The sequence below is a fragment of the Rana temporaria genome, chromosome 10 (genome assembly GCF_905171775.1).
Source record: "Rana temporaria chromosome 10, aRanTem1.1, whole genome shotgun sequence".
In the NCBI taxonomy this organism is placed as follows: Eukaryota; Metazoa; Chordata; class Amphibia; order Anura; family Ranidae; genus Rana; species Rana temporaria.
Genome location: NC_053498.1, coordinates 23,857,186 through 23,929,274, shown reverse-complemented (window position 1 = coordinate 23,929,274; position 72,089 = coordinate 23,857,186). Strand labels below are relative to the sequence as shown.

Genomic DNA, 72,089 nt, shown 5'->3' with positions numbered 1-72,089 from the left:
CGCGGGAGTGGGCGTTCCTATTCAGAGACTAAGTGATGGACGTATGACAAAAGCTTCACCCCCGGTGCAAAAGGCGCATCACCAGTTTCCGAAAAAAGCCGAACGCCGGTGCGCAGGCGCCGTATAGCGCCGTATAGAGCCGACTCGACGTTCGGCTTCTTTCGGAAACTGGTGACGCGCAATATGCGCCGGGCGTGAAGCTTTTGTCATACGTCAATCACTTAGTCTCTGAAAAGGAACGCCCACTCCCGCAGGATTCGCTACCCGGAAGACGGGGGGGGAAATACCTATACTACGGTATGTAAACCGGAAAAAAAAAAAAAACAGCATACTGTACATGTTGGCAGTATGCTGGATTGAATGGTATATACTTGTTTTTAGGGTGAACCTCCACTTTAACCACTTGACCACTGGGCACTTAAACTCCCTTCCTAACCAGATCAATTTCCAGCTTTCGGTGCTCTCACAATTTAAATGACAATTTTGGCCAAATTTATACTGCTACATATTTCTGGTAAAAATAAGTACAAATTGGTGGATATTATTTGGTCTTTGTGAAAGTTATAGCGTCCACAAGCTATGGTGCCAATATCTGAAAATTGATCACACCTGAAGTACTGATGGCCTATCTAATTTCTTGAGCCCCTACCATAACAGAAAAGTACAAATACCCCCCAAATGACCCCTTTTTAGAAATAAGACATTCCAAGGTATTTAGAAAAAGGCATGGTGAGTTTTTTTAAGTTGTCATTTTTTCCCCACAATTCTTTGCAAAATCAAGATTTTTTTAATTTTTTTTTTTCACAAAATGTTCATATTAGCAGGTTATTTCTCACACACAGCATATGCATACCACAAATTACACCCCAAAACACATTCTGCTATTACTCCCGAGTATGGCGATACCACATGTGTGAGACTTTTATACAGCGTGGCCACATACAGAGGCCCAACATGCAGGGAGCACCTTCAGGCGTTCTGGAGCACCCAGACCAATTCTGACATTCCTCTCCTACATGTAAAAATCATCATTTATTTGCTAGGAAATTACATAGAACCCCAAAACATTATATATGCCTTTTTAGCAAAGACCCTACAGAATACAATAGCGGTCATTACAACTTTTTATCTTGTACGGTATTTGCGCAGCAATTTTTGTGCTTAAAAAAAAACAAAACAGTAAAGTTAGCCCAATGTTTTTGCATAATGTGAAAGATGAAGTTACGCCGAGTAAATAGATACCTAACATGTCACCCTTCAAAATTGCACACGCTCGTGGAATGGCGCCAAACTTCGCTACTTAAAAATCCCCATAGGCGACGCTTTAATTTTTTTTTCATTGGTTACATGTTTTTAGTTACAGAGGAGGTCTAGGTCCAAAATGATTGCTCTCGCTCTAACGTTCGCAGCGATGCCTCACATGTGTAGGTTGAACACCGTTTTCATATGTCGGCGGGAATTACGTATGCGTTCGCTTCTGCATGCGAGCACACGGGGACAGGGGCGCTTTAAAAAATAAATAAAAATGTATTGTTCATTTTACTTTATTTATTTTTCTGTACAGGTGAACTTACACTTTAATGCTTTCTAAAGATAACAAACAGCAATATGTTTACTACATTTGTTTTGTTGCACTTGGGTTGTATTTCGCTGATTTGAACTGAAAGTTCACATGGGCCTTTGTTTTTACTTGGCTTTACAGTGCAGGACTTGTTGCCTCTCAAGGCATGAAGTGCTGGCATTCCATTGCAGGATGTAAAAAAGTAAAAAAAAAAAAACATTTCACAGTGCGAGAGGATGTGCTGATTTACAAATCGAGGGTTCCACCTAGTGTACAGTATATAATCATACAACCTCTTTTATCAGGCATGTGCTGAAAATATATTTCTGACACAGTTATAATGATTGTTACTCTGTAGGTATTGCATCCATGTTCTTGCATTTTTTTTATACTTAAAGTGGTTGTAAACCCACAAAAAAACAAACAAAAAAAACCTGCAAGACAAAGTCATAATGAGCTGGTATGCATAATTACCTTAGATTGAAGCCCCCCGGCACACTGCTCAGCCGGGTGACATGACGTCACTCCCACACATGCGCAAGGGAGCCACCGGTGACGGGGCGTCAGCTGAAGCAACTGCGTGAATGAGCCGTTGCTTCAGTGCGCATGTGCTGATGATGTCACATACAGAGGATACCTCCTAAACCGTGCAGGTTTAGGAGGTATCCACGGTGCCTACAGGAAAGCCTAATTATAGGCTTACCTGTAATAAAAAGTGGTTACATAGTCAGGTTGAAAAAAGACACAAGTCCATCTAGTTTAACCATAAAAAAATATGTCCCATCGTGACGAAATGCGTATGGTGGAGCCTGTGACAGTGACGTCATTACGTTGATGGGAAACACTGACAGGAAGCAGAGAGAAGCCTGTGGAGACGCCGCGGTCTCCATTTTGAGACAAATCAATGTACCGCTCATGAATACTCTTCGTTTTGTAAGTGCAATTTTTTCTTGATCATTTAATCTGATTTTATTAAATACTATACTATTGGGGTTCCTCTTTCTTGTATATTTTGATTACCCCAAGTCTAGCAGCGGTTCCGGGCATCATTAGAGGTTTTGGGGAGACTAAATTCCCTGTGCGCGGTGAGACTACCTTTATGGCAGTCATGGAAAGTTGGTAAGGAGACTACTTACTCCTACTTGCTCACTGAGTGTGAATTATCTTGGATGGAGGATTTCTTTTCACATATTTTCCTTTACAAGTTTGATATCTACACTCCTATAGTAGCAGAGTAATGATATTACTGCTACTTTTACAAAGTAATGTCTGCATTTGGAAAGATATTTGGTAGGGTTGCACGGATACCGATACTGGTATCAGTATCAATGTCGGTACTAAGCATGTTCATGAGTAACGGTACGCGTACAAATGCTCCAGTACCTAAAACGAATCTGTATTTTGTATATTATAATATCAGATATTGGGCTGTAGGTTACCATCTTAAAGAGGTAGTAAAGGTACATGTTTTTTTTCACCTTAATGCATTCTATGCATTAGGGTGAAAAACATCCGAGGATTAACGGCCCCCCAGCCCCCCCATTTACTTACGTGACCCCTCGAAAGTCCAGCGCCGTGAATGTGCTGGCTTCTCGGATCATTCATTGGTTGATTAAAAGCAGCGCAGCCATTGGCTCGTGCTGCTGTCAATCACATCCAATGACGCGGTGTGCCGGGGGCGGGGCCAAGTGATACAGTGAGCGGCTATAGCTGCCGGCTGTATCACAGGAGCGCGCCCGCAAGAACTAACCACCATGTGAGAGAGCTCGCATTAAGGTGGATAGTTCTTACGGGGGGCCGAGACAGCCGCATAGGGACCCCAGAAGACCAGGTTCGGGGCCACTCTGTGCAAAACTAGCTGCACAGAGGAGGTAAGTATAAAATGTTTGTTGTTTTAAAAAAAATTGCCTTTAGTGTTTCTTTAATATAGGTATTTATGGGTAAATATACCGTATATACTCGAGTATAAGCGGACCCGAATATAAGCCAAGGCACCTCATTTTATCATAAAACATTTTACCACAGTGCCCATGCCTCACTATGCCCATGCCTCACTGTGTCCATGACTAGACTGACGTTTAACATGGGAGTCTATGGAAGTCATTTGTGGGCACTGATTGGCACATATTTGGCAAATATTTGCATATGTGGATGGCCATGGGGGATGTACCTGGCCATCCACATGCTTGGGGCTTCCCTGGTATTCCTGGTGGCTTCCCTGGTGGTCCAGTGTGGGCATCCGTGGGGGGGCTGCGCTGATAAAACAATCAGCGCAAAACCCCCCTGTCAGGAGAGCCGCCGATCGACTCTCCTCTACTCGCGTCTGTCAGACGCGAGTGAGGAAGAGCCGATCAACGGCTCTTCCTGTTTACATTGTGATCAGCCATGATTGGACAAGGCTGATTACATGGTAAAGAGCCTCCGCCGAGATCGGAGATGCAGGGTGTCAGACTGACACCTCGCATCACCGATCGCCACGCTGCACGCCCCCAAGGGCTTGCGCCGGCATGTTATCCTGCTGGACGTCAATAGACGTCCAGTCAGGATAACAGAATTTAAAGAGCTGGAATTTGAAAAAGAAAAAGGTGAATTTACCCTTTAAAACTAATCTTAGAAAGTATTATTTTACTGAAAGAGTAGTTGATGCTTGGAACAGACTTCCAGCAGAGGTAGCGAGTCAGTCAACATTAAGTGGATTCACATATTCTTTGGACAAACATAGATCTATACTCTATAATCTATAAAAAAATACAAAAACCCATGTAAGTAAAAAAAAATGTAAGTAAAAATGGGCAGACTCAATAGACTTTTTCCTGTCAACTCTTTTCTATATTTCTATATAGAGGGCTACACCTGCTGGCTCACTCCTGAGCCAGGTTGTGTGCATCTATTGACACACAGAGCATAGCTCAGCCCCGCCCCTGCTCCCTCCCCACAGAATTTGTGTCAATGGCTCCCACTGCTGTCTCTGAGCCTATAAGAGGGGAGAGAGAGAACCAGTGCTGCTGCAGATGGGCACAGCGCTGGATCAATACAGGTCTCAAGTATGTCTTTAGGGAGGAGGGTGGAGGGAACAACTAGTGCAAGGTTTTATTTTTACCTTAATGCAGGAATGCTTTTACCAGGTAATGCATTAAGGTAAGAAAAACTTGTGGCTTTATAATCACTTTTAACCCCCCTGGCGGTATTCCCGAGTCTGGCTCGGGGTGGAATTTCAGAACCAAGAGCAGTAACTCCGAGCCAGACTCAGGATCGCCTTGCAGCAGCCACAGGCATGGTTTACTTACCTTGTCCCTGGATCCTGCGATGCCTCTCTGCTGTGTGATCGAGCGGTGTCTCCTCGCTCGGTTCACAGTGTCCCTGTGTGCCGCCGAGCTCCGTTCCCTGTGTCGTTACGACGCACGGGGCGGAGATCAGCGCCAAATTCAAAAAAGTAAATAAACACAATACATACAGTATACTGTAATCATATAGATTACAGTACTGTATGTACAAAATACACACCCCCCTTGTCCCTAGTGGTCTGCCCAGTGTCCTGCATGCACTTTTATATAATAAAAACTGTTCTTTCTGCCTGTAAACTGTAGATTGTCCATAGCAACCAAAAAGTGTCCCTTTATGTCAAAAGTGATTTTAGACCAGCTAGAAAACAGCATTAGAAAAATTATAATCACTTGCAGAATTGGGGAAATTTGTCATAAAAAATAAAAGTAATGACAGTGTCAATTCTGTAACTGAGCAAATTTCAGTGATTTTGAGTTGATTACATTATTGAATAATTTGTATTATAATTATATTATTATTATTTGTTATAATTATTTATTATATTATAATTTATGATTTTGTTTTTCAAACTTTATCATACCCATGCCCTTGTTTGGACAGATTTAAGTGAGTTATTCCTAAGAATTACAGGCCTACAATATAAAACGCCAAATTTCCTTGCAAAATAATGGTACCGCTTTCAGCACCTAAAATCTGAAATAATCATACCGCCAGGGAGGTTAACCACTTTTAAGGAGAATCTTTGAAATAGGATGTTACCTTAGTGTAAACTTCCCTGTATTGCGCAGTAATATCTAGGAAGTATTTTTGCAACTCAGCATGTATATATCTGTCTCAACATCATCAGAAAAGTTCATAAGAAGAGCAAAGTTTTAGGAAAAAACATCAACAGCTGCAAATCCAAGTAAGTAACATGACTTTACAAATACATTCACTCAAATATGCAAACATTTTTGTACATTCTTTCATATTTTATTACATAATAATACTTTATTATATATATATATATAAAGGTGGAAACAAATGTGATACAAAACCTGATTTACTAAAGGCAAATCGGCAGTTCGCTTTGCAATGAAAGTTGCACTTTGCAAAAGAGTTTGACATTAAATGTGGTAATGCTTGATAACTTTTGTCATTTAATCATGTGCAAGAACAGATACTGTTTTTTTTATTTTATTTTTTTTATTTATTGAACTTGATTGGGTATTTTTTGCAAAGTTTAATTTCCCCAGATTTGCTAGTCTTTGGGGAAAATGTTATTGCAAAGAATAACTTCCCTTATGTCTATTTGTCTTTAGTGAATCAAGTCCTTTCTGTTTTGTAAGCTGGTCCAATAGAGAAACAAAGCAATTTGTTACATGAAGTTAGTTATCTTTAAACTTACATTATGAGCTTTTACATAATCTAAATAGGCAGTAGCTACAGTTAAATATAAAGGATGGTCCATGTTGTGGCAAACTAAAGTATCAATAGTGTTATAAGAGCCAATCTTTGTATCCATTTCATTGAAAATGTGAGACAGGGAGGTTTTCTAACTTAGAAAGTTACATTGTTTTATATTTCTGCCCAGGGCCGCCATCAGGGGGAAACAGGCAGTACACCTGTAAGGGGCCCGGAGGTTCCCAGGGGCCCAGATGGCAACCTCCCTTTTAAAAAAAAAAAAAAAATATATAAAAAAAAGAATGTTCATTTTTTTTATATCTAGGGCAACCCCCCCTTTTTTTTATTTACTTTTTTTAAAAAAATGTTTTTTTAATTAATTTTTTTATATATTTTTTCTTGTTTTTATTTTTATTAAAGGGCCCAGACATCCCCACGGGCCCGGAGGTCCCCGGGGCCCTGGATGGCAACCCCCCTTTTTTATAATTTATTTTTTATTTTTATATATATATATTTTTTTTTAAAGGGCCCATAGGTCCCTAGGGCCCCAGGAAGGCAACCCCCCTTTTTTTTTATACATATATATTTTTTAATTAAAGGTCCCAGAGGTCTCCAGCACCCAGCACCCCCCGCTTCTCAATTCGTGGCACCCCCGCTTCTCAATTTACGCCCCCCCCCCTCGCCTCTCAATTTTCTCAATTTGCGGCAGCCCCCCTGCTTCTCAATTTGAGGCGGCACCCCCCCCCCCCCCCCGGTTCCCTCCAGGGGGCCCATGCCTGAAGAAACTGTGTTAGGGGCCCCATATTTCCTGATTCCTGATAGGCAGTGCCTATAAAAAGCTGACTGTATACATTCTATACTAAGTTAATATGTTCAAAACACACCTCTTTTTATAATATCAAACAGACAGTGAAGTATAAATCATTTAATAAAGTCTTTAGTGTTTTTATGTTTACATATCATATATGTCATTTATTTTACATTTTATTTTGTTTGGCCTGTTTGACATATTGTTTTATTATTACACATTTTATTTCCATTGAAAAATGCATTTATGGATCATTAACTAGTTTGGGTTATTAATACAATTGGGTTTTATTGCGTATTTTTTTTTATTATTATCAAATTTAATAAAAGTGATTGTTAAGACCCGTACACATGATCGGATTTTCCGACAGGAATTGTGTGATGGCAGGCTGTTGTCGGAAAATCCAAACGTTTGTATGCTCCATCGGACAACAAATGTTGGATAGCATGCTTTAAATTTTTCCGACAACAATTGTGTGTTGTCGGGTTATCCGATCGAGTGTACGCAAGTCCTCGGACAAAACTTAAAAGTACAAACACGCATGCTCAGAAGCAATACTCACCATAACACAACATTAGCATAAGTTGCCCAAAGGGTGGCACTAAAGAGCTGAAAAACCGCATAGTTTAGTTTTTGTTGGCCGACAATTCTTTGCCGCTGTATGCTATACAAGTTCATTGCCAACGCCCTTCAGACAAAAGTCCTACGCTTTGTCCGATGGAAATCCGGTCATGTGTACGAGGCTTAAAGATTTGTTTGGTTTTTGTTTTTGTTTTGGTTTGGAGTGGCCCCGATCCTCCTCTTCTGGGGCCCCACCTGCAGTGCTTCTGGCTCCTCCTCTTCTCGAGTGACACCTCGGAGACCCGCTCTCTCTGGGGGCACTTGTACGGTTGCGCTCCCGAGTCCTGCTTCTGCGTCCATTGACACAGACAGCAGGACTCATCCCTGCCCCCTGGCTCCTGTGTCACTGGATTTTATTGAGAGCAGTAGGAGCCAATGGCTCCTGCTGCTATCAATCTATCCAATGAGGACCCGAGACAGCGCCTGGAGCTGCTGTGCTTGTTCCAGTCGAACGAACGGGCTCAGGAAAGTAAAAAAGGAGCTCTGGGGGCTGCTGCACTGCAGAAGATTTTTCACCTTAACCACTTCAGCCCCAGAAGATTTTCCCCCTTAATGACCAGGCCATTTTTGCGATACGGCACTGCGTCGCTTTAACTGACAATTGCGCGTCATGCGATGTTGTACCCAAGCAAAATTGATGTCCTTTTTGTCTTTTTCAGTGTAGATCTGCCATCTGTTGTGGGGAAAGCTGTTCAGCAACTCGCACCATCCAGATGTAGCTGTATTAAATAAAGCTCACGGAAACCAGCTAAAGTCTCCATAGTGTAGTATTTATTGGATTTGCATGTTAAAAGCCAAAGTAAAATGAATCATAAAAACATAACAATGGGTGTCACTGCTGACTCAGTATCGGACAGTTGCCTGACGTCAGCGCTAGTGTCTCCTCTCTGACGTATTTTATCCAATAGGACGTTATCAAGGGGTCCTCTAGTGTCAGACATCAAACTAGTTTATATATAGCCTCTCAAAACTGCTCAAATCACAGGAAATGATTAGTCGGCCAAGCTACAAGATGCAAGTAAGAATACTCCCTTTCTCTTGTATTTTGACAATATTTGCTTATGATGGGTTTCAGATTTAAAGTATAACTAAAGAGAAAACATAGGCCCGGATTCACAAAGACTTACGCCGACGTATCTAATGATACGCCGCGTAAGTCCATGGATGTGCTGTCGTATCTATGCGCCTAATTCACAGTACAAGATACGCCTGAATTTTGGCTTCCTACGACCGACGTAAGTCTCCTACGCCGTCGTATCTTGGGTGCATATTTACGCTGGCCGCTAGGGGCGCTTCCATTGATTTACGCATCGAATATGTAAATGAGCGAGATACGCCGATTCACGAACGTACTTGCGCCCGTCGCAGTAAGCTACGCCATTTACGCAAGGCGTACGTCCGGCGTAAAGATAAAACACCTCTATAGGTGGCGCAGCCAATGCAAAGGTATGGACGACGCAACAGCCGTCGGGTTTTACGTCATTTACGTAAGTCGTACGTGAATGGGGCTGGGCGTAGGTTACGTTTACGTCGTTGCCATTGAGCCGTCGTATCTTAGGGCGTAAATTCAACGTGATTCTGAGCATGCGCGCGCATGCGCCATTCGTTCGGGAATTCATTTACATGGGGTCACGGCTAATTTTAATACAACACGCCTACTACCTTCCTAATTTGAATTAGGCGGGCTTACGCCGGCCCATTTACGCTACGCCGCCATAACTTTGGGAGCAAGTGCTTTGTGAATACTGTACTTGCCTCTCTATGTTACGTCGGCGTAGCGCATATGAGATGCACTATGCCCGCACAGAGATACGCGGCTCTAGTTTTGAAATTGAGAAGGACTAGAACCCCTGCCAGTTTTTATTGCTGTTGGGCAGATTCATTCTCTTTAATTGCAATGTTTACCTTTATCATTGAAAGTGAAGGTAAAAGAAAATTCAAAATTGTGAGTTGCCCCAAGAACAGTAATAGAGGGGACATTTTCCAATGGGAACACTAGTTATGGTTACAACCAGGGATTCCCTCATTTTGGAGGGATTTCCTCTAACTTTCAGGCCTCGTACACACGACCGATATTCTCTGCAAAAACCAGCAAGAAACTTGCTGGGATTTTTTTTTTGCAGAGGAAACCGGTCGTGTGTACATTTTTCGACGAGGAAACTGTCGAGGATCCCGTCGAGCCAAAAAGAGAGCATGTCTTCTTTTTCCTCGACGGGAATGGAGAAACTTGCCTTGTCGAGTTTCTCGACAGCCTAACAAGGAACTCGACGAGGAAAACGATGTGTTTCGCCCGTCGAGTTCCTCGGTCGTGTGTACGAGGCTTTCGTCTTTTCTATGCAACAGGAAGTTAATGCAAATCTCTCTAATGGGCCAGAGTTGCAGAAACAAAACCAACAGGGGTTATAACCCTCAATTACTCATTCCAAAATGAAAAACAGTAATATTAATTTAACTGGACTTTCCAAAGCACTTAATGCACACAAAATTGATTGTTATCCATTGTAGCTATTGAGGAATATATTAATATATGTTTTGTGCATGGAATTAGGCTTTTATTAATGTTTTGTTTAATCATTCTAAATTTTACAGGTCAGTGCCTTTTCATTATGCACACAGTACAGCAGAATTTAAGTTTAGACAAAGCCTATTTCACTTTTTATATTTTTCTGCAAAGGTAGATTGCTAGATTGATTATTCAACTTTTCTGTTTTCATTTACATTTTGTAGCATTTCTTGATCCTGACTTTGTTTTGGGAGAAAGATGGATTTCACGGTGCCATATCCAACTGCTGATGTCACTCAAGGAGAGATTGTGACCAGCTCTGTCACCAACAATATACCCATTATGCCAACCTATAATGACTATGATGAAAGACTGAGATATGCTCTCCGTATCATCTACATGATTGGACACATTTTGGCTTTTGTGCTCGGGACAATAGGGAACGGGCTGGTTATCTATTTCACCGTCTTCAAGATGAGAAGGACTGTTAACATTGTGTGGTATCTCAATTTAGCCATAGCTGACTTCACCTTTATGTTTGTCCTCATATTCAGAATTATCACCGTAGCCATAAATTTTAATTGGATTTTTGGTGGATTCATGTGTAGGATGAACAATGCTATTTTCTTCATCAATCTTTATGCCAGTATCCTCCTGATCACCGCTATTAGCATTGACCGTTGCATCTCCGTCATATACCCTGTCTGGTGCCAAAATCACCGAACTCCGAGGCTGGCATCCTATGTGGCCCTGGCAATTTGGATTCTAGCAATCATTTTCAGTGTGCCGTATGTCATATACTTAGACACAAAGGTCATAGGTAAGAGAACTGTCTGCACTTATAACATTGAAGACAAAGATGTTGCAAAGGCAATAGATATTGGTCTGGCCATTTCAAGATTTATCTTCAGTTTTGTCATACCTTTAGTTGTTATCATCTCATGTTATGCAATCATTCTGTTGCGTATTCGAAGAAAGCGCATGACCACATCTAGCAAGCCGTTCAAAATTGCTGTAGCTGTGATTATTGCTTTCTTTGTCTGCTGGTTTCCCCTCCATTTATTCTTCTTCCTGGAACTATCTTTGGATTACTGTGGCAACCATCATCTCAAGTATGTTGTACTGATCGCAATACCACTCTGTAAAAATCTGGCCGTTATAAATAGCTGTATCAACCCTATTATCTATGTATTCGTTGGTCGGGATTTCAAAGAAAAGTTCTGGAGATCCTTCCAGTCGATATTTGAGAGCGCTTTCATGGAAGAACCTATCCAAGCAAGCTCCAGAAGTAAGTCAAGGTCAACTGCAGATTCTCAGCTGTTGTAAAATAAAGGACACTTGCAAGGAAAGATATATTACTACAAGCTTTAAAAGAAGATATATTATCATGCAACTTAACCTATCTAAGCATTTTTGCAGAATGGGCTGAAACAATGGGCTACAGTCTACAAACAGTAAGCCCCGCCATGCATTCTGGCATTGATTTGACTGGAGGCAAGTGTCTAACAGCTGTAAGAAGAGTTTAATTTGTATATTACTTCATGGCCTATATAATGGCCTATATAACTGAATTAAATTGTATATTGCATTTCATGATTTGTAACTGAGATCTGATGGGTACTACTTTGTATGCCATCATGCATGCTATATAAAGTTTTAATAATTTAATAAATTTGCGAATTAACGTGAATAAAAACCGTGTGTTTTAATATACACACTATAAAATATAATAATAAGTACAGTTACAGTACATTCATAGCTTCAAATAAAAGTTCAAAATAAAAGAAAGTTCTTGAAGATGGATGAAGTGAAGAAGAGACCTCCCTCCTAGCAACCCAAACTTTTTATAAACTTCAAGGTCCTTTCTTTGACTTTCACACCGAAAAGTAAACCCTCCCAAAGGGTGGAGCAAAAGAGTGAAGTATAAAGTTTAACATCTGGTTTCATTTATCCCAAGTTACATAGGAAGTGGGTGATGGGCTACAGCCAACCCAAAGACAATGTCTATAGGAAATTTCTCAACAGGATATGGGGGGGAAAGGGATCAGTCTGCCTTCAAATGCAATCTTTCAAACAAAACATCACTTGTAAGAAATACCTTTTAAAAAACATAAGATATTTAGAATATTAATAATATGTCTGGACAGCTTCTGGAAATTGATAACTGGGTTCAAATGTCACATCAGGAGATTATTAACTCAAAGCCCAACATCCATATCACTTAATAGAATTTTATACTCTCAATAATATTATAACCAGATTAAATTTTAGATATTAAGAATATAACATTCCCCTCGGAAATATGAATAATGATCATATTTTCCATTCTAATCATTTATACATCATTCATGTCACATATACTCTGTCTTTGCTTCAATATTTCCAGATGTATTGTCATTTGTAACCGAGTTTGCAACACCGAAACCCATTCTTCTTTTAAGCTTATTTTGCAACATATCATCACCTTTCTTAATTTCATTTCTGATTTGCCTATACAATTTTTTTCATTCTAAACATTAAACATAATAGATTTATAATGCATAACATAATAATAATAAAAATAATAACTATAGGATGCGATAAAATATTTCCTGCTGTGGAAGTAATTGAAGTTTTTCCCCAATTGGATATACTAGTTCTGAATTGTCTCCACCAGCTAGAACCTGCAAAAGCAGACCATTGATGAGCTACTTCTTGTAAATTCCCTTGCTCATGCTTAAACAATATCTCTGCATTCTTACGTTCTTTAGCTAAAGCCATTAATAAACCTTGATCCTTTTGAATTACATTAACCCATTCCCTCAAAGGAAATTCATCTATCTGAGATATATTGTATTGTGAAGAACTAGCACTTATATTTCTCAAAAAACAAATGAGATAGATTTGGTCTTAACCCATTAACATTTATGGCCACTAAATCTCCTTCTACACAATACAAACCCCCGATTTAGGTTGTTAACATGTTAATATCCATACTATTTGCTATACTCCAAACTATACCTAAACCACCTAACGCACCTTCAACAATACCACGTTTATTTCTGTAATGATTCCAACTATTAATTCCAAACCATCTTTCAATACCCAATTCCATATTAACCAAATGTCTTTGACATTGTGGAAACCTTGTAGAAATTTTCCATTCTGAAATATTATAGCTCCACAATATAATGACAAACGTTCCTTCTCTCAAAGGAGCTCTGGATTGTAAATTGTTAATCTGGAAAGGATTAGCAAGAACACCTTTTTTACCAACACATGGAGTCTTCCTTGGAGACATAACAACAACACTTGCATTGTATAATAAACTTTTTTGATACTTTTTTTACTCCTTGGTACCGCTATAGTCCTTCAGTTTAGTAGTTAGGGTTTTTGTGTATGATTTTTTCAGGATGAGGTACTTGGCTAACATTGTCCACAATTAAGGGCTCTTTTGAAGATCCCCCTCCCAATTTTTCTTATAAATACACAAATACACAAATACAATCATATATAATAAAGGGTCTACCTCAAAGGCCAATGTGTTCCCATCCCCAAAAAAAACAAAACACTAAGGGCCCTTTCCCATGTCATCTGCCGGCTCAGCAGTGTTAACGGTACGGATCCTCACAGAATCCGTACCGTTAACACTGCTGAGCCGGCAGATGACAGGGCAGTCCCTGTACACTGTTCAGGGACCACCCTGTCAGATCTCTGCTCTCCCCTATGGGGGATCGGATGAACACGGACTGTCTGTCCGTGTTCACCCGATCCGCTCTGCAGAATAGGAGCATAGCGGACACCGATCAGATCGGGTGTCAGCAGATATTCATCCGCTGACACCCGCTATCTCATAGGGATACATGTATGTCCGTTTTTCATCCGTAAACAGATGGATGAAAAAGCGGACATACGGTCCGCAGGTGTGATGTGTGAAAGGGCCCTTACAAAGAAGTCCCCTGGAATTTTTCAGAAGGCCATACAAGAAATATACCGTATTTATCGCGGTATAACGCGCTCCCGCGTATACCGCGCACCCCTAAAGTTGCCCCGAATCCTGTGGAAAAAAAGTTTTTTGTACCTACAGTTTTGGTGTCTTGCGCGGCGTCCATCGGCGGCCTCGTCGGGTCCGGCGTCCGTCTGCGGCTTCGGGTGTCCTCTTCGACAGGTCCGGCGTCCTTCTGCAGCTTCGGGTGTCCTCTTCGTCGGGTCCGGCGTCCGTCTGCGGCTTCAGGTGTCCTCTTTGTCGGGTCCGGCGTCCTTCTGCGGCGTCCTCCCCGCTCATTTCCCGCGCCGAGTTTGAATACTGCGCTGACATATACCGAGCGCAGTACACTCGTGTATTGTCGGGCAGGCTCGGCAACTCTCGCGCTGACGTCCTGTACGCTCAGGACGTCAGCGTGAGAGGCGCCGAGACTGCCCGAAGATACACGAGTGTACTGCGCTCGGTATATGCCGGCGCAGTATTCAAACTCGTGGCGGGAAAGCAGGTATCAGCGTATACCGCGCACTCACGATTTTGCCCTGATTTTCAGGGCAAAATAGTGCGCGGTATACGCCGATAAATACGGTACATATAAAATATACATATAACATATAAAGGTCAATCATTTTATAGAAAGCATTAGAATATAAATGGATTGGAGTAATTTTGGATTTAATTACAGACACCCTGTCAGCAACATCAAATTCATGATGATGTGAACTATGTTTTACAAAATGCGTTGAGATTATGATTGTCTTCAACTTCTGTTAACGATTTATATGTGGTTTACTGAATAGTGTATGAAGAAATGTGTGACTATGTATTGAGAAGAATAAATTGTAACACATTATGCTTTGCTTCTGGTGCATTTAAAGTGGATGTAAACTTGATTCATGAAATTTGAGCTGGGCACATATATCTGCAGTATTTTGTTATCTCTTTTTAATGAGCCAAATCTTATAGCTCTCTTCTGAACGGTTCCTCTGTAATCAGCCCGAGAACTCCTGTTTTTTTTTTTTTTTTTACTTTTTAGAAGAAAGCAGCCTGAAACTTTTGTCAAAGGAGGTTGCTAAAATAGATTAGCAGAGAGCAGCTCCTATTACAAAACAGCTCTGATAGTCTCTGCCTATGATGAGAGGGGATGTGTGTCTTTCCTCCAATCAGCAATGTTAGCTATCTTGGCTGTATGCCCAGACATCACAATCTGTGTTAACCAGGAAGAGAAAATCTCCTAACAACATCTCAACTTTCTTTTTTTTTTTTTTTTTTTTTCTTTTTTTTTTTTTTTTTTGCCACTTCAGACTTCACCACAGCGAGAGACTTGCTCATGATTTTATTCATAACTCCGTCTCTACATCAGGTTTAGCATCATTTGTGGTGCATTTCTTTTGCAAATTTTTATACTTGTTATTTTTATTTTATTTATTTGTTTATTTTTATATTTTCATCTTTTTTTTTTTTTTTTTTTTTTTTTTTTTCACCGTTTAGAACTCACTCTTTTATAGTAAGTACGGAATTTTTAAAAGGTTTTATCTGCGTGACAAAGAAATACCCAGCACCCCATCTCCCCCCTCCCCAACTAAAACCCCCCTCCCCCCCCTACCCACCCCCTCCCTTGACCATCCCACGACTCCACTGTAGGAATTCCTTCCCTTAATTGAAAAATGCGTTCCTATTCCTCTCTCAGGTTTTCTGCGAACCTCCAGGACTTTTTAAATTCCATCCAGGGTACCCATAAATCCTTTTCCCCTACCTCGTGTTCATAGCTCCCGTATTTTAATTTCTCTCTCCTATAAGTGTCCTCTACGGAGTCGATCCACTCCCACATTTGCGGACTTTTCGCGTCTCTCCATTTAAGGGGAATCAATCGTTTCGCTGCGTTCAATAAATGAGGGATCAGTGAACCCTTGTACTCCTTCTCTGGAATCTCCCCCCCATGAAAGAGAACTACCCATGGGTTATCTTCCACTTCTTTTTTTGTTATTACCTTTATCAGGGCCAAGATTTTTTTCCAATAAGCTTTAATTTTCAGGCAGTCCCACCATAGGTGTGCCATTGTTCCCCTTGACTCACAACCTCTCCAGCATTTCTCTGACTCTCCCCCTCTGAATTTTGCCATTTTATCTGGGGTGGCGTACCACCTCGTCAAACATTTGAAGTTCATCTCGGCAGTTCTTACATCTACTGCCGAGGTGTGAGTCATTTTCAGGATTCTTCCTATGGTCGTTTTCCCCCTTGGGACCCCTAAGTCCGTTTCCCAATTTTGGATGTATTTTAGCGTGTCCAACTCTTCCGTTTTCTGCAAGTAATTATAGATTTTAGATATATTTCCTTTTGAGCTTTCGATGCTACACAATTGTTCCAATAAGGTGTAATCCTCTTGTGACCTCAAAGGGTGTGGTAGGCGCTTGACGAATGACACTAACTGCAAGTATCTCCACTCGTCGAGCGCCCTAATTCCAATCCTATATTTAATATCGTGAAGTGTCCTAATTTTGCCATCTAGTGTTATATCTTTTAACTGTGTTCTATTTGTGATCCAATTTCCCCCTACTTCTTTTGTCCCTGGAATAAAATATTCGTTTTCTTTTAAATCAATAAAGGGTGAGTTGAATTCTGTTTTTAATTGTTTGTGAAGTCTATCCCAGATCCTCCATGCATTGTGAGTAATTGTATGTGTTGAAGTGTGTAAGGATCTGTGTTGTGGTGGATTCCAAATTAATCTCCCTAACTGTGCCCTTGCTAATGTGCATTCAATATTTATCCATCTTTTGTCCTGGGATTCTTTAGCCCATTCTATAACCCGTGAGAGAACCGAAGCATTATAATACAATCTGATGTCGGGTACAGCTAAGCCTCCCTTTTTCTTGGCCCGTTTTAGAATTTGAGCAGACACCCTGTGTTTTTTATTATTCCAAATATAGTTCATTATGAGGGAGTTAATTATTTTAATGAATGACGGTGGTAGGTATATTGGGACCATTTGAAACTTATATAGGATTTTTGGGATGAGAACCATTTTTACTACATTTATCCTCCCGAACCACGAAATTGGTCTATTATATATGTTTTTAATTTCACTTTTTATTTCGTTGAGCAGGGGGATAAAATTTATTCTATATATTTTCTTGATGGTATTTGCCAGTTTTATTCCCAAGTATTTTATTTCTTTTTGCCATTTAAAATTATATTTCTTCCGCAGATATTGTTCTTCTTCTTTAAAAATATTGATATTTAAGATCTCCGTCTTTTCTGTATTCATTTTGAAGTTTGACACCTCACCATATTGTTTTAAAGTAGCTATTAACTTCGGGAGAGTGACTCTTGGGCTACTTATATAAAATAAAATGTCGTCTGCGAAGGCGGATAATTTGTGCTCATCTTCTCCAACCTCTATTCCATATATTTCTGGATTTTGTCGGACCATTGCCAGCAGGGGTTCCAATGATAAAACAAAAAGAAGAGGGGACAGGGGACAGCCCTGCCTGGTTCCATTTCTCATCTCGAAGGGTGCGGATAAAGATCCATTGATCTTGATCCTAGCGCAAGGGTGGAAATAGAGCGTTTTGATCCATTTGATCATCCTTGGGCCAATTCCTATACATTCTAGTGTTTGTATCAGGAACTCCCAGTCTACCCTGTCAAACGCTTTCTCAGCGTCTACTGACAGGAATAGACCGGGGGTCCCTCTTTCTTTGATCTGCTCCATGAGAAGAAGTGCCCTGACCCCATTGTCCTTTCCCTCCCTCCCAGGTATGAAACCAACCTGGTCTGGGTGGACAATGGCAGTCATCACCCCCTTCATTCGTTCGGCCAAAATTTTTGCATACAGTTTGGTATCTGCATTCAGGAGTGAGATGGGTCGGAACCCTGAACAATTCGTATTGTCCTTTCCCTCTTTTTTAATGACAGTGATCGTAGCTGTTAATGCCTCTCTGCTCATCTCATAGTCTCGCCCCAACCCATTGAAATATTGACATAGTCTAGGGACTAAGATAGTACTAAACCTTTGTATGTAGGCCGACGTGAAGCCGTCTGGTCCCGGGCTCTTCCCTTTGGGAGTGTTTTTTAAGACCTCACTTATCTCTTGTTCAGTAATACGTTCCTCCATTCTTTCTATCTCAGACTCTTCTATCTTCGGTAGATTAGTTTGCCCTAATACTTCCCTGATCTTATCCTGTTTTTCGGCAGGGTCCCTGGTCTTCTGTTGGACATTGTATAGTTTTTCGTAATAGCTTCTGAAAGATTCTGCTATTTTATTTGTCGCGTATACTAAGTCCCCATCCCCATTCCTGATTTTTTCGATAAAATTCCTGGTTTTCTTTTTTCTTATCATTCTGGCCAAGTTTTTACTAGGTTTATTTCCCCAGACATATCTTTCACTCTCTATCCTGTCTATGAAATTCTTGGTTTCTTGCCCGGCAAGTGCTTTATATTCATCCCTTGTTAAGGTTAACTTACGGAGTGTTTCCCTCTTTTGGCCCTGTAATTTATGTTCCTGTTCCAGCCTATATATCTCCTCTTTTAGTGTTTTTAATTTACTCCTTCTTATTTTATTTTTCTTTGCCCCTTCTGCAATAAATATCCCTCTTATATACGCTTTGTGGGCGTCCCACAGGGTTGCTCCTGTGATTCCCTCCTTGTCATTCTCCCAAAAATACCATTCCAATTCTTTCTGTACTCTCTCGACCACAGCCTCGTCTCTCAACAGACTTTCATCCAATCTCCATTCAGGTGGAATGCATTTTTGTATGGATGTACTTATTTTCATGGTTATAGGGGCGTGGTCTGATAGCGTTATGATCTCACAACTTGCTTCGACCACCCTCTCCAAAAGTCTATGGTCTACGAGGACGTAGTCGATCCTCGAGTACGTCCCATGCACAGGGGAAAAAAACGTATAATCTCGTGTCGTGGGGTTAAGGATTCGCCAGACATCCACCATTTGGTTTTGTATCATTTGTTTTTTCAGTAGCTTAAGGTGCTCACCGTTATTCCCCTGAGCCTGGGACGTACTATCGAGGCTCGGGCACATACAGAAGTTAAAGTCCCCCATCAACACCACATGTCCCTCTTCAAAATTTTTTAATTTTCTGAGGATTTTACTAATATATTTAACCGCATTCACATTGGGTGCATACACATTTGCCAGAGTGTAGTCCTCCTCTCCTAGTTTTATTTTCAAGAACAAAAATCTCCCCTCCGGATCATTCAATCTGTCCACCAGTGTGTATCTAACTCCTCTTGCAAATCCTATGGCAACCCCCCGAGATCTCGATGAGACTGTATCTCCATAATACCAGACGGGATATTCAGATGAAAACAGCTTTATATTGGACTCTAAGGTAATGTGGGTCTCTTGTAGGTAGGCAATGTCTACTTTATACTGCGTAAGTTCAGCAAGAATTTTATGTCTCTTAATATGGGAGTTTAATCCTTTTACATTATATGATAAGAACTTAATATCTGTCATTTATCTCTCTTTTTTTTTTTTTTTTTGAGTTTGAAAAGAATTCTTGTGGAGTCGTTCAGATGGTCCCCCTCCCATTACCCTCCCTTCCCCCACCTCCCTTTTCCCCCCTCCCAATTCCCCATCCCCCCCTCCCTGGCCCACTATTGGCCTGGGAGCCACTGGTAGAAGACTTCCCTGCCTCCCCCCTCCCTCTCCCCAAACCTCCCCTTCCCTCCCCCTCCCATCCCCCTGGCCCGTCCCTGGCCTGGGAGCCGCTCTTGGTTGCCTCCTCGCCTTCACCATCGGCTCCTCCCTTGTGGTGGTGCACCCAAGTGCTCCCCTAGCTGCTCCCCCTCCCCCCTCATCCCCACCCCCCTGTCACCCCCCCACCCTGATCAAGTATGGAAACAATCTACACTAGACTAATCCACCCAATCCGGTAGCTCAGGTACTGTTAAGTCCATTTTATGGCAGAATTCCGTCAATTCTTCCGGGTGTCTTAGTCGAGCGGTTTTACCCCCCTTTATTCCAATGAGGCATGCAGGAAAACCCCATTGGTACTTAATGTTTTGTGCCCGCATCAACTCTAGCAGGGGTTTCAAGTATCTTCTCCTTGCCAACGTTTCTTTCGACAGGTCTGGGAATATTTGGAGCTCAGTCTCTCTATATCTCAGGGCCGGTTTCCCCCTAAGCTTTCCCCAGATTTCCGCTTTGTCCACATAGTTCCTAAATCGCACAATGACATCTCTTGGTCCGTATCTTTCTATCTGTTGGAGATTTCCTATACGGTGTACTCTTTCAATCTTGAGGGGCTTCGCATCTGCTGCTTTCTCTAGCAGGGGGTTAAATATTAAATTCATAATTGCTCTAAGATCTTCCCCCTTTTCTTCTTTAATCGCACGGATTCTGAGGTTCTGCCGCCTGTTGCGATTCTCCTGGTCCTCTATCCGATATGCTGTCATTCTTTGATTGTCACTCATTACCTTAACTTGCTTTTTCAGTAATTTTATTTCCTGGTCCTGTTCTTCCATTCTCCTTTCTGTCGTTTCTACTCTTTCCAGCAGCCCACCTAGATCTAATCTTATTCTGTTAATTTCGGTTTTTATAAGGTTTTCCATCCTTAATAGCATGGTATTCATCTCTGCCTTCGTGGGGGGTTGTGTGTCTTGAGCTTGCTCTACAGGTTTACTTTGTTCGCTTTCTATTGTCGTTTCTCCTCTGGAGCTCTCGGCACTGCTCTCCCCCTTTCTTGTCTCACTCTTCTTTTTTTCATTTTTTTTTACTAAACCTGGGCTTTTAAGACTCCCTTCTTGGGTCATATATTGCTGTATTGAAGTATTTCCTGGATTGTTTTTAGGTGTTTTGGTGGTTACACCCCTCGTTGATCTATTCATTATGCTTTTGTTGGTGGGTCTGATTCTCTTCCCCAGTTTGAAGTAGTTTTAACGAATTACTGTTTATTTATTATCCTTTTCTCTTTTTTTTTTTCTGCTCTGCCTTGTTCAGACCCCTACTTCAAGGCCTGAATATTTTTCTCTTTCTTCCCCTTTTTTCTCTTTTTTTTTTTTTTCCTGTCCCCTTTCCTTTCTTTTTTCCTTCCCCTCTCTTCTTTTCTTTTTTCTTCCCTTCGTCACAGTAATCTAGCCTTATTGTCTATCTCAGGCTCTATGGCAGTGAGGGCGTACGGCGTACCAGGTGTTGGCTGAACTGACTTAACAGTGGAGAAATTTATACAGAAACAGAGGGTACATCTCGTAACCATTTGATCCTGTTTTCCTGGGAAATGGTATTGGTTTCCCCTCTGTTTCACCGTTCATCGTCAACTTTTAAACCGGGCTGTTACACCTGCGGGATCTATCCTTCCAGTAGAGGGTGCTCACTATGCGTGTGGTTTTTTTAGCGGTTTATCGAATGTATAAAGTGAACAAAGTATCTGGAGAATACAGTGATGCTTCTGTTCGGTTTTTCCTTATTTGCTCAAAAAAAAAAAAAAAAAAAAAAAAAGAAAAAATGGGCCTGAGCCTTCCTGTGTGTCTTCAGACTATTTTTAATCTCGTGAGGTAGAGGGCCCCCCTCCGCTAGTGTTCATAGGGCAAAAGATAAGTTTATATGTAGAGAAAAAGAGTCTCATCAGACCTCTTTACTGGTCCCTGTAGCAAGGACACCAGAGTTTTACTCAAATCTCTCAATCACTTGCCGTTCGTCGGGTATGTCAAAAAGGTGTTAAATATAGAGAAGGCTACCTCCCAAATGGGAATAATCCTGCAACTTGTAATCTGCAGAACACTGCACAGAGTTCATTCCTAGAGCTGAGCATTTAAAAGGTACATCCGCTTGAAAACATAGAAGCGGAAGGGGGTGGGGTGGTGGGCTCCCAGGGGGGGGGGGGGGCGAGGGATAGCACCCCTCCTCCACTCGGCTCAACTAAGCGTCTCGTCCAGCCTCCGGATCCCTCTACTGTTATATCACTGCCCCCAGTTGTTTTTCAGCAAACAAAAACACCAACCACAGAGAAAAAAAAAAAAAAAAAAAAACAAAAGAGAACAACTAAATAAAGCAACCAGAGAAAGATATTGTATCCTTCCTGCTCTTTCAGCATATCATGCCTGGGTTAGATCAACGGCTAGACCCCAGAGTGTCCCACACCTGAAATCATCCCAAGATTAGACATGACAGTAGGCAGAAAAATTCATTCATAAGCTCATTACAAGGGGGTAGTGTGAATAGGGAGGGGGGGGGGGGGGCCAAGGAGCCCGACCCCACTCGGCTCAACTGAGCGCCTCACCAATCCCCCGGTTCATCTCGCCGAACCCCGCTGGACTATGCCGCTCCGTGGGGGGGAAGCCTTGATGTAGCCCCGGCTGATAATGTCACTGTGCTCCGCTTGGCCGTCCCATGTGATACACACAGTTCACTTGGGGATCGTGGGGCGCTCTGGTCAATCTCCGCGTTGTCGGGTCTTTGCGAGGGGATAAGTCTCCCGCACGGTCCTCCGATTAATCAGCCTCTCACGCTGATGACCGTCGGTCCGTTGATGGGATCGTCAGAGACTCGGCGCGGCAGACGCCGCTAGCAGCCATGGAGCAATCGGCACCTCCCACCCTCAAGGCGTCACGTCACGTCCTCATCACCTCCCCCGTCTTGATCCCACTGTGTGTTTATCTGATGGCAGAGGGCACAGTCACATCTCAACTTTCTAAACAGTACATATAAAACCTATGTAGGGAGATTTGATTAATCTCTGTGTATCATCTGAGGCTGTTCACTTCACTGGGTGTATGGTGGGTTTACATCCACTTTAATGTTTTTAAACCATTTTTATTCTTATGTTTTTAATACATTGATTGACTTTTTTTATTATATGTGTATTAAAAAATCCCAGTGGCAATTTTGACTTCTTTGTAAGTGCACACATACAATATACTTTTTAAATGTTACATAATAGATCATACATATCAAGCAGCAGCCTCAGCATCTCTGTTTTTGTTCTTTAGTATCAAGCCATAATTCAGGGGATAACTGTAACTTAGCTACAAGATTTGTGAAGCCTCTGTGTAGTCTTTTAGTAGATGGGGAAATTATAATTCTGTACACAGAAAGCTGTGTCATGGCCATACGAAAGTGAAATGCTATTTTTTTTTTTAAATGTTAGAAATTCGTAGCTGACTTTAGATTGAAATAGAAACATCATTATTATTAGCACTGATTAAAACAAGTTGCTTTTGTAATCATTATATATATTACACCAAGTTTGTTGTCAAAACAAAGTTTCCTTTTTTGGAATTGCAACATTATTTTAGCATTTCATTACTTTGTTAAAACCACAGTTGCATAAATAACTCAGAAATAACCTCAACTTACTGTAACTAGAGCAGTTAGGAAACTTCATGTTAGCTTGGGGCCTTTATAACTTGTCCACTGTTATATTCATAAACAGGAGTATATATTTATATATATAAAGTATTTTATCTCACCATGGAACACCACTGCCAAAAAAATTATTTTACTACTGACCAGCAATACAAAGTATTTTATTTTATCACTATATGCCAAAGCAAAGATTATTAAACCACTGACCACCAATACAGGGAATTGGGTTTTACCACTGACCACCAATGCAAAGTATTTTAATACAATGCAGAACAAAGTATTTTATTTTATCTCTAACCACCAATGCAATTTTTTTATGATACTACCCAAAAATAATGCAAATTTTTATGGCATTTTTATGTATTTCTTTTTACTAGTAACGGCGGTGATTAGTGATTTTTAGCAGGACTGCAACATTGCGGTGGATAAATCGGACACCTAACTGACAATTTTTGGGGGATCAGTGACATTATTACAGTGATCAGTGCTAACAAATATGCACTGTAGTGCCGTGTACACACGATCGGACATTCCGACAGCAAACCCATGGATTTTTTTCCCGACGGATTGTTAGCTCAAACTTGTGTTGCATACACACGGTCACACAAATGTTTTCGGAAATTCCGAACGTCAAGAACGCGGTCACGTACAACACTATGACGAGCCGAGAAAAATGAAGTTCAATGATTCCGAGCATGCCTCAAATTAATTCCAAGCATACATAGGATTTTTGTGCTTCGAAATTGCATACAGACGATCGGAATTTCCGATAAGAACTTTTGTTGTCGGAAAGATTGAGAACCAGCTCTCAAACATTTGTTGGCGGAAATTCCGACAGCAAATGTCGGATGGAGCCTACACATGGTCGGAATATCCGACCAAAAGCTCACATCGAACATTTGTTGTCGAAAATTCTGACCGTGTGTACGCGGCATTACTGTACTAATGACACTGGCAGGAAGGGGTTAACATCAGGGGCGATCAAAGGGTTAAATATGTCCCTGGGGGGTACTTGTTACCTGTGTGGGGGTTGCTCTGACTGGAGGAAGACAAAGATTTGTGTTCCTGCTTAGCAGGAACACAAGATCTTTATCTTCTCCCTTGTCAAAACGGTGATCTGCCTTGTTTACATAGGCAGACCACCGTTCTTCTTCTCTCGGGAATTATCACAGGTGGATGGCGGACATCGAGTCCATCGGACCTGCTCATTGGCTCCCCCTTGTCCCCCTGTGCGAGCACGCCCCTAGTGGCTATTGCACGTACAGGTACATGATTTTGCGCATTAGAGGCGACCTATCGCAGTACCTGTACGTTAGGCAGTCGGCAAGTGGTTAAGGATACAATGTCCTGGGTAGATGAGGGCAAAATGTATAAATCTTGTCTGCAACAGAAGCAAAAGCAATGCTACATGAACCATCAGGCATGGTTTGGTAAAAGGGTAAACAGACTGTGGTTGTGTGTGGCAAATTTTAAAAGGAGGTGGTGGGTTTACCTTAATTTTTTTATTTAACTATGTAAACAAGGCAGATAGCCGTTCTGACAAGGGAGGAGATAGAGATCTTGTGTTACTGCTAAGCAGAATACACCATGGACCTGCAATGCCAAGTATTTTGTTATACCACTGACCCCCAATGCAAAGCGTTTTATTCTACTACTGACCACCAATACTTACCACTGATCCACATAATTTGATTTTACTACTGACCATCGAAGCAAAGAATTTGGTCACAATACAGAACGCCAATTCAAATTATTTTATTTTATCACTAAACACCGATACAAATTATTTTATTTTATCACTAAACACCGATACAAATTATTTTATTTTACCACTGACCACTAATGCAAAGAATTGTATTTTAACACTGAACAGCACTGCATTAGAAAATCGAATGAATGTTCTTAAAGCGGAGTTCCAGCCTGTATTCATTTTTTTTTTACAGTCAGCAGCTACAAATACTGTAGCTGCTGACTTTAAATATAAGGACACTTACCTGTCCCATGATGTCAGCACCCCTAGCCAATTCATCCATAGGCTTCGGGTACAGGCATCGGCATTATTATTAGGGAAACATAAATAGACGCCTGCGCTTTTGTAAATAATCCTGCTGTCTTCTAGGACCAGTGTGGCTCCAATAAGGCAGCGGGGGGTGTGGAAGGAGCAGGGGCCCGGAAATTCCGTAGATGGCCGCAATCGTTGTGGGGGAGGGGGAGGGTGCGAACAAGTGTAGCTTCCACTTTTGGGTGGAGCTCTGCTTTAAAATGAAGAATTTTGAACAGGCTTCTACTGAACTAAGTTAGGAATTATGGGGGTAACCCACAAAAGGGATACGCCGGCGTATCTACTGATACGCCATCGTATCCCTGTTTCTATCTATGGAACTGATCCACAGAATCAGTTTACCATAGATAGGCAGAAGATCCGACATGTGTAATTGAATTACACTGTCGGATCTTAAGGATGCAATTCTAGGCCGGCCGCTAGGTGGCGAGGCCATTGCGGCCGGCCTAGAATATGCAAATGAACACTTACGGCAATCCACAAACGTTCCGACGGGCCCGTCGCGCTAAATCTACGTTGTTTACGTCGAGTTACGCCGCGTAAAAATAGGGCTGAGTCCTATTTGACTAAGCCCTATTAAGTATGGCCGTCGTTCCTGCGTCGAAATTTTCAAATCTACGTCGTTTGCGTAAGACGTTCGTGAATGGCGCTGGACGCCATTTACGTTAACGTCTAAGCAAATGACGTCGGAGCGACGTCAGTTAGCACAATGCACGTCGGGTAAGTTACCCGACGGAGCATGCGCAGTACGTCCGGCGCAGGAGCGCGCCTAATTTAAATGGGAATCGCCCATTTGTATTAGGAACGCCTTGTGCCGGACGGAGTTAAGTTACACCGCCGGAAATTTCCAGGTAAGTGCTTTGTGGATCGGCACCTAACTTGGGAGATTTGCGGCAGTGTAACTTAACTCTGAAAAGTTAAGTTGCGCTCGGGCGGCTGTGGATCTGGCCCTATGCTCACATTTCCTTTCCACACAGGAAGTGAATGGGAATCTCCCCAATAAGCTGATAGGGGTTTTAAGCCTTTCCTTCTCTATCAAAAAAATAAATAATTTGGCCTATATATACAATTTCATTAGGAAGGTCTTTGAAAGAGGAAGTTACGTTACTGTAAAATTCCTTGCATTGCTAAGTAACATTTGGTAAGTGTTTTTGCAACTCAGCATGTGTATATATGTCTCAACAACATCAGCAAAGCTCATTAGAAGAGCCTAGATTTAGGAATAAACCTCAACAGCTGCAAATCCAAGTAAGTAACATCACAAATATATACACACACTAGCACAAATACACCTGTAAATATTTCTACATCTTTTTATGTTTGTGCCTGTAAAGAGATAATTGTGGTAAATCTTATACTTGTATAGTATTTTAGGACCATGCAGTGAAGTATAAATCATTTTTAGATAATATTACATAAACCATTTACCGTATATACTCGAGTATAAGCCGACCCGAATATAAGCCGAGGCACCTTATTTTACCACTAAAAAATGGGAAAACGTATTGACTCGAGTATAAGCCTAGCCACTTCGTTACCGGGCCTATTTTGGCACTTCTCTCATTCATGTAAAAATCACAATTTTTTTGCTAGAAAATTAATCAGAACCCCCAAACATTATATATTTTTTTTAGCAGACACCCTAGGGAATAAAATGGCGGTCATTGCAACTTTTTTTCTCGCATGGTATTTGCGCAATAATTTTTCAAACGCCTTTTTTTAGGTAAAAAAACAGTTTCATGAATTAAAAAATAACAAAACAGTAAAGTTAGCCCAATTTGTTTGTATAATGTGAAAGACGATGTTACGCCGAGTAAATAGATACCTAACATGTCACGCTTTAAAATTGCGCACACTCATGGAATGGCGCCAAACTTCGGTACTTAAAAATCTCCATAGGCAACGCTTTAATTTTTTTTACAGGTTACTATTTTTGAGTTACAGAGTAGCTCTAGTGCTAGAATTGTTGCACACGCTTTAACGCACGCGATGATACCTCACATGTGGGGTTTGAACAGTGTTTACATATGTGGGCGGGACTTGCATGTGCGTTCGCTTCTGCACGCGAGCGACCGAGACAGGGGCGTTTTAAATTTTTTTTTTATTATTTTTTTTTTTTTTTTTACTTCATTTTTTTATTTTTACACTTTTTTTGACATTTTTTTTTTTTGATCACTTTTATTCCTATTACAAGGAATGTAAACATCCCTTGTAATAGGAATCAGTGTGACAGGTCCTCTTTATGGAGAGATGTGGGGTCAATAAGACCCCACATCTCTCCTACAGGCTTACAAGCATGAAATCGGTGAAAAAAATTTCACCGATTACATGCCGACAGCCGCGATAGCGGCTTTGTTTACTTCCGGGTACCGGGCGTGACGTCATAACGTCGCGCCCGGCCCTCCGACGGTCATAGAGATGACTGTGACCATCTGGTCACCAGTCATCTCTATGGTTCACCAACGAGCGCCGGCCGATTCGCTCTCCGGGCCCCCGATGGCACGGGAGAGCCCGGAGAAGCACCAGATGGCAGCGGGAGGGGGGGGACGTCCCCTCCCGCTGCCTAGAAGAACGATCGAGCGGCGGAACCGCCGCTTTGATCGATCTTCTGGTGCACAGAATCGCCAGCTGAAGACAGCGATATCTGAATGATGCCTGCAGCTGCAGGCATCATTCAGATATCACCGCTCAAAGTCCAGGACGTCCCAGGACGTCCTACGGATCTGAAGTGGCTAGGGTGTCCATCTGCATGCCTCACTGTGCCTCACTGTGCCTCACTGTGCCCAGGGCCAGATTAAGAACATCATGGGCCTGGTGCTGAGGATTTTGGTGGGGCCTTTTATAAATAATAAATAAATGCATGGGAATGACATGAACGCAGCCCGGCCAAGGCAAGTGACCAAAGGCACAGAACCCAGAAGGAAGACCGGGTGAAGATAGAAGCGCCCGGGCCCCGCCTGATTCATCGCAGCACTGGAGGGCTCAGTCTGAAAATGTAAGTGTACGCTAATGTGCTAATATGCTGTGCATACTTGTACATTGTGGCATAACCTACCCCAGGGCCTCTAAAAAGTAGTAATGTCAGGAAAGTTTACTACCACTTTAATATCACAGGTTCCCAGGAGCCTCTCATGGGGCCCCCACTGACCCAGTGGCCCTTGGGCAGTGCCTAAGTGCACAGTTGGCAACATTTAAAAAATATTTTCAGGGACACTTTTTTTTCAAGTGCTATATTTAGAGTAGCTGAGATCCCAGATGTTCCTCTATACATCATAGTAGTAATCACAAAATTAAAGGAGTACTAATAATGGGGCAGAACAAATATGAGAACTGAGATTTCCTTTAGTTGAACTAACAAAAGTGTGTCCATTCTAGAGCTGGTAACATTGAGGATATTCAGTATAATTTTAAAGAACTGTTTTTGTGGGTAAACGACATAGGGGAGGAGTATGGACGGTATATAAGTGTGAAGTATGTGCAGGTGAGGGAGAGGAATGTGGAGGGTCTAACAGTGGGCACTATGTACAGGAGAGGAGTGCAAAGGGTACGGCAAAAGGCACTATGTACAGGAGAGGAGTGTGAAGGGTATGACAATGGGCAGTATGTACAGGAAGAGTGTGGGGGTATGACAGAGGGTAGTACGTACCAGAGAGAAGTGTGGAGGGTATGATGGGGCAGTATGTACAGGAAAGGAGTGTGGAAGGTATGACAGTGGGCAGTATGTACAGGAGAGGAATGTGGACGGTATGATAGTGGGCACTATGTATAGGAGAGGAGTGTGGAGGGTATGACAGTGAATGCTATGTATAGGAGAGGAGTGTGGATGGTATGACAGTGGGCACTATGTATAGGAGAGGAGTGTGGAGGGTATGACAGTGAGCAGTATGTACAGGAGAGGAGTGTGGAGGGTATGACAGTGGGCACTATGTACAGGAGAGAAGTGTATGACAGCAGGCAAAATCGTGCTAACTTAACTAACTAGTGTTTTTTTTTTAATGAATGAAACAGTTTTTTTCCAAAAAAAACATGTTTGAAAAATTGCTGCGCAAATACCGTGCTAGAGCTGCACAATTAATCGTTAAAAAAATCATGATCTCGATTCAACCCCCCTGACGATCTTCAATTCAGAGTTTGCCGATTCTTTCATATAACAAGTGGAAAGACTTTCAGCTATCAAAAGAAAATATCTGGGCAGTCTGCCAAGTTTTCAACAGGAAACATTGTAACTAACCTTCCTTCTTAGATCAAAGGGATACACATCTGTGTGTAAAGAACAAATCCAGGCAGTCTGCCAAGTTTGTAAACAACATGAAACACAGGGCCAGATTCACAGAGCAGATACGACGGTGTATCTCCTGATACGCCGACGTATCTGTTGTTCTATCTATGCGACTGATTCATAGAATCAGTTACGCATAGATAGCAATAAGATCCGACAGGTGTAATTGTTTTACACTGTCGGATCTTAAGATGCAATACCGCGGCCGCCGCTGGGGGGAGTTTGCGTCGTAAACCAGCGTCGGGTATGCAAATTAGGAGTTACGGCGGATTCCCGGCGTTTTTTCGCGTTCGCTACGTCGCCGCTAGTCTAGTTTCCCGTCGCAAAGTTAGTCGTTTTTTTTGGTGCCCTAACTTTACATAGCAATCGCATTGCTGTATAAAGTATGGCCGTCGTTCCCACGTCGAAATTTAAAAAATAACGTTGTTTGCGTAAGCCGTCCAGGAATACGGAATTACGCTACGCGCGTCGCCGTTCGAAAAAATGACGTCACTTCGCGCAAAGCACGGCGGGAGTTCGGAAACGGAGCATGCGCGGTAGGTCCGGCGCAGGAGCGCGCCTAATTTAACCACTTGCCGACCTCGCACCGCAGTTATACGTCCACAAGGTGGCTCTGCTGGGCGAGAGCACGTAATATGACGTCCTCTCTCCCAGCCGCCACTAGGGGGCGCGCGCGCGCCGCCGTAGGCGTGCGCGCGCGCCCCCGGCTCGCCCCCGACTCCCGTGCGTGTGCCTGGCGGGCGTGATCGCCGCCGGGCACACGCGATCGCTCGGTACAGAGCGGGGACCGGGAGCTGTGTGTGTAAACACACAGCTCCCTGTCCTGTCAGCAGGGGAAATGCTGATCTTCGGTTTATACAATGTATGAACCGAGGATCAGTGTTTCCCCTATTGAGGCCACCCCCCCACAGTAAGAACACACCCAGGCATACTTAACCCCTTCCCCGCCCCCTAGTGTTAACCCCTTCACTGCCAGTGGCATTTTTATAGTAATCCAATGCATTTTTATAGCACTGATCGCTATAAAAATGCCAATGGTCCCAAAAATGTGTCAAAAGTGTCCGAAGTGTCCGCCATAATGTCGCAATACCGAAAAAAAAAATCGCTGATCGCTGCCATTACTAGTAAAAAAAATATAATAAAAATGACATAAAAATACCCCCTATTTTGTAAATGCTATAACTTTTGCGCAAACCAATCAATAAACGCTTATTGCGATTTTTTTTTACGAAAAATATGTAGAAGAAAACGTATCGGCCTAAACTGAGGAAAAAAATGTTTTTTTATATATTTTTGGGGGATATTTATTATAGCAAAATGTAAAAAATATTCATTTTTTTCAAAATTGTCGCTCTATTTTTGTTTATAGCGCAAAAACTAAAAACCGCAGAGGTGATCAAATACCACCAAAAGAAAGCTCTATTTGTAGGAAAAAAAGGACGCCAATTTTGTTTGGGAGCCACGTCGCACGACCGCGCAATTGTCTGTTAAAGTGACGCAATCCCGAATCGCAAAAAGTACTCTGGTCTTTGGGCAGCAATATGGTCCGGGGGTAAGTGGTTAAATGGCACACGCCCATTTGAATTGGCCCGCCTTGCCCTGGAGGCCGCCGGCGTAGGTTTTCATCGCGAGTGCTTGGTGAATCAGGCACTTGCACTTGCGATGAAAAATTGCGGCGGTGTAACGTATCTACGATACGTTACGCCGCCGCTCTTCTATGTGAATCTGGCCCATTGTAACTAACTTCCTTCTTAGATCAAACTTCTGTGTGTAAATGCGGGAAATTTAACCACTTAAAGTCCAACACTTGTTTCTTAAGTTTAAAAGCAATATTATTTGCTAGAAAATTACTTGGAACCGCCAAACATTATATATATTTTAGCAGAGACTCTAGGGAATACAATGGCAATTGCTGCAATATTTTATGTCACACTGCATTTGCCCACTGGACCTCTGTAAGATGGCAGAGGGGCCTGTAAATGTAGTCTTTAAAAAACATTCTGGCCGGGATTCAGAAAGAAATGCCTATCTTTAGGCGTGCATAGCGTATCTCATATACGCTACGCCGCCGTAACTTTAAGAGGCAAGTCCCGTATTCAGAAAGAACTTGCGCCCGAAGTTACGGCGGCGTAGCGTATATGGGCCGGCGTAAGCCCGCCGAATTCAAAATAGGCTGGTAGGGGGCGTGTTGTATGCAAATTAATCGTGACCCCACATAATTGACGCTCCTAACGAACGGCGCATGCGCCGTCCGTGAAAGTATCCCAGTGCGCATGCTTCAAATTACGCCGCAAATAGTCAATGCTTTAGACGTGAATGTAACTTACGCACAGCCCTATTCGCGTACGACTTACGCAAACGACGTAAATGACGCAAAATTTGATGCTGTCCCGACGTCCATACTTAACATTGGCTACGCCTCATATAGCAGGGGTAACTTTAAGCCGGAAAAAGCCTTACGTAAACGACATAAATCAATGCGCACATACGTTTCTGAATCGGCGTATCTAGCTAATTTGCATATTCTACGCGTAAATCGACGGAAGCGCCCCTAGCGGCCAGCGTAAATATGCACTCCAAGATACGACAGCGTAGGAGACTTACGCTGCTCGTATCTAGGCAACAGTGAGGCGTATCTGATTCTATGAATCAGCCGCAGAGATGCGACGCCTCACACTCAGAGTTACGGCGGCGTATCTGGAGATCCGCAACGTAACTCCTTTCTGAATCCGGGACAATGCCTTTACAACTCCTTTAATGTAAACAAAGTGGATTTATATCATTTTAGGTTATTAAAGTGTCACTAAACCCACAACAGTGTGTATATGCAGTAAAGCATGCTTGTTTACATTAAAGGAGTTGTAAAGGCAGAATGTTTTTTATCTTAATGCATTCTATACATTAAGATCAAAAACCTTCTGTGTGTAGCAGCCCCCCCCCAGCACCCCCCTTATTACTTACCTGAGCCCCATCTCTCTATAATAATCTCCACAAATGTCTAAGCTGTCTGGGACACTCCTCCTGATTGGCTGAGACACTGCAGTGGCACCATTCGCTCCCGTGGCTGTCAATCAAAGTCAGTCAGCAAATCAGGACAGAGGGGGGCGAGCCGGGTCAGGGGTTCTGCATCCTGAAAGGACAGCTAGTGCAGTATAAAAACTCCTCCTACTAGCTTTAACCAGACACTGATAGAAGGAACAAGAGTGCTATATCCTGCTGATGAGAAAAGGTATTTAGCAGTTTATATTTACTAAAATAATTGCATTTCCTCTCCATGTTCTTTGTACTATGTGAGACTAGATATAGTGAATGCAGGGTCCTGGGTTTAGTCACACTTTAACCACTTCCATACCAGGCACTTACGCACCTTCCCGCCCAGGCCAATTTTCAGCTTTCAGCACTGTCGCACTTTGAATGGCAATTGCGCGGTCATGCTACACTGTACCCAAACAAAATTGGCGTCCTTTTTTACCCACAAATAGAGCTTTCTTTTGGTGGTATTTGATCACCTCTGCGATTTTTTTTTTTTGCGCAACAACTAAAAAAAGACAGAAAATTTGGAAAAAAATTACGTTTTAATTTTTTTCTGTAATTTTTTTGTAAATAAGTAAGTTTTCTCTTTCAATTACGGGCACTGATATGGTGGCACTGATGGGCACAGATGAGATGGCACTGATGGGCATCGACGAGGTAGTACTGACGGGCACAGATGAGGTGGCACTGATTGGCGGCGCTGGTATGCAGCACTGATGGGCACACATAGGCGGCACTCATGGGCACACATAGGCTGCACTGATGGGCACTCATGGGCGGCACTGATGGGCACTCATGGGCGGCACTGGGCACTCATAGGCGGCACAGATGGGCACTCATGGGTGGCACAGATGGGCACTGTGGGGTGGCACTTATGGGTGGCACAGATGGGCACTGTGGGTGGCACTGATGGGCACTGTCGGGTGGCACTGATGGACACTGTGGGGTGGCACTGATGGACACTGTGGGGCGGCACTGATGGACACTGTGGGGAGGCACTGATTTACTTGTTGCCAGTCAGTGCCCATTTTTGGGCACTGATTGGCATCTTTTTTTTTTTTTCCAGACTTTTTTATTTTTTTCAGACTTTTTTTTTTTTTCCCATTTTTTTTTTGTTTTGCCCTTCCCTGGTGGGCATCCCTGGTGGTCCATGTGGCGATCCGAGGGGGGGCTGCGCTGATAAACAATCAGCGCGAACCCCCCCTGTCAGGAGAGCCGCCGATCGGCTCTCCTCTACTCGCGTCTGTCAGACGCGAGTGAGGAAGAGCCATCAACGGCTCTTCCTGTTTACATCGTGATCAGCCGTGGTTGGACACGGCTGATCACGTGGTAAAGAGTCTCCGTGAGAGACTCTTTACCGAGATCGGTGTTGCGGGGTGTCAGACTGACACCCCGCAACAACGATCGCCGCGATGCGCGCCCCCGGGGGCGCGCAGTGGCTCAGAATCCTGAGGATGTCATATGACGTCCAGTCAGGATTCTACAACCACTTTGCCGACGTCAATCTGTCATTGGCGGGCGGCAAGTGGTTAAGGAATAGTTTTGAATTTGAAGTTTTTCCACCTGGAGTTCAGCTTTTAGTAATGTCTTACTGAATCCTCCCAGGTTTTTCAGTCAGTTAGTTACATTTGTTTGTGACCATTTGTGGACTGTAGTCTTCAAGTCATCCCACAGATTTTAATGGGATTAAGACCCCTTTCACACTTGAGCGTATTGCAGGCGCTATAGCGTCAGAAATAGTGCCCGCAATCCACCCTCAAACAGCTGCTCCATTGTCTCCAGTGTGAAAGCCCAAGGGCTTTCACACTGGAGCATTGCGCTAGCAGGACGGTAAAAAAAGTCCTACTAGCCGCATCTTTGGAGTGGTAAAGGAGCAGTGGGACAGCGCGGCTATGCCTCTTGTTTATAACCCTTTCTCGGCCGCTAGCTGGGGTAAAACCGCCCCGCTAACGGCTGAAATGCGCCGCAAATCCGTCTATAGCGTTGATGGTAAAAATAGCGGAGTTTGGGTGGCTCAGTGTGAAAGGGGTCTTAAGTCTGGACTCTGACTAGGCCATGCAAGGACATTCACTTTTTTCTGCTTCGATCGCTGTGTGGTCATTTTTGCTGTGTGCTTTGGGTCAACCTTCTTCCCATTGACAACTTTCTGGCAGAGGGCAGCAGATTTCCTAATGCACATAGAACAGCAGAATATTGAGAGTAGTCATTTGAATTTTTAACCCCTTGGCTTTAGGGGGTTATACCGGGATGATGCCCACAGCTGCAGGCATCATCCTGGTATCGCTTTTTAGAGCCAGCGGTCTGCTTTCCAGAGATAACAACCGATACAGCTAAAAGCCGCTCGGTTGTTATCCCGGAGGAGCGGGAGGGGACACCCCCCCTCCCGCCGCCTTCCACCACTCTGACGGGGCCTCCCGTCCCACCAGGAGACCCGATCCATGATCTGCCTCTTCCAGCGTCTAGACAGAGACTGGCATGGAGCTGAAAATGGCTTTGTTCCAGTATCCTGTATGTAAACACGGAAGCAACATCGCAATGTCACTTCCAGTTTACTCGGCTTCCAATTGGCGCCGTTTTTGGCGATCTGAATACTTTGAAGTGCAAAGGAGGGATTTGGGGTCTTTTAGACCCCTGATCCCTCCATAAAGAGTACTTGTCATTGCCTATTACTGTCACAAGGGATGTTTACATTCCTTGTGACAGCAATAAAAGTGATCATTTTTTTTTAAATCACAATATAAATAAATTTAAATAAATAAAATAAATAAGATTTTTTTTTTTGCCCCTGTCCCTGCTTCCTCACACAGCAAAGAAAACGCATACGGAAGTTGCGTCCACATATGTAAATGGTGTTCACACATGTGAGGTATTGCCATGATCATCAGAGTAAGAGCAATAATTCTAGCACTAGACCTGCTCTGTAACTCTAACCTGGTAACCAATTTCTTTTAACGTGTCGCCTATGGAGATTTTTAGGTACCGTATTTTGTCCCCATTCCAGTGTGCGCAATTTTAAAGCATGACATGTTTGGTATCTATTTACTCGGCGTAACATCATCTTCCACATTATATATAACAAAAATTGTGGTAACTTTTTATTTTTTTGTTTAAATCCATGAACGTGTCTTTTGTCTTCTTTGGGGGTTCTAAGTAATTTTCTAGCAAAAAAATACAGATTTTAACTTGTAAACACCAAATGTCAGAAATAGACTTAGGCATGAAATGGTTAAAATATACTTCTACATCACGAGATTGCTAGGATGACTATTAAACTTGTTTGTTTTTATTTTTGTTTTTTTCTTGGCTTTTTAGTATTTCTTGATCCCAATTTTGCTTTGGCAGAATGATGATTGCGTTACGCCGCTGTAACTGTGGGCGCAAGTTCTGTATTCAGAAATAATTTGCGCCCTTATTTACGGCAGCGTAACGTATTTGTTGCGGCGTAAGGCCGCGAAATTCAAATGGGGATGTTGGGGGCGTGTTGTATTTAAATTTGACTTGACCCCGCGCCGTCCTGTAAAATATCCCAGTGTGCATTGCGCCAAAGTACGCCACAAGGACGTATTGGAATCGACGTGAACGTAAATGATGTCCAGCCCTATTCGCGAACGACTTACGCAAACAACGTAAATATTTCAAAATTTGACGCAGGAACGACGACAATACGTAACATAGGATACGCCGCACATACCCCTCATATAGCAGGGGTAACTTTACGCCGGAAAAAGCCTAACGCAAACGACGTAAAAAAAAAACGCCGGGCGGTCGTTCGTTTCTGAATCGGCGTAAATACTAATTTGCATATTCCTCGCGTAAACCTTTCGGAAGCGCCACCTAGTGGCCAGCCAGAAAATGCAGCCTAAGATACGACGGTGTAAGACACTTACACCTGTCGGATCTTAGGGATATCTATGCGTAACTGATTCTCTGAATCAGGTACATAGATACGACCTCCCGCATTTAGAGATACGACGGCGTATCAGGAGATACGACGGCGTATCAGGAGATACGCCGTCGTATCTTGTCTCTGAATCTGGCCCAGTGTATTTTCCTTATGCACACTTTAGCAGAATTTAACTTTAGTAAATGTTTATTTCTACATGGCTAAATCGCTAGGTCGACTAATAAACTTTTCTTTCTCATTTACATTTTGTAGCATTATTTAATCCTGGTTTTGTTTTGGAAAAATCATGAATTTTACAGTGCCATATCCAAATCCTGATGCCACCCAAGGAGAAGCTGTGACCAGCTCTGTCACCAACAACAGTATGCCTATTACACCAAATTACGATGACTACGATGAAAGACTGATATACGCTCTTCGTATCATTTACATGATTGGACACTCTTTGGCCTTCCTGCTCGGGACAATAGGGAATGGACTGGTTATCTATTTCACCGTCTTCAAGATGAAAAGGACCGTTAACATTGTGTGGTTTCTCAATTTAGCCATAGCTGACTTCATCTTCATGTTTGTCCTCATATTCAGAATTATCACCGTAGCCCTAAATTTTCACTGGATTTTCGGTGGATTCATGTGTAGGATGAATGATGCTATCTTCTTCATCAATCTTTATGCCAGTATCTTCCTGATCACTGCTATCAGCATTGATCGTTGCATCTCCGTCATTTACCCTGTTTGGTGCCAAAATCACAGAACTTCGAGGCTGGCATCCTATGTGGCCCTGGCAATTTGGATTCTATCATTCATTTTCAGTGTGCCCTATTTTATATTCTCTGACACAAAGGTCATTGGTCAGAGAACTGTCTGCACTTATAACATTGATGACCAAGATGCCGTTATGGTAATAGACAAGAATCTGGCCATTTCAAGATTTATCTTCAGTTTTGTCATTCCTTTGGCTGTTATCATCTCGTGTTATGCAATCATTCTGTTGCGTATCCGAAGAAACCGCATAATTACATCTAAGAAGCCGTTCAAAATTGTTGTAGCCGTAATCATTGCGTTCTTTGTCTGCTGGTTTCCCCTCCATTTATTCTTCTTCCTGGAACAATCTTTGGATTATGGTGGCAACCATCATCTCAAGTATGTTGTACTGATCGCAATACCGCTCTGTAAAAATCTGGCCGTTATAAATAGTTGTATCAACCCTATTCTCTATGTATTCGTTGGTCGGGATTTTAAAGAAAAGTTCTGGAGATCCTTCCAGTCGATATTTGAGAGCGCTTTCATGGAGGAACCTAACCAAGCAACCTTCAAGAGTAAGTCAAGGTCAATTGCAGATTCTCAAATGTTGTGAAATTAAAGGACACTTACATAGGAAGATATATTACCCCAAGCTTTAAAAGAAGACATATTATCATGGGACTATAAGGCAATGCCTAACAGATACATAAAGAGTAATATATTCATATACTGCTTCATGGCCTACAAATCATTTGAATTAAATTGATGTTCATGATTTTTTATTTATATAGCTGAGATCTGATCACTCATATTGTGTATACTATTAGATAACGCAAACAATTTGATATGAAACTTTGAATTTTGCGTACAAAAGAAGATATATTTCTATGAGCTAATAGGACTTAAAGTGGATGTAAAGCCACTCTCATCCTTTCTAAACTACTGCCACTGGGTCAGATTCATAAAGAATTACGCTGGCGTATCTATAGATACGCAGCGTAAGTGTCCAGATGCGCCGTCGTATCTATGCGTGCTATTCTCAAAACTAGATACGCCTGAATTTTGCCAAGATACGAGCGACGCAAGTCTCCTACGCCGTCGTATCTTGGGTGCATATTTACGCTGGCCGCTAGGGCGCTTATGTTGATTTACACGTCGAATATGTAAATGAGCAAGATACGCCGATTCACGAACGTACGTACGTACGTACGTACGTACGTACGTACATACGCCCGTCGCAGTAAGCGTAAGGCGTATGTCCGGCGTAAAGATAAAACACCTCTATAGGTGGCGCAACCAATGCAAGGTATGGACGACGGAACAGCCGTCGTATTTTACGTAGTTTACGCAAGTCGTACGTGAATAGGGCTGGGCATAGGTTACGTTCACGTCGAAAGCATTGAGATGACGTATCTTAGGGAGTATATGCAACGTGATTCTGAGCATGCGCCGTACGAACGGCCCTTCATTTACATGGGGTTACGGTTAATTTAAATGTAGCACGCCCACTACCTGCCTACTTTGAATTAGGCGGGCTTACGCCGGCCCATTTTCGTTATGCCGACGTAACTTACGGAGCAAGTGTTTTGTGAATACTGGCCTTGCCTCACTATGTTACGTCGGCGTAGCGCAAATGAGATGCGCTACGCCGGCCAAAAGATGCGCCCTCTTCCGTGAATCTGGCCCACAGTGCATGTATCCTTACCTGGTAAATTTTTCCCCTCTGTCTGTTATAAGGACTGAAAAACTGCAGATTCTGTGGGTGGATATGTTGATGGGAGCTCAGTGGGTGGAGTCGTGATGTCAGTAGACTCCTTGCCCTCCTCTACACTCCCCTTGTCAACATGCATTTTCTCCTGTGTATTCCTTCTGCTGTGATCACTAACATCCAGTCAAAATCCAGAAAAGTAACCACATGACTTCAGAAAAGGAGTGGGGATGGGAATTAAAAAAATAATGCCTGTCTCCAGGCTAGTGCATGAGATATGTAAATAACCTGTCACTCACAGCAAGGGGGAGGAACGGACTAAGGTTTTTCTCTGTAAGTCCTTTTTATTTCACTGAACAATAAAAGAGGATTGCTCAGAGCTGGATTAATTCTGTGTAGCAAGACTGGGCACAGATGATAGGAAATCTTATACTGTACATTGTGACATCAAAAATTAAATTAAAAAAAATTGGGTTTACATCCACTTTAAGCTACATTTTCCAGCTGTAGGACTACAAGAGGAAGCAACGTAAAAAAAGAAAAGTGAATTTGTGGCTACGGCCACAGGAAGCGTACACAAGATAAAAGATTGTATTACTTGTTCTTCCGAAAGGGTTGCATACATGCTTGAGTTTTCGTGTAAGCTCCAGTATGTAGGTCGTATGTCCAGACCTCTGCTGGTAAGGGTTTGCAGACACATCAACACGATTAAAAAAGGGGAAAAATGTGTTACCAAACATTTTGGAGATGTCCATGATAGAAATCACAGTCAGCTTAAGTTTTGGGCAATAGAAAAGGTAAATCACCAATGGAGGGAGGGGGGGGTGGGTAATTATATAAGGCAATTAGGCCAACGTGAATCAGCTTGGATCTATGAGACCCAGGTTTTAATGCCTAGGGGGCTCAACAAAGATTTTGACTTAAATTGTTTCATATATAATGGGTGAGCATAAATAACCCTCCAACTGAAGTATAGATCTGCATGCTCAGTAGACAACTTAAATATAGTTCATAATTTTGTAACAAAATGTAATCATTTATATTGACCCCACACATGTATATTTATAAAGTATGGTAGAGAAGTATATATACTATGCTAAATATTTTTAATCTATAACATTGGTCTCATTGTATTAAATAAATATGCCCCTTAATTGTGTTAGTAATTTAATTCCATTTTATCTTAATTTTAATAATATATTATGTTAATTTTGTTATTAATAATTGTTTTCTGCTGTGGTATTCGAGTTTAGGAATGCTTATCATGCAATAGATTGTACCCGGGGATTGCCAGGGGTGTCTGCGGATGTACAGGAAAGAAAAAACATCCTGACTGCGAGTGGATTGTTCAGCGATCAGGGTGACACATTCCCATGTCTCATAATTTTGTTTCTTGGAGACACAGAGAGTGGGAGGTTCTTTTCTGCGCCGCTGACACAGCCGTGGCAATGCCCGGAAGGTTACTATGGCAACAAGGGTTGTCCTGATACCACTTTTTTAGGACCGAGTACAAGTACCGATACTTTTTTTCATGTACTCGCCGATACCGATTACCGATACTTTTTTTAATGTCCCTTACATTGGTGATCAGTGGGAAGAATGTTCCTTACATTGGTGATCAGTGGGAAGAATGTTCCTTACATTGGTGATCAGTGGGAAGAATGTCCCTTACATTGGTGGTCAGTGGGAAGAATGTTCCTTACATTGGTGATCAGTGGGAAGAATGTCCCTTACATTGGTGATCAGTGAGAAGAATGCTCCTTACATTGGTGGTGAGTGGGAAGAATGTTCCTTACATTGGTGGTCAGTGGGAAGAATGTTTCTTACATTGGTGGTGAGTGGGAAGAATGTTCCTTACATTGGTGGTCAGTGAGAAAAATGCCCCGTTTTTTCACATCAACTTAGTTAAAAAAGACCGGATTATACACTTCTATTAACCTCCCTGGTGGTATGATTTTTTCAGATTTTAGGTGCTGAAAGCAGTACTATTATTTTGCATGGAAATTTGGCGTTTTATACTGTAGGCCTGCAATTCCTAGGAATAACTCACTTAAATCTGTCCAAACAAGAGTCTAGTAGACATCCCGGGTATAATAAAATTTGAAAAACAAAATCATAAATTATAATATAATAAATAACTATAAATAATTATAACAAATAATAATATAATTATAATAAAAATTATTCAATAATGTAATCAAATCAAAATCACTGAAATTTGCTCAGTTGCAGAATTGTCGCTGTCATTACTCTTATTTTTTGATGACGAATTTCCCCACAAATCGCTATCGCTCAATTCTGCAAGTGATTATAATTTATTATCGCTGTTTTCTAGCTGGTCTAAAACCACTTTTGACATAAAGGGACACTTTTGGTTGCTATGGACAATCTCCAGTTTGCAGGCAGAAAGAACAGTTTTTATTATATAAAAGTACATGCAGGGCACTGGGCAGACCACTAGGGACAATGGGGGGGGTGTATTTTTTACATACAGTACTGTAATCTATAAGATTACAGTATACTGTATGTAATGTGTTTATTTACTTTTTTGAATTTGGTGCCGATCTCCGCCCCGTACGTCGTAACGTCGCAGGGAACGGAGCTTGGTGGCACACAGGCACTGTGTGAATCGAGCGAGGACGCCGCTCGATCACACAGCGGAGAGGCATCACAGGATCCAGGGACAAGGTAAGTAATTCCCTGCCTGTGGATGCTGCGAGACGATCCCGAGTCTGGTTTGGGGTTACCGCTTTTGGATCTGAAATTCCACCCCGAGCCAGACTCTGGAATACCGCCAGGGGGGTTAAGCACTATATTACTTGCAATACAGAAGAGCTGTCAGCGGGTGGCACTGCAGTTCAGGTGATTCCAGGAAAAAAGGCGTTATTGTTGCACAGTACTTTCTCTCTGAGCTCACATCCTGCCCTCCTACAGTTTTTAATTATTCACCAGAGAAAAGCAGGACCCCCCCAGCTTTCCCCTCCCCCTGGGCTGTTCACAGTGCTAATCAAAATTCCCTCCCAGCATTGAGTCACCTATGGAACCTGCTGAACAGCAGAACACACCCTGCAAACTTTCTGGAGACATGTCATGGTGTACTTTTACTTTACCAAGGACTCTTTCGCTCTGCTCTCTGCCCGCTCTGCCTGCTCTCCACTCTCCACCCGCTGACTCCGCCCATCAGAGGTATCAGTAAAGGCATCAGGAGCATTTGCGCGAGTACATGCTCAGTATCGGTCCCGATACCGATACTAGTATCGGTATCGGGACAACCCTAATGGCAACGATGCGTAATAAACCAGCCTAGAGACATCAGACCTCCCATCTATTGAGGAAGACCTGTGATTGGCCAATACGCATGTAAAGGGAAAGGAGCCCATAACGTGACGTCCAGCCAGGCACCGTGAGTGTATAGACGGCAGCGCTACTGTGGATCTTGTATATGTGGTTTTAAAGTTTTTATCCTGTAAGTGTGATTTGTTTTTGGGAGCTTTGAATAAATTTTGTATACAGAGAACACTATGGTCTCTCTATTTATTATTTACATGCCCTGAATCCCTGGAATCTTGAGCTAAAGCTGAGAGGTAGTTTGTTTTCCCTGGATGCAAGTGTGTTGAGTTGCCTATAAGAAAAGAGCTAGCTGGATTACCTGCCATTGATTGTTCAACCACTTTACTACCGGCCGCCATCAATTGACGGCGGCACGATAATCCTCTTGTTCTGGGAGGACGTCATATGATGTCCCCGCCTTGCTGAGCCACTAGGGGGCGCGCGCGCTCCCAAAGCGTTACTGGGAACCCAATGCTTGTGCCCGGCGGGCCCAGTAACTGAGCAGAACCGTGGATCTCTGTGTTTACACAGGGAGAGGAGACCGATGCCCTTAGGGACACAGATCGGTCATCTCCCTCAGTCAGTCCCCTCCCACTACAGTTAGAATCACTCACTAGGGTACACATTTAACCCCTTGATCGCCCATTAGTGGTTAACCCCTTCCCTGCCAGTCACATTTACACAGTAAACAGTGCATATTTATAGCACTGTTCACTGTATAAATGTGAATGGTCCCAAAATAGTGTCAAAAGTGTCCGGTGTGTCCGCCGCAATATCGCAGTCACAATAAAAAACACTGATCGCCGCCAAAGGAAATCACTTCTAATGGGATTTATTAGAACCCTTCAAATGCAGCAGATGATTATAACTATAAGATCACTCTCATCCAGATTCATTTTGCACATGGACACAAACAAACTGCTATTTCTTCAGAATAACAAAAAGGTAAATCTGCAACAAAGTTAAAATCTCTGCAATGTACATAGATCACCCAGAGGGGAATGTTTTTTTTCGTTTTTTTATCAACAAAAGCGGAGTTATGCTTTGAGTGTGATAGAAGCTCTTTGTTGGTGTAGATTGAAATACAAGTGTCATTTTTAGTAGCACAAATTACAAAGCTGCTTGTGGAATTGTGAAATTATTGCACAATTTCATTGCTTTGTTTCGGCCACAGGCAACGTCTAAATAACCAAAATATACTGTAACTAGAGCCGTTAGGAAATGTCATGTCAGACTGGGGCAGCCACCTCTGAACTGTAAAATAATACTAAAAACAGATCCCTGTGCTACTATGAAAAATAATGTGGGTGCAATCAACAACCAACAAGTGAACCACGGGGAGCTGCCACCACTATATAGCAAAGCTTTGCCCAATCAGGCCTCATAATGCACTGTGCAGCACTCAGTGTTTTGCAGGGTGTTCGTCAGGGTGAACATCTGGCGAACACCCTGCAAATTTGGGTGTTTGGCAAATGGCCAAAAAGGCAAATGTTCGTCCCAAACTCATGCCCGGGCCAAACCGTTTAACCATCCCTACTGGAGAGTGCAAAATGTGGTGCAGCTGTGCATTGTAGCCTATCAGCTTCTAACTTCAGCTTGTTCAATTAGGCTTTGACAAAAAAAAAATGGAAGCCGATTGGCTACTACGCACATCTGCACCATATTTTGCACTCTCCAGTTTTAGTAAATCAACCCCAATGTGAATTGATTAGAAGTGAGCAGGTCAGAAGCTGGTCTATTTACCATTCTGCTCTCTCCTCCTATCCGTGCATTGCAACACACCCAGTTGGGTCTTTCTGCTGGAGTTACAGTAACAGGTGGTGGATCAGTCGGTCGGGACTCCCCTGTGTCTCATCTGGTCGTGTGTCTCCTCCCTCCCCCTCCTCCTCCTAGACCAATTGAAACACTTCTCCTTTCAGCCAATCAGGAAATATGTCTCAGTGTGTTACACAACTGGGTGGGCTCAGGGCACCCCGAGCCCATCCTTTTTTTTTAAGCCTCTGGCTCTAATCACGTGTTTCAAAACAAAAACAGTTAAGATGGAGATCCGACTTTGTAGGCAACTTCCATTGAAATCTATGGGTACAAGTTGCCTAGAAGTCGCCCTGAAGTAGTAGAGGAAGTAGTAGAGGAACCTTTTCTGAAGTCGAAGCGACTTCAGTAGTGTACATTAAGACGGCTCTCATTGACTAACATGAGATTTCTGATGTTAAGCAAATTGAGGTCTGACAAGTCGGATCCTAAGTCGCTGTAATGTGAACCGGCACTAACGCTTGCACACATATAAAAAAAATTAACAAATATGACTATAGATAGGCTGTTTTATCTTGGACATTGTGAAAACATTTGTGGAAATTATGCAAACATCTCGAAGTTTCTTTTTACACATCAAACCATTAATATTAATTGCAGGAAAATAAAATAAAACCTGAACTCCAGGAAGGGATATAAACACCATTTAATGTTGCTATGGATGCTTCTTATAAATACATATTGATTGGGCCAGCAGTGTCAGCTAATCAGTAAACATCACATCATTACACAGGTCTGTCTGTCTGTCAACACGGTTCTTCAGTTTCGTTTTTGCTAAATTCACCTGGAGCCAGTTCACACAGGGGCGGCACGAGTTTGGGGGCGACTCGGTAAGGCGATCTCAAGACGACTTGAGAGGCGACTTCTAAAATGACTTCTGCATTGAAGTCAATGCAAGTCGCCCCGAGTCGCCCCCAAAGTCGTACAAGAACCTTTTTCTAAGTCGGAGGGACTTGCGTCGCTCCTATTAGAACAGTTCTATAGAATAGAGCGGAGCGTGACTTGTCAGGCGGCTGACGAGTCGCCCCTGTGTGAACCGGCTCTAAGTCTTTACCAACCCTTAAACATCACATCTGTGACCCTTGACAGTCCTCTCACCCCAGACATTTTTGGTATTGTCAGATCATGTCATAGCCAACCCTTATACCCTAAAAGAGTACACGGAGTGCATGCCCATTGCTAAGCTGTGCTGCTGCTAAACACACAAAAACTACTACCAGAAACATAAATGGAGAAGAATATGGAAGGGATCATAATGACGTAAAAAAATAATAAGAATTTTTTCTACTTCACCCCCTGGAAGATTGTACCGCCTTAATGACCAGAGCATTGTTTGCGTTTTGGCACTGCATCGCTTTAACTGACAGTTAAAAAATGTAATATTACATGGACTCAACATGCCTCTCAGCAAATAGCTTGGGGTGTCTTCTTTCCAAAATGGGGTCATTTAGGGGGGTTGTGTGCCATCTTGGCATTTTATGGCCTTCAAAACTGTGATAGATAGTGATAGGTAGTGAGGAGTGAAATCAAAAATGTATGCCCTTACAAATCTTGAAGGCGGTGCTTGGTTTTCGGGGCCATGTACGCGGATAGGCTCACAAAAAGTCCCACACATGTGGTATCCCCTTACTCAGGAGAAGCAGCAGAATGTATTTTGGGGTGCAATTCCACATATAACCATGGCATTAGTGTTGCTCACGAATATTTGTATTGCGAATATTCGGCTCGAATATGGCATATTCGAGTATTCGCGAATATATCGAATTTCGCGGCCAATATTCGCTATTCCGAATATTCACATTTTTTCAATTTTATTTTTAAAACATCCTAGTGATCTCATCGACGTCTAAAAGCATTGCTGGTATGATTAGAGACACTGGGCCGAGTAGCTGAAGCGATCATTTTATATTGCCGAATATTCGCAATGCGAATATTCGGCAATAGGAATATTGCGCAATTATTTTCTCCGCCCTTCTTTTGCATCAGAGTTCTCCTACCACAGTTGTTAAAATTTCGCTATCATTTTCGCATCCGCATTAGCGCAATTTTGCAATATTGTTTTTTGGATAAAATGTCACGAATATTCGATTTCAGAATATTAGCGAATACTTTCTCCGCCCTTCTTTTGCATCGGAGCCAATCAGAGTTCTCCTACCACAGTTGTCGAAATTCCGCAATCAATTTCGCATTCGCATTTGCGAAATTTCGATAATATATCACGAATATTTGATTTCAGCATGAGCCAATCAGAGTTCTCCTACCGCACTTGTCGAAATTTCGCAATTATTTTCGCATTCGCAATAGCGAAATTTCGCAAAAATTTCATTTGGATAAAATATCACGAATATTCGATTTTAGCGAATATTTCTCGAATATTCGGCTATATATTCGTGATATATCACGAAATCGAATATGGCGTATTCCGCTCAACACTACATGGCATGTGTTTTTTATACATGTTTGCAGGAATTCTACACACACTTTACTTCCAGCTAACCAAGGAAGAAATTAGCATTGACAGGGTGAATCGGAGATTGTTCCTGACGTGTTTTTCCTGAGATTTGTTCCCCCTTGGATCCTGTGAGGTTTAAAGGCCGTGGCTGGGCTATAGCCGATTGCACAGTTTGCTTTCCCTCTGGTAAGCGGCCTCATATTACCGGTGAAGGGATCACTTCAAATGTTATTATCTGTCACTTTGGTGGTGTGAATTTCCAGGATTTCATTTGCATGAACTATACCTAACAGGACTCCATGCTGATTTTTCCATGCTGATTTACTTCAGTTTATGGACTTGAGGCCAGATTCACATAGAACTGCGGCCGCATAACGTATCGTAGATACGTTACATCGCTGCAAGTTTTCATCGCAAGTGCCTGATTCACAAAGCACTTGCGATGAAAACTACGCCGGCGCAAGGAGGGCCAATTCAAATGGGCGTGTGCCATTTAAATTAGGCGCGCTCCCGCACCAGACCTATTGCGCATGCTCCGTTTCCTAACTCCCGCCGTGCTTTGCGCGCCGCGACGTCATTTTTTCGAACGGCGACACGCGTAGCGTACTTCCGTATTCCCGGACGTGTTACGCAAACGACGTTAAATTTTAAATTTCGACGCGGGAACGACGGCCATACTTTAGTAAGCAATACGATTGCAATACGATTGCTGACTAAAGTTAGGGCAGGTAAAATAACGACTAAAATTGCGACGGGAAACTTGACTACGGACGAAGTAGCGAATGCGAAAATCCGTCGGGGATCCGCCGTAACTGCTAATTTGCATAAACTCCACCCAGCGGCGGCCGCGGTATTGCATCCTAAGATCCGACAGTGTAAAACAATTACACCTGTCGGATCTTATGGATATCTATGCGTAACTGATTCTATGAATCAGTCGCATAGATAGAAACAGAGATACGACGGCGTATCAGGAGAAACGCTGTCGTATCTCTTTGGTGAATCTGGCCCTTGATTCATATCATATTTTCTTAATGAATTTTGTATAGAGTTTGTGGCGCGGCTTTGTTATCTTTTTATCTTTTTATAATGTTAGATACTTGTTTTTTGGGTGAACCTCCGCTTTAAGTAATGCAGCTGGTTCGTTTTTAAAAAGATGACTCAGGACAGTTTTGTTGCAATGAGGAAGTAATACCTAGAGTTAAGTTTTTCATGGAGGAAGATCATGTCACCGCACGTTTACTAACTGTAAGAAACAGTTTTGTACAACTGAGAAAACACGCAAACTGTCAGAGCCTGTAAGGAGAGACTTCACTATCAACTGCTCAACAACTGTAAGTTCACATTTTCTAATTAGCATTATTAGTCTTTTTACATAGGTATTCCTTTTTAACCTCCCTGGCGGTATGATTCTGTCTGGAATTACGTACCAAAAGCGGTACAATTATTTTGCAAGGAAATTTGGCGTTTTATACTGTAGGCCTGTAATTTTTAGAAATAACTCACTTAAATCTGACCAAGCAAGAGTCTTGTAGGCATCCCGGGTATGATTTTTTTTTTAAAACAAAATTATAAATTATAATATAATAAATAATTATAAATAATTATAACAAATAATAATATAATTCTAATAAAAATTATTCAATAATGTAATCAACTCAAAATCACTGAAATGTGCTCAGTTGCAGAATTGTCGCTGTCATTATTTATTTATTTTTATGACGAATTTCCCCACAAATCGCTATCGCACATTTCTGCAAGTGATTATAATTTATTATCGCTGTTTTCTAGCTGCTCTAAAACCATTTTTGACATAAAGGGACACTTTTGGACAATCTACAGTTTTTAGGCAGAAATTACATTTTTTATTTTTATAAAAGTACATGTAGGGCACTGGGCAGACCACTAGGGACAAGGGGGGTGTGTATTTTTTACATACAGTACTGTAATCTATAAGATTACAGTATACTGTATGTAAAGTGTTTGTTTACTTTTTTGAATTTGGCGCCGATCTCCGCTCCCGTGCGTCGTAACGTCGCAGGGAACGGAGATCGACGGCACACGGGGAGACTGTGAATCGAGCGAGGAGGTCCCGCTCGCTCACACAGCGGGGTGGCATCGCTGGATCCAGGGACAAGGTAAGTAACTTGCCTGTGGATCCAGCGAAAGGTAAGCCGCGCCGCTGCACACTCTGCACGTCCACCCCGAGCGTGACTCGGGGTTACCGATCCTAGCATAAAAAATCAACCCTGAGTCACGCTCGGGTTTACCGCCAGGGAGGTTAAGAAGATTGTTTTTGCTTAGAAAAGGAGACAGAACTTATTGTTTTAAATTTTCTTTATTGGTCTTTTTCAACATTGCAATTCATACAAATATAATTAAAACCCACATACAAAAACACATAAAACATGGTCTCAATATACCCCCATCTTTAAAATATACTAGTAATCTTGGTAGAGGTCCTACTAGAAAGTCTACTCTTCTTTTGTAAAATATGCCCCAGCCTCTACTCTTCTATCTGTATCCGTTATTTTGAAAGTTCAGTGGATGAGAGAGGGGAGGGGAGAGAAAAAAAATGGGGGTGTGTGTACCTTTAATAATTTAAGAAGGCTCCTTATCAGAGCATATTAACACGTAGGGACCTATACCTATCAGGTTCACTACTGAGAAGAAGAATAAGAAGAAAAACAAGGAATTAAGAATTTATAGTGCATGTGCATTTGCAAAACCAGTTAATACCATGTGATTGCAGAATATACCTATAATAGTTTAGGAAGGCTCCTGATCCAAACCTATTCATTTAACTACTTAACCACTTAACCACTGCTTCAATATGCAGGTAAAGGACCTGGGCCCTTTTTGCGATTCTGCACTGCATCGCTTTAACTGTCAATTGCGCGGCCGTGCGACGTGGTTCCCAAACAAATTTTTTCCCATAGTGGTATTTGATCATCTCTGTGGTTTATTTTTTGCGCTATAAACAAAAATAGAGCAACAATTTTAAAAAAATGCAATATTTTTAACTTTTTGCTATAATAAATATCCCCAATAAAAAAAGTAATTTTTTTTCTCAGTTTAGGCCGATACGTATTCTTCTACATATTTTTGGTAAAAAAAATCACAATAAGCGTTTATTGATTGGTTTGCGCAACATTTATAGCGTTTACAAAATATGGGATATTTTTTGGGCATTTTTATTAATTTATTTTTTTCTACTATTAATGGTGGCGATCAGCATTTTTTTTTTCGTGACGTTGACATTATGGCGGACACATCAGACACTTTTGACACATTTTTGGGATCATTGTAATTTTCACAGCGAAAAGTGCTATAAAAATGCACTGTTACTGTTAAAAATTACACTGCAGTGAAGGGGTTAACCAGGAGGGGGCGCTGTAGGGGTTAACTGTGATCTAAGGGAGTGTTCTTACTGTGGGAAGGGGGGGGCGTGGCTGTGCGTGTCAAGTCACTGATCATCGTTCCCTAATACAGGGAACAGACGATCACTGACAGCCACACTAGGAAGAACGGGGAAGGTTTGTTTACACTCACCTCTCCCCGTTCTTCTGCTCTGTGACCCGTTTGCGGGACACCGGCGGCGTCCGGGTTACGCGGGTCCAGCAGGCGTGGTCACGGAGGACAGGACCGGGTCGTGAGCGCACTGCCGATCACTGATCACACTGATAAAGACATAAGTGTGTTGTTGCGATCTCCGTTATTAGAAGATTCTACAAATGCACTGTGTGTCATTGGGATAAGCTTCCCTTGCTGCAATTCTTGAGGTCTGTCAATGGACTGTTGCAGATTGCATACATTAACTGGCCTTTTTGCTATAATAAATATCCCCAAAATTTAGAAAAATATACTATTTCCTTCAGTTTAGGCCAATATGTATTCTTCTACATATTTTTGGTACAAAAAAAAAACACAATTAGCGTACATTGATTAGTTTGCGCAAAAGACATTGTGGCCGCCGGCAATTCACAGGTCCCTTTATACTCCTGGATACATGTATAGAGCCATGACAGGCCCTCTTTATACATGTATAGAGCCATGACAGGCCCTCATTATACTCCTTTATACATGTATAGAGCCATGACAGGTCCTCTTTATATTCCTTTACATGTAAAGAGTCTCGACAGGTCCTCTATATATATGTATAGAGCTATGACAGGTCCTCTTTATACATGTATATAGCCATGACAGGTTCTCTTTATACATTTATAGAGCCATGACAGGCCCTCGTTATACTCCTTTATACATGTATAGGGTCATGTCAAGTATTATTTATAGTCCTCTATACATTTATAGAGCCATGACAGGTCCTCTTGATATTCCTTTACATGTAAAGAGTAATGACAGGTCCTCTATATACATGTATAGAGCCATGACAGGTCCTCTTTATACTCCTATACATGTATAGAGCAATGACAGGTCCACTTTATACTCCTATACATGTATAGAGCAATGACAGGTCCACTTTATACTCCTTTATACATGTATAGAGCCATGACGGGTCCCCTTTAGTTATCATGATATAAAATAATGAATGTGGGGGCCTTTTGGTTGGCGTGATTTTTTTTCTGGGGGGGCAGCATTTCATTCTTGGTCCCAAGCAGCACAATGTCTTGGGCCGGCACTGGGTACAGGGAATATCTGATTGCCTTAAAGGGATCAGGGGCTTTTTGCCTCTTACACACTGACATCTCACGCAATGTCACCCGCTCTTCCCAATCCTGCTTTTGGTCAATATTATCAGCATACAAAGAAATGAATGCCACTTGAGGCTTTAGCACAGGGGTCAGCAACCTTCTTCCACTTAAGGGCCGGATTCAATGTATGTGAATGCATGGAGGGCCGCATTAACTTGCTAATAAATTACAACATTACACAGCCCCCGCACCTCTGGCCCCCTTTACATTACACGCCCCTGTTCCTCTTGACCCCATGACATTACACAGCCCCCTCACACCACACAGCCCTCCCTTTTTCTTATTAATTTTACACTGTCCCTAAATAAATTTTTTATTGCTGTCAGAAGGAATGTAAACATTTCTTGTGACAGTAATAGGCAGTGACAGGTACAGTTTATGGAGGGATCTGGGGTCTATATGGGAAGCTGAGAAAAGAGGTGGGAGGGGATAACGCCAAGCAGCTTCTTAGCTGCGTTAGTTGTTATCCCAAGAAAGCCAACCGCTGTCTCTAAAAAAACGGTACGGGTGATGCGTGCAGCTGCAGGCATCACCCCGGTACAACCCCTTCAAGCCGAGGCCGCAAATTTGCTTACGGTTGGCGTGAAGAGGTTAAAATGTCCAAGGGCCAGGTGCACATGAATTCAGCACTGATGGGCCAGACATTTAACGGCAGAGGGCTGGGTGCGGCCCGCAGGCCACAGGTTGTTGTCCCCTGCTATAGCAGACCCTTAAATGCTGGAAGTCCAGGCAGGGAAAGAGCTTGCCTCAGCTCCATAGAAGTCATTGAGGAAGGAAAATGAGGAAAGAACAGAAGTCCCAGGAGCTGCACATCACACAAAACTCTTAGGCCCCGTACACACGACCGAACATGTCTGCTGAAACTGGTCCGCGGACCAGTTTCAGCAGACATGTTCGGTCGTGTGTACGGCCGATCGGACAGGATTCCAGCGTACATTTGCCCGCCAGACCGTTTTCGAGCGGACAAATGTTTCTAAACTTGCTTAGAAACATGCCCGCTGGAATCCTGTCCGTCGGACATGTTCGGTCGTCTGTACAGACTTACCGTACATGTCCGAGTGGCCGCCATCCCTCGCATGCGTCGAATCACTTCGACGCATGCGTTGAAGCATTGACCTGTCCGCGCGGATTGTCTCTCATTTCTGTATGATGGTGTGTACAGCCATCATACAGAAAACTCCGGGCGGCATGTCCGCTGAAAACGGTACGGCGGACCATTTTCAGCCGACATGTTTGCCTGTGTGTACAAGGCCTTATGTAAAGAGTAGAAGCAGTTTCAGCCTAGACTCTATCCAGGCCACATCCCCAGCAAGCTTCGCTCCACCCACGGGGCTTTGTTATGGGAATGACTAAGCCCCATTGGTGGTTCGGGGGAAAACATGTTGGGGGTGTGGCCTGGATGGAATCTAGGCGGGGGCTGCTTCCACTCTTTACATGAGGATTTTGTGTGACATGCGGCTACTGGAAATTCTTTTCCATCCTCATTGAATATTATCAGCTCTGCCATTTCTCCTCTTGGACTACAGAGTATCATGATTTGTTAAGGAGAAGAGGAGAAGGTGTACTGTAGTTCTAGGTGTTGCAGAGTACAATTGCTGGGTGCAACGGAGTCGATTCAGATCAGACGTTGTGAAGTAAGAGGAACTGGCTTCTTTATTGGAACATAACCACAATAGCAAAGATTTCACCTCACATGGTAAGAAAAAGACAGGCAGGAAAAAGAAACCAACAGCACAATATATAGGAAATACAACACATCATAGAAAATGCATAAAATATCACTGAGCATTAGCAACATCGAGGCCCGGATTCACATAGAAGTGCGCATCTTTGTGCGGGCGTAACGTATCCTATTTACGTTACGCCTCCGCAACTTTGACAAGCAAGTGCAGTATTCTCAAACCAAAGTTGCGGCGGCGTAGCGTAAATAGGCCGGCGTAAGCCCGCCTAATTCAAATGTGGAAGATGTGGGCGTGTGTTATGTAAATTTAATGTGACCCCACGTAAATTACGTTTTTTACGAACGGCGCATGCGCCGTCCGTGAAAGTATCCCAGTGCGCATGCTCCAAATTAACCCGCAAGAAGCCAATGCTTTCGACGTGAACGTAAATGACGCCCAGCCCTATTCGCGAATGACTTCCGCAAACGACGTAAAACGTGAAAAATTTTACGCTGTTCCGACGTCCATACTTAACATTGCTACGCCTCATCTACGCCTCATATAGCAGGGGTAACTTTACGCCGGGAAAAGCCTAACGTAAACGGCGTATCTGTACTGTGTCGGCCGGGCGTACGTTTGTGAATTGGCGTATCTAGCTGATTTACATATTTCTAGGCGTAAATCAGCGTACACACCCCTAGCGGCCAGCGTAAATATGCAGTTAAGATAAGACGGCGTAGGAGACTTACGCTGGTCGTATCTTATACAAACTCTGGCGTATCTGATTCTTTGAATCAAGCGCCAAGATACGACGGCTCAGACTCAGAGATACGACGGCGTATCTGGAGATACGCTGCCGTATCTCCTACGAGAATCTGGGCCCTAGTGTCCTGCTTGTGAACTGCAGTCAATAGGCTAAGCTGAACGTTGTTGTATCTCCAACACTAGGGTCATAATGCTGCTCCTCTATAGATACATTACCATGGGTGTGCATTGTCACCCTAGGACAGGAAATGTGTTACTGGCAAAATCATCATGCAAAAATAAAGGAAAAAAGCCTGGAAAAAAAAAACAGCCTCTGCAAGGACTAATTGCAATATATTAAATGATTGATTCTGTAGTAAAGATACACTTTAATTGTTGCATTTATGTATTTAGGTAATGTTTTTTTTTACATGCGTTTATAATACATTTCTTATTTCTGTAGGAACAGTCTACTTTCCCATGCAAATATAATGGAGAACATCTCAATTTCCAACTTGACCTCTATCTTCAAAGCCAGTGATGGATCACAAGGACATTGTGTCAACCTCACTAAAGAAGATAACCAGATTGCTCGAAACATTAACATTTCCTCAGCGGTCATCTGTTCCTTGGAATTCCTCGTAGGAATAACAGCCAGTGGATATGTTATCTGGATGAAAGTCTACAGATTGGAGAAGACATTCCGCTCAGTGTTGACCCAAAGTTTGTTAATCTCTGGATTCATTTGGTCAATATTTTTGCTACTAAACATTGTCTACTTTGCCTGCAACATTAATTGGCCTTTTGGTTCTTTCATGTGCCAACTACAGAACGTTATGTTCCATCTCAACATGTTCAATAATGCTTTTACTCTGACCTTGTACAGTGTTGACTATTGCTTCGTTGTGATGTGGCCCTTAAAATACAATGTCTACAGAAGACCTCACCTGGCCTCAGTAGAAGTCATAGTTTGCTGGATTATTGCTGTTTGTGTCAGTGTTCCCTATTTTTTCTTCAAAACCACCTATGAATGTTATAGTACAATCAAATGTTATAACAGATTTGATGATACTGAAATAACCAATATCTGGAAACACAGAAATAAAGTCATAGCAATAATAACATTCATTGTAGGGTACTGCATTCCTATCCTAATCATGTTGTTGTGTTTCGGTATTACGGCCAAGGTTTATCATCAGAAGAAGACATCAAAATATACCCCAGCCCTAAAGATGATCTTTACCTTTCAGACATTGTTTGGTGTTTGTTGGTTGCCATATCATGTTTTATCCTTAATAAGACTTTCCTTATCTACTTCCCGAGAAAAAAACCTGGTTGGAGTTGTGGAAATGGTTCAGCCGATCACAATAAGCCTGGCTTCTTTGGGTGGTTTAGTCAATCCCATTCTTTATGCATTCATATCTCCAGATTTCAAAAAGAAATTACTGAAATACCGGAAATAACCAGATGGACAATTTATTTTGAAGTTTAGCTTTAAAAATCTTTCTGAATTGTAAACTTATTTTTTGTAAAATTAAACTTAGTGTCATTTATGTTTTTATTTTTGTCTCATTTAATTAAATAAAATGTATGTTAATCATTATAGTTTAAAGCAGTATTAAACCCAAAAGCAAACATTTATTGTATTGCAGCTTATGAACTCTTAGGCCTCGTACACACGACCGGACATGTCCGCTGAAACTGGTCCGCCGACCAGTTTCAGCGGACAGATCCGATCGTGTGTACAGGCTAGCGGACAGATTTCCAGCGGACAAATGTTTCTTAGCATGCTAAGAAACATGGGGGTAATCCACAAAGATCCGGCGTAACGTAAATTTTCCCATTTAAGTTACACTGCCTTAAAATTTCTACCTAAGTGCCCGATCCACAAAGCACTTACCTAGAAATTTTTGGCTGTGTAACTTAAATTCCGCCGGCGCAAGGCGTTCCTCTTTTCATGGGGGTGATTCCCATTTAAATTAGGCGCGCTCCCGCGCCGGCCGTACTGCGCATGTTCGTGACGTCATTTTCCCGACGTGCATAGCGCGAAATTACGTTACGCCGAGCTTTGTGGATCGCGACGGGTCAATAAAGTTGCGTCGGAAAAAAAAAAAGATACGGCGAAAAAAAAAAAATCAAAACAAAAAAAAAATTGCGTCGCTGGACAGAAGGGTCTGCTTTTACATGGTGTAAACAGTTTACACTTTGTAAAAGCAGCCCTAATTTTGCGTTTGCAAACTAAAACTTTGTGGATCTCCGTAAGTGCTAATTTGCATACCCGATGCTGGATTTCGACACGAAATGCCCCCAGCGGCGGATGCGGTACTGCATCCTAAGATCCGGCAGTGTAAGTCCCTTACACATGTCGGATCTTCTGCCTAACTATGGAAAACTGATTCTGTGGATCAGTTCCATAGTTAGAAACAGGGATACGACGGCGTAACAGCAGTTACGCCGGCGTATCCCTTTTGAGGATCTGGCCCCATGTCCGCTGAAAAGCTGTCCTGCAGACATGTCCGCTGGTTAGTACGTCTAACCAGCGGACCGAAATCCCGCGCATGCGTCAAATTGATACTCGCGCGAGAGAGAACGTCGGTGTCGTCTACGTCACCGCGTTCTCTGTCCGCACGGATTTTGGTTTGATGGTGTGTACTGCCATCAGACCGAAATCTACGAGCGGACATGTCCGATGAAAACATTCCGCGGACCGTTTTCATCAGACATGTCCGCTGGTGTGTACGAGGCCTTAAAAGTGACAGCTGCATTCGTTTTTATTTTTTAGGCTTTCTTAAAGTAATTGTAAAGTATTTTTTTTTTAAATAACAAGCATTTTGCACAGAGCGGCCCCAATCCTCCTTCTCTGGGGTGCACCAGTTGCACTCCTGGCTCCTCCTCTTCTCGAGTGCCCCTGCGGAGAGACGCTTTCTATGGGGGCAACCGTGCAGGTGCACTCCAGAGTCTTGCTGCTGCATCCATTGACACAGACAGCAGGACTCGGCCCTGCCCTCCGCTGCTGTGTCACTGGATTTGATTGACATCAGTGGGAGCCAATGGCTCCTGCTGCTATCAATATATCCAATGAGGACCCAAGACAGTGGCTGGATCTGCTGGGCTCGTGCTCATCACTGAAACGATCGGGTTCAGGTAAGTAAAAGTGGGGCTCTGGGGGGCAGATGCAGCACAGAATTTTTTCACCTTAAAGGGTTTGTAAAGGAATTTTTTTTTTATCTTAATATCTTCCTTTACCTTAATGCAGTGCTGTTTTCATGTCCTCATTGTTCGTTTTTTGCTCTCAAGTTGCTGTAATTCTTCTCTGATCTCCACACTTCCTGGTTGTCTGTTTCCTGATAATCACAGTACTAGGAGCTTTCTCTCTGTGGTCACTAATCAAGGAGGTGTGATTACTGTGTGTCTAAAACCCCTCAGCACCAATCAGTTTCGTTTTCCAAACCATCACTGCCCTGTATTGGCTCTGTGGCTCTGTACAGCACAGAAGCAGGAAACAACATGCAAAAACGAAACTAGAAACTGCAGGTACATTATATGATTGATTTTTATCTGTTTTTAAAAGGAAATAGTTAACTATTATGTCTCTATACCCTGTAAACAGTCATTTCAGCAAAAAAAAAAAAAAATTATTTACAACTCAATGCATAGAATGTATTAAGGTGAAAAACTGTTTTTGATTGTGTATTTGTATTGTCGTGTGTGTTTTCGTGTTTTCTGTTTGATTTTATAATACTGGGCCAGATTCTCATAGATTGCGCGTTGGCGTAATGTAAGCCATTTACACTACGCCGCCACAACTTCCTGGAGCAAGTGCCGTATTCGCAAAGCACTTGCTCCGAAATTTGCGGCGGCGTAGTGTAAATGGCCCGGCGTATGGCCGCGTAATTTAAAGGGGGCGGCTTGTATTCAAATTAAGCGCGCCCCCGTGCCGATCGTACTGCGCATGCGCCGGTTGGAAAAATAGCCCAGTGCACATGCTCCAGCTCACAACGGAAAACGTCAATGACGCTGACGTAAGCGACGTAAAGTCGTATTCGCGGACTACTTAGTAAAATGACGTAACCGACGGAAAAAGACGACGCTGATCCCGACGCCATACTTAACATGGCATAGGGCGGACTGGCGTAAGGTTACCCCTCATACAGCAGGGGTAACCTTACGGAAACAACGTAAACGATAACGACGCGGCGCAAATTCGTTTGGGAATCGGCGTATCAGGCTCATTTGCATAGTCAAATGAGGACTGAACGTAAACGCCACCTAGCGGCCAGCGTCGAATTACATCTAAGATCTGACGGTGTAAGTGACTTACACCTGTCGGATCTACGCCGTATCTATGCGAAAATGATTCTAGGAATCATACGCATAGATACCCGGACAACAGAGATATAACGGTGTTTCCTGAGATACACCGTCGTAACTCTTCTGAGAATCTGGCCCACTGTGTTTATTGGTGGTCCCTTTCTTCCATGGAGGAGGCCCCCTTTAAAGTACTGTGATTGAAGCTGTTTCAATATTTAAATATTTATAGAAGCATTATGAATTAAGCATTGTGCGCCCTTTGTGGAATCAATACATTTTGTACTTTTTTAGAATCATAATCTAGACGAAGACCCTCTGTTGCGACAGTAGCCACTTTTCTGACATCGGTTGAGATACCTTGGCCTTTTTTTGTATGAAAAACTGTGAGACCTTACAACACCTTTAACTTTATTTTCATCTAGTGAGTCTGTTATTACAGTAAGTCTGTTTTTTTTAAAAAAAGAACAAGCTGTCCTGTAGTTGTAGCAATTACAAGGTTGAGCAAACCATTTACCACTAATAGGGGTGCTTCCAACGATCAACATTTATTTATTTATTTATGTAAAACTTTTTTTACCAAAAGCAAAATATTTTTTTTCTGTAATGCTACGTACACACGATCGGTTAAACCGATGAGAATGGTCTGATGGACCGTTTTCATCGATCAAAACCGATCGTGTGTGGGCCCCAACTTGTTTTAAATTTAACTGATGGATTCCTAACCGATAGAACACAAACGATCGTTAGTACGCACAACCATCGGTTAAAAATTCATGCATGCTCAGAATCAAGTCGACGCATGCTTGGAAGCATTGAACTTCGTTTTTTTTCAGCACGTCGTTGTGTTTTACATCACCGCGTTCTGACACGATCGTTTTTTTAACCGATGGTGTGTAGGCGCGACGGACCATCAGTCAGCTTCATCGGTTCACCGATGAAAACGGTCCATCGGTCCGTTCTCATCGGATGGACTGATCGTGTGTACGCGGCATAAGACAGTCTTCGGAGACAGTTCCAAGTATTGCAGCTAGAGCTGATTTTTTATTTTTAAACCTCCTGGATGACCTTTGAAAGAAAAAAAATAAGATCAAAGTTAGCTTGAATTTAGAAACATAGAAAAGTGGTAGCAGAAAAAGACAGAGTAGTCCATCAAGTCTGCCCATTTTTTTCTGTTTTTTGTTTTTTATCATCTGAGTAAAGATCTATGTTTGTCCCAAGCATGTTGTAAGCCATTTACTCTTGACTGTCTCTCTACCTCTGCTGGTGGTTTATTCCAAGCATTAACTACCCTGTCAGTAAAATAATACTTTCTATAATTAGTTTTGAACTTTCCTCCAGTTAGTTTGAGGTCATGTCCCCGTGTTCTTTATTTTGGTTTAATATTGAAAAAACTGCCCTCCTGAATTTTATTTACCCCCTTTTTAAAGGTTTCAATCATGTCTCCCCACTCCCTTCTTTACTCCAGACTGTACATATTAAGGGGCAGATTCACGTAGAAATCTGTTACGCTGCGGCGGCGTAACGTATCCCATTTACGTTACACCGCCGCAAGTTTACAGCGTAAGTGCCTGATTCACAAAGCACTTACCTGTAAACTTGCGGCGGCGTAGCGTAAATCCGCTCTGCGCAAGCGCGCCTAATTCAAATGGTGCCGAACGTACTGCGCATGCTCCGTCGGTAAAATTACCCGACGTGCATTGCGCTAAATGACGCATCATTGGTTTCGACGTTAACGTAAATGGCGTCCAGCGCCATTCACGGACGACTTACACAAACGATGTGAAATTTAAAAATTCGACGCGGGAACGACTGCCATACTTAACATTGGTTAGACCACCTAGAGGGCATGCTTAGTTTTACGCGACGCATCTCTACGGAAACAACGTAAATTTAGATCGACGGGCAAAGCGGACGTTCGTGAATCGGCGTAACTAGTCATTTGCATATTCTACACCGACCGCAATGGAATCACCACCTAGCGGCCGGCCTAGAATTGCAGCCTAAGATCCGACGGTGTAACACAGTAACACCTGTCGGATCTTGGGGCTATCTATGCGTAACTGATTCTATGAATCAGGCGCATAGATACGACAATTGTATCTCAGAGATACGACGGCGTATCAGGAGATACGCCGTCGTATCTCTTTTGTGAATCTGGCCCTAAGTTCCTGAAGTCGCTCTCTTGTTTTTTCCCTCAACCCTTTCCCCATTTTTGTTACCTGTCTATGGACTTGTTCTATTTTATCAATATCTTTTTGTAAGTGAGGTCTCCAGAACTGGACGGATCATTCTAAATGAGGTTTCACTAAAGATCTCTATAGGGGAATCAGAACCTCCTTCTTCCTGCTGGTGACCCCTCTAGTGATATAAAGATCTATATAGAGGAATCAGGACCTCCTTTCTCCTGCTCGTGATCCCTCTAGTAATGCAATCTTGGATTCTTTTCACTTTTTCCATTGCATGGCCACACTGTTTACTCATTTTGCAATCATCTGCAAAAGATCACAGCCTAGAGATAAACAATGACATAACAACTTACAAAATGTTTATCTGATGAACGTCAGCTAATCTTTACATCTAGCAAAAGTTGATTTCCTTGCAGTTAGTAGGAGCGACAGCAGAGAAAACAGACCACAGCAGAAACACGTAAGTAACTTTACGATGCTAGAAAACTATCATCAGAGGGACCTTTGTGAGAGGAAACAGCTATGGGAATGTACAGTAATTAGGCATAAGGGGTCAGTTCAGGTGCTTTATTGGCCAAGAGTTCAGTATCCCAGCAGCAGTTCAGTCAGTGGAGAGGGACCAGCATGAAATGTATAAAGCCTTCTTGTTGCAGACTTTGTTTAAAGACAGCAATTAAAGGACATCAACATCATTGAATAATATATAATAGATATATAGTACGAAAATAGTTTATTATAGTAGAAGGTGTAAAGTGCTTGAAGGGTATAATAATGACAGCCTCAGTAGGCAGTAGCCAAAGGCAAGGAATGACCCATGGATTCCCACTTCTTTACTTTAGATGGTGGTGTAATGTTGGCTGCACAGATCAGCAACCTATGGAAAGAGGATTTAAAAAAAAAAAATTCAGCTGTACCATGTTGTCCTGTGGCGCTTGTGGTCTAGACTGGAGCACAGACATTGGGAAAAAATTGTATGTAGACAACCCATTAGATATGTGCATTCCTGTTCGTACGAATGTTATTTTCGTACGAAAATGTTCATTTTCGTACCCGCAGAATAATGTGTACATACGAAAAAATTTAAGCACCAAAATAGGAAAACGACGGGATTACGAATGAGTCGCATAACGAACAACCGCAAATATGAACGAACGATCCGACGAAAATACGACAAAACGAAAACGGCAAAAGAACGAATATGACATCTATAACAAAAGACTTGCATTCTTTATTTTGTTTGAATCCTTGTTCTGTTCGTATTTTGATTTTCAGTCGTATGTTCATATGACATCTAACAAAAGATTTTCATTCTGTATTTTGTTTGATTCCTTTTTCTGTTTGTATGTTCATATGACATCTTATAACAAAAGATTTGTATTCTGTATTCTGAATTCCTTCTTTCTGTTCGTAATTTGGTTTCAAAATACAGAATGCAAATCTTTTGTTATAAGATGTAATTTTTGTTTTTTTGAATGGGCAGTGAGTGTAGTTAGTTAGTGAAGCAGCTTCTCTTTTGTGCTGAGTACAGTAGTACAGTAAAGCCAAATAAACTTTTCTGTGGATTTTCGTCTGCAGGGAGAGATCAGTTGGCTAGACTTTTGAACCTGGAACCCAAAAATGGTTTTCTGATGGAGTTTAAAAACGAACGAACGTTTGGTAAAACGATCGTTTTTATGTTTGTTGTTAAAAAAGTCTGACCAAGTGTATGGGTCTTAACAATAGTTAATATGGATGAGCCGCGTGTTGAAAGTGCCGCGAATCCCGCGATATATTTACGAAAGTACAAAATGACGAAAATTCACGGAAATTATTGTCTAACAAGTAACGAACATGAATTAAACAGAATAACGAACCATCCCGCATGTACGAAAATAAAACGGTAACCAAAATACGAAACGATCGGAATACGAAAAAATTGCGTCATACGAAAAACGAACGGGAACGAACAGGAAAACGGGCGTCTTACGAAAAACGAACGGGAACGAACCTACGGAACGATACGAAACAGAACAAAAAAAAAACGAAAAAAAAATTCTGTGCACATGTCTACAACCCATACAAGTTTTTTTTTTAAACAAATTTACAGTAGGTTATTACCCTTTTGAATCTTGGAGATTAAAGATTGACAACCCAAAATTTTTGATTAAACCAGTAAACAAGATAAATAGAGAGGGTGAATCTACCTAACCCAATGAGAGCACAGGCACCAATTAATATCTGGTCCTCACTCTATCCAAAACTACAGAGAGAAAAGAAAAATGCCATTAGTTATACTTTAATATTCCAACCAGATGCTTATCCAGACGTGCAGTCTGGGTAGCCAGGAAAGGAAGGGCAATGTGAGGCCTCGTACACACGACCGAGGGACTCGACGGGCGAAACACATAGTTTTGCTCGTCAAGTTCCTTGTTAGGCTGTCGAGGAACTCGACAAGCCAATTTTCTCCATTCCCGTCAAGGAAATAGAGAACATGCTCTCTTTTTGGCTCGTCGAGTTTCTCGACAGTTTCCTCGACGAAAATGTACACACAAACTGTTTCCTCGGCAAAAAAATATCTCCCAGCAAGTTTCTTGCTGGTTTTTGCCAAAAAACTTGGTCGTGTGTATGAGGCATGACTCCCTTCCTGTACCAGACCAGGCCACATTACTTTCAACATTGGGGGCGGTCTTTGCAAGACACCTTGTCCCAATGTTGAGAAACAAGGACCTTTCCCATATCATGTCCTTCAAGGATGTGGGGATTATTGGAGAGGGGAAATATGGTGGAATCTGGAAGCCCTCCTGTGTACAAAGGTAGGTTATTACCCAGCTAACCAAATGGCTGCTGTATTTTTTTATACAGTGCAATTAAAGGACATTTTCTTTTTTCCCTAGAATTGTCCTTGGATCTCCTAAACCCTAACATTAATGAGAGATGGAAAATACCACCACCTTTCGCCTTTCTATTTTGAGGAATTCCACCCAACCCCCCAGCAGTTACGACTCAAAAGAAAAGCAGATTCTTTATATTTTTTCCATCATAATCTTCTCTTTGACCTTTCTGCTCGGGACTTCAGGCAATGGACTGGTTATCTGGATTACAACTTTGAAGATGAAGAAGACAGTCAACGTTATGTGGCACTTAAATTTAGCCACATCTGATTTTATTTTCACCTTGTTCCTGCCTTTCACGATTGCCAACACGGCCCTTAATCATCACTGGCCATTAGGGAGGTACATGTGCAAGTTAAACACCATGCTCATTAATCTGAACTTGTATGCTAGTGTCCTACAACTCACTGTTATCAGTATTGATCGCTGTATTTCCATAGTTTACCCTGTGTGGTGTAGGAACCATCGAACTCCCAGATTGGCATCTTTTGTTGTTCTAGCTATATGGATCTTAGCTTTAGTTTTCAGTTCACCTTTCTTTATATTTCGAGATACACACAGTTTTAATACAAAAAAAACGTATTGCATTTATAAGTTTGATGGAGATAATCTAAGGTCCGAGGTGGCATCATCAAGAGAAATGGGTTTATTGGTCACACGATTCATCATCACTTTTTTTATCCCTTTCACCATCATTGTGTCATGTTGCATAATAATCATGTTCCGTATCCAAAGGAATAACATGGCTAAGACCAGTAAGCCCTTCAAGATTATTGTGGCTGTCATCATTTCCTTCTTTGTGTGTTGGTTTCCTTATCAAGTTTTTGCCCTCCTGGCAATGTCTGTAAAGCGCACCAAGGATAATTGCCTAAAACATGTGATAGCAGTTGGATATCCCTTAGCCAGGAGCCTGATGTATATCAACAGCTGTATTAATCCTATTCTCTATGTCTTTGTGGGTCAAAATTTCAAGGAAAAGTTTTGGAGGTCCATTCATTCTGTGTTTGAGAATGCCTTTGTGGAAGAATATACCAAGTCATATTGTGGGGTTGAGAATGTCATAGTAGCATCTTCAAATGTTTGATCATCAGCAGAATAAATTTAGTACTGTCCATGATAATTTTTTTTATTTGCACTAACATACAATTTTTCAGGACAAGCTTTTGGGGTATGTCCCTTTCTTCAAGGTCCAAGCAGTACTAATTCCCCTTCCCCCAAAAGCTTGTCCTGAAAAATTGTATGTTAGTGCAAATAAAAATAGTATCACGGAGAGTACTCAATCTTCTCTGTCACAATTGTACTAATTTGGCTACAATCACCTCAAGTATGATCCTTAGCAGAGAGCTTAGTACTAATACATGTGATCATTTTGGTTTCTTTCCCAAAGTTTGCTCTTAATATTGAGGGCTAGATTGAGCAAGAATTTACGCCGGCGTATCTATAGATAAGCCGCGTAAATTCAAAGCTGCGCCGGCGTATCTTCTTTCTGTATTCAGAAAGCAAGATACGCCGAAATTAGGCCAAGATCCGACTGGCGTAAGTCTCTTACACCGTCGTATCTTAGGGTGCATATTTACGCTGGCCGCTAGGTGGCGCTGCCGTCGATTTCAGCGTAGAATATGCAAATGACCTGGATACGTCGATTCAGAAACGTACGTGCGCCCAGGGCATTTTTTTACATTGTTTACGTTAGGCTTTTTCCGGCGTAAGGTTGCTCGTGCTGATATGAGGCGTACGCAATGTTAAGTATGGACGTCGTTCCTGCGAATTTTGAAATTTTTACGTTGTTTGCGTAAGTGGTTCGCGAATAGGGCTGTACGTAAGTTACGTTCACGTCTAAAGCATTGACGATTTGCTGCAGAATTTCGAGCATGCGCACTGGGATTCTTTTACGAACGGCGCATGCGCCATTCGTAAAAAAAACATCAAATACGTAGGGTCACACTAAACTTAATTAAAAAACGCCCACATCATCCAAATTTGAATTAGGCGGGCTTACGCCAGAGCACATACGCTACGCCGCCGTAACTTAGGGCGCAAGTTCTTTCAGAATACGGAACTTGAGCCCTAATTTACGCGGGGGAATGTATCGGAGATACGTTAAGCCTGCACAAGATTATGCAGGGCTACCTGAATCTAGCCCTATATGTTTATCTCAATTATGTTTAACCGCTTAAGGACTGCCGCACGCACTTATACGTCGTCAGAATGGCACGGAGAGGCAGACAGGTGTACATCCCCTTTAATGCCACTGTGTGGTCACACGCGCGCTGCCGGCGGCGTGCTCGCATCCCTTTTGCAAGCTCAGTGACCGTGCATTCGGGACCCGCGGACTCGATGTCCGCCGGTGTCCCGCGATCGTGTCACGGAGCTGGAGAACGGGGAGATGTCAGTGTAAACACAACATCTCCCCGTTCTTCCTAGTGACATGTCACTGATCGAATGCTCCCTCTCTTTGAGAAGGAAAATTGTGTAAATAACCCTGCGCTGCCAATATACAATGTAGCTGCTAACGGATGGTTGGAAAAAGCAAAAACAGAAATGGGTGTATAAATGTAGCGCTTAAACAATACAAAATGTGAAACCGAGTATTGTGTATAATAAGTGGAAGTACCACAAAATAGTGACGACTCTCTGTGACAAAAACAATTAAGTGTTATAGGTTAGAAAGAAATATATAACATGAACTAAAAAATGGCAAAAACTTAGGGCCAGATTGATAAAGAAGATACAACGGCGTATCTCCTGATACACCGTCGTATCTCCGAATCCGGCCGGTCGTATCTATGCGCCTGATTCATAGAATCAGGTTACGCATAGATCTTCCTAAGATCCGACAGGTGTAAATGACTTACACCGTCGGATCTTAGGCTGCAATTCTAGGCCGGCCGCTAGGTGGCGATTCCATTGCGGTTGGCGTAGAATATGCAAATAAGTCGTTACACCGATTCACGAACGTACGCTTGCCCATCGCAGTAAATTTACGCCGTTTGCGTCCGAGATATGCGGCGTAAAGATAAACATGCCCCCTAGGTAGTTTAGCCAATGTTAAGTATGGCCGTCGTTCCCGCGTCAAAATTTGAAAATTTACGTCGTTTGCGTAAGTCGTCCGTGAATGGCGCTGGACACCATTTACGTTAACGTCATTTAGCGCAATGCATGTCGGGAAATTTTAGGGACGGCGCATGCGCAGTACGATCGGCGCGGGAAAGCGCCTAATTTAAATGATCCACGCCCCCTACCCGGATCATTTGAATTAGGCGGGCTTGCGCCGGGCAGATTTACGTTACGCCGCCGCAACTTTACAGGCAAGTGCTTTGTGAATCAAGCACTTGCCTGTAAAACTTGCGGCGGTGTAACGTAAATGTGATACATTGCGCCGCCGCGATTCTACCTGGATCTGGCCCTTAAAGTCCATAAAGGAATATGTAGTCCACCAGGTGTCAAAAGAATGACTAAAAGGAAAAGAACAACAGCAACTTGCAAGTGATTCTTGTGAGCAAAAAGTTGTGACTTCTTGTATAGGATGTGATGACCCGCCACCGGTAAAACTGCGATCTTACCAGAAAGGATGGACTCAGGGGAACTTACGTCTCCATGGGTCGAACAGGCATAAGTTATGATAAGCAATATGTTGATAACTGGGAAACCCTTAATAGATGTACACCGTGACCTCTAATCATCCGTAGTAACAGGTTCAACAGAATGCACGGTGATAAATGATAATGGGTATGTGAACTTTCCCCCAGTAGGTGTTAGTGATATGAGGAGATAAGAAAGGAGAATGGCCACATCACGTAATCTCGTTTAAAAAAATTTATGAATTTATTACAGCTAATACACTTACATTTGGCTGAGATGTAAAGCGCTTGTATATACAAATAAGGCGGCAGTGGAGTCCTCCCGACGCGCTTCGTGTTAGTACAAATGCTCCCTCTCATTGGGAGCAGCGATCAGTGACGTGTCACTCATAGCCACACCCCCTTACAGTTAGAATCACTCCCTAGGACACACTTAACCCATTCAGTGCCCCTACAGGTTAACCCCTTCACTGCCAGTGTCAGTTTTACAGTAACCAGTGCATTTTTATAGCACTGATCGCTGTAAAAATGACAATGGTCCCAAAATGGTGTCAAAAGTGTCCGATCTGTCCGCCATAATGTCGCAGTCACGATAAAAATCGCTGATCGCCGCCATTACTAGTAAAAAAAAAACCTTAATAAAAATGCCATTAAACTATCACCTATTTTGTAGACGCTATAACTTTTGCGCAAACCAATCAATAAACGCTTATTGTGATTTTTTTTACCAAAACTATGTAGAAGAATTCGTATCAGCCTAAACGGAGGAAACATTTTTTTTTTTAATATTTTTCAGGGATATTTATTATATCAAAAAGTTTAAAATATTGTTGTTTGTTTCAAAATTGTCGCTCTATTTTTATTTATAGCTCAAAAAAATCAAAAATAAAACCGCAGAGGTGATCAAATATTACCAAAAGAAAGCTCTATTTGTGGGGGAAAAAGGATGTCAATTTTGTTTGGGAGCCACGTCGCACGACCGCGCAATTGTCAGTAAAAGCGACGCAGTGCCGAATCGCAAAAAGTGGCTGGTCTTTGGCCAGCCAAATGGTCCAGGGCTTAAGTGGTTAAACATTGAATCCACTCATTAATTTTGTATCTTACAAACATTGAGTTCACTCATCAGTTTTTTATCTTGCAAACATTGGGGTAGATCCACAGAGAGAGTACACCGGCGTATCTACTGATACGCCGGTGTACTTTCAAATTTCCCGCGTCGTATCGTTGTTTTGAATCCTCAAAACAAGATACGACAGCTTCTGGGTTAGATCCGACAGGTGTACGACTTCGTACGCCTTCGGATCTAAGATGCAATACTTCGGCGTCCGCTGGGTGGCGTTCACGTTGTTTTCCGCGTCGGGTATGCAAATTAGCTATTTCCGACGATCCACGAACGTACGCGCGGCCGTCGCATGCTCTTACGTCGTCTTTAGTCGGCTTTTTCCGGTGTATAGTTAAAGCTGCTATTTCGTCGCGTATAGTTAGACTTGCCATGTTAAGTATGGCCGTCGTTCCAGCGTCCAAATTTTTTTTTTTTTGCGTAAGTCGTCCGTGAATCGGGATGGACGTAATTCACGTCTAAGTTAAAAAAATTACGTCGTTGCGGCGTCATTTAGCGCAATGCACGGCGGGAATTTAGAAACGGAGCATGCGCAGTTCATTCGGCGCGGGGACGCGCTTCATGTAAATGAAACACGCCCCCTAATCGCCGATTTGAATTCCACGCCATTACGCCGCTTGAGATACACTACGCCGCCGTAACTTACGGCATGAATTCGTTGTGGATTCAAAGCGACAACAAGTAAGTTACAGCAGCGTAGCGTATCTCACATACGCTGCGCCAATGTATTTGTATGTGGATCTACCCCATTGTCTCCACTCATTCATTTTGTATCTTGCTTATATGCAGGGAGATCAAAGTGTAGATGTTGTTTTATAGATTTCAAAGGATATCTAATGGTCATGAATACTTGGGGCCAGATTCACAAAGAGATACGACGGTGTATCTCCAGATACACCATCGTATCTCTGACTTACACTGGTCCTATCTATGCGCCTGATTCATAGAATCAGTTACGCATAGATAGGGCTTAGATCCGACAGTGTTACAATGTGTTACACTGTCGGATCTTATTTTCGATTTAAAAATGGCGCCGGGGGCGTTCCCGCTGATTTACCTTGAATAATATGTAAATCAGCGAGATACGCAAATTCACGAACGTACGCGGACCCGACGCAGTCTTCTTACGACGTTTCCGTAAAGGCTTTCCCGTCGTATACTTACCCCTGCTTTTATCAGGCGCAGCCAATGTTAAGTATAGCCGGCGTTCCCGCGTCGAATTTGAATTTTCTAACGTCGTTTGCGTACGCCAATTCACAAACACGCGCGTCGCAAGTCACGCTCACGTCGAAACCACTGACGTCCTAGTGACGTCAGTGGGAGCAATGCACGCCGGGAAATTCCCCGGACGGCGCATGCGCATTTAAATTGTCGCGGGAACGCGCCTGATTTAAATAGTACACTCCCCCTAGCCGCGGAATTTGAATTCCGCTGGGGGAGTTAGGATCCGCCGTCGCAAGTTTGGAGGTAAGTGGTTTGTGAATTAGCCACTTGCCTCTCAAACTTGCGGGAGCGGATCTTAAATCACGTAGATCGAGCGGATCTATAGATCTGCTGATCTACGTGAATCTGGCCCCAGGAATACATTTTTATCTCTACAATCAATTGTCTAACTTGCTGTACTTCCTCCTCAGTGACTAACACCAGTGACACCTAGAAAAAAGGGAACTAACCAGCTCCCAAATGTAAAACACTTTTATTCACTATCTCTGTTCACTCCATGCCTCTACCTCCCTTCCTTTTAATATTGTTATAATGCAGATTTACTATCTGTTCTATACTCAGATGCACTTGGGTCTCTTTCCAAAATAGTCAATCAACAGTGCCTGAAAATACAAACACTTTATCTGTGCTAAATACATAATATTTCCTTTCCGTCTGCAGGAGGGGTTAAAGGAAAATGACTGTTTACAGGGTATAGAGACATATTAGTTAACTGATTCCTTTTAAAAATGATTAAAAATAAATACAAGTCAATCATATAATGTACCTGCAGTTTCTAGTTTCATTTTTGCATGTTGTTTCCTGCTTCTGTGATGTACAGAGCCACAGAGCCAATACAGGGCAGTGATGGTTTGGAAAACTAAACTGATTGGTGCTGAGGGGTTTTAGACACACAGCAATCACACCCCCTTGATTAGTGACCACAGAGAGAAAGCTCCCAGTACTGTGGTTATCAGGAAACAGACAACCAGGAAGTGTGGAGATCAGAGAAGAATTACAGCAATTTGAGAGCAAAAACAAGAGGACATGAAAACAGCACTGCATTTAGGTAAAGGAAGCTATTAAGATAAAAAAAAATTCCTTTACAAACCCTTTAAGGATATAGGTGGTATAATAAGGAGGGATGGAGGTGTGATGCTGGGATTTAGTGACTATGACCAGGAAAGACAACATTTTGCCTTGGATTTGTAAATGGGATGAAGTGAGCGTACAAATAATTTAAATATACAGGCATATAAAGGTGTATTTTTGTTTTCTTATTTTTCTCAAATTGATTGGATGCCTACATTACAGGTGCATTATATTTCACTTCATCTCACTTGGGTTCCCAGTTAGATGATCAGTGAGGGGAAGTCACAGAGTTGTATCTCTAAATCCTGGGTGCTCAACCTGCGGCCCTCCAGCTGTTGCAGAACTACAAGTCCCATGTGGCATTGCAAGGCTGACAGTTACTGTATAAGCATGACCAGGGCAGCCATCAGGAAATATGGGGCCCCTTACACAGCTTCAGGCATGGGCCCCCTGGAGCAGAGAAGGGGGGGGGGGGGGCTGCTGCGAAATTGAGAAGCGTGGGGGGCCCTTTACAAAAAAAAAGAAGAAATAAAGAAAAATATATATAAAAAAGGGGGGTAGCCATCCGGGGGCCCTAGGGACCTCTGGGCCCTTTAATAAAAAATAAATAAATATATATATATATATATATATATATATATATATATATATATATATATATATATATATATATATATATATATAAATAATTTTTTTTTTTATGAAAAGAAATTACAAAAAAAGGGGTGGTTGCCATCCGAGACCTCTGGGCCCTTTAATAAAAAAAGAAATATATATATAAAAATAAAATAAACATTTATAAAACAATAAATAAAGGGGGGTTGCCATCCAGGACCCTGGGGACCTCTGGGCCCTTTAATAATAAAATAAATAAAATAAACATTTATAAAAAAAAGGGGGGTTGCCATCTGGGGCCCTGGGGACCTCTGGGCCCTATAATAATAATAATATATATATATATATATACATACATATATATATATATATATATATATATATATATATATATATAAAATAAAAAAATATATAAAAAAATATTTTTTTTATAAAAAAAGGGGGGTTGTCATCCGGGGCCCTGGGGATCTTCGGGCCCCCCGTACCCCTAAAAAAAATGTCCCTTTAATAAAAAATAAAATAAAAATATATCACAATTTTTTTTTTTATAAAAAATAAATAAAAAAAAGGGGGGGGTTGCCATCCGGGGCCCTGGGGGCCTTCGGGCCCCTGGGGACCTCCGGACCTCTAAAAAAAAAAAAAAAAATTGGCCCTTTAATAAAAAATAAAATAAAAATGTATTTAAAAAAATATATATTTTTGTTTATAAAAAAAAAGGGGAGTTGCCATATGGGGCCCTGTGGGCCTCCGGGCCCCTGGGGACCTCCGGACCCCTAAAAAAAAAAAAAAATCTAAAAAAAAGGGGGTTGCTAGGGACCTCCGGGCCCCTTACAGGTGTACTGCCTGTACCCCCCTGATGGCGGCCCTGAGCATGACTTCAAAAGGCAGAGGTATGATCAGGCCCGGATTTACTCCCTTTGCCACCCCAAGGCCGGGTCCTTCAATGCCGCCCCCTGCAGTACAGGGGGGACATTATCTGCCGGGGGACTTTTTTGGCAAGACACTGAGAAGCGGGGGGGTGATGACATTGAGAGGCGGGGGGTGCTGCTGCTGAAAATTGCATTGAGAAGCGGGGGGGTGCTCACCTCTCACCTCCTCTTCCCTCAGTTTTCTCTCCTCTCACCATCCGTGCATGGCATGACATGACAGGGGGGAGCTCCCGAAATGAAAGTGGTGAAAGTTTCCTCTCCTCTCAGCCACAGTGCCGCCCCTGCATCCACTGC

At 42.4% G+C, this 72,089-nt stretch overlaps 4 protein-coding genes across 4 annotated transcripts; all 4 read left to right on the top strand.

Moving 5' to 3' along the window:
* The first annotated feature begins 5,675 nt into the window (after positions 1-5,675).
* LOC120916443 (chemokine-like receptor 1) lies at positions 5,676-12,467 on the top strand. The gene is made up of 2 exons (XM_040327415.1): positions 5,676-5,750; positions 10,386-12,467. The coding sequence occupies exon 2, from the start codon at positions 10,420-10,422 to the stop codon at positions 11,485-11,487; it is 1,068 nt and encodes a 355-aa protein (XP_040183349.1). The 5' UTR covers positions 5,676-5,750; positions 10,386-10,419; the 3' UTR covers positions 11,488-12,467.
* Positions 12,468-26,598: 14,131 nt separating this feature from the next.
* LOC120916031 (chemokine-like receptor 1) lies at positions 26,599-38,440 on the top strand. The gene is made up of 2 exons (XM_040326880.1): positions 26,599-26,757; positions 36,978-38,440. The coding sequence occupies exon 2, from the start codon at positions 37,012-37,014 to the stop codon at positions 38,080-38,082; it is 1,071 nt and encodes a 356-aa protein (XP_040182814.1). The 5' UTR covers positions 26,599-26,757; positions 36,978-37,011; the 3' UTR covers positions 38,083-38,440.
* Positions 38,441-47,907: 9,467 nt separating this feature from the next.
* Positions 47,908-55,447, top strand: LOC120916030 (chemokine-like receptor 1). Its single transcript, XM_040326879.1, has 2 exons — positions 47,908-48,109; positions 54,352-55,447. Exon 2 carries the CDS (start codon positions 54,380-54,382, stop codon positions 55,349-55,351), a length of 972 nt encoding a protein of 323 aa, XP_040182813.1. The 5' UTR covers positions 47,908-48,109; positions 54,352-54,379; the 3' UTR covers positions 55,352-55,447.
* Positions 55,448-63,264: 7,817 nt separating this feature from the next.
* Positions 63,265-64,394, top strand: LOC120916029 (chemokine-like receptor 1). The gene has a single exon (XM_040326878.1). It carries the CDS (start codon positions 63,299-63,301, stop codon positions 64,337-64,339), a length of 1,041 nt encoding a protein of 346 aa, XP_040182812.1. The 5' UTR covers positions 63,265-63,298; the 3' UTR covers positions 64,340-64,394.
* Positions 64,395-72,089: the final 7,695 nt, after the last annotated feature.

Bases quoted from the DNA above. Each gene is read 5' to 3' on its own strand.
- LOC120916029 (XM_040326878.1), top strand. From the start codon at position 63,299: ATGGAAAATACCACCACCTTTCGCCTTTCTATTTTGAGGAATTCCACC.
- LOC120916030 (XM_040326879.1), top strand. From the start codon at position 54,380: ATGGAGAACATCTCAATTTCCAACTTGACCTCTATCTTCAAAGCCAGT.
- LOC120916031 (XM_040326880.1), top strand. From the start codon at position 37,012: ATGAATTTTACAGTGCCATATCCAAATCCTGATGCCACCCAAGGAGAA.
- LOC120916443 (XM_040327415.1), top strand. From the start codon at position 10,420: ATGGATTTCACGGTGCCATATCCAACTGCTGATGTCACTCAAGGAGAG.